This window comes from Melitaea cinxia, chromosome 6 (genome assembly GCF_905220565.1).
Source record: "Melitaea cinxia chromosome 6, ilMelCinx1.1, whole genome shotgun sequence".
Lineage (NCBI taxonomy): Eukaryota > Metazoa > Arthropoda > Insecta > Lepidoptera > Nymphalidae > Melitaea > Melitaea cinxia.
Window position 1 is genome coordinate 6,943,452 of NC_059399.1, and position 72,089 is coordinate 7,015,540.

Below are 72,089 nucleotides of genomic sequence, written 5' to 3' on the forward strand. Positions count from 1 at the left end.
GTTAATCTAAATGAGGAACAAGTAAATAAACTTGAGCGGCTACAAAACTTCTGTATTCGGTTTATATTTGGACTTCGCAAATATGACCACGTTTCTGAATTTAAAAAAAAACGCAAGTGGCTTCCTATACGACTTCGCAGGAATACTCACATATTGACCCTTCTTTATACTATCCTCTTCAATCCTACTGCTCCGCAATATTTAAAAAGTCGATTTGAGTTTCTCTGTGATTCTCACGAACTGCCTCTCCGTTCGAAAGAAAGTCTGATATTGAAGATCCCTCCACATTCTACATCCTTTTATTCTAAATCTTTTACTGTGGAAGCTTGTCGTCTTTGGAACTCATTACCATTAAGAATGCTCAAACATTAGAGACATTTAAAAAACTCACAAAAGAAATGTATTTATCGTCATAATGTATGTCAAGCAATTTTTTTATGTGAGTACTTTATGCTATGATGTTTTGTCTTTCATTTAAAATGTATCAAGTTTTTTATAGATATATATGTATATGTGTGTATCTGTATGTATGTATATGTATGTGGTGTACATGTACGTATGTGAGTATAATATGTTCATGTGTATCTTACATAACATTTTTGCGCCCTATTCCACACTCCTTATTTAGTCCTCTGCCCAAAGGTTGCTTGGAAGAGATCGCTGTATTAGCGATAAGGCCGCCTGTTGCAACTAATGCAAATTCTATTTTTATATATCATTTGCAATACTGTTAAAACCTTGTATTGGTGTGCGAAAATGAAAATAAATAAATAAATAAATATTATTTGTTGTTGATAGTATCGGCATTGTCTCCGTGCGAAACCGGGGCGGGTCGCTAGTTATTCATAAGCCAATACTTGCGTATATATTTTTAAAGAGCTTAAGTTAAAGTGACGATTAAAATGCCTTTGTGGCCCATGTAAATAAAGAAATATTTTGATTTGTTAAATAATGTCTGCAAAGAAATTAAGCGTTTACTTCGCAAGTCCCTTACGCAAGTGTTAAATACACTATTTAATAACGCCTTTTTTCGTATTAAAGAGAATTATGATTGTTTTCTAAGGCTTGTTAAATAAACGCGTTTCAGAAATTGTCTGATAGACCTTTTCACACAATTTGTTTAGATTACGGTTCAGCTTGTAACATCCCACTGCAGGGCATAGGACTCTGTCTCCACGTAGGAGAAGGATTCAATAATAGACGAATTTAAAAATATCTGCAAAATACAAGATTACAGATATATTTGTATGTAAAGTACTGAGGTAATACTAAAATAGGTTTAAAAAATAAAATTAGTCAATTTCTTCCTTTCCATCTCTCAGATAAAACTAATTTAAAGACGCACATTAAAATTTTTGGTTTCGTCCAAACGCTGTCGGCAATTCGTTTTAAGTTAACAAAAAACAAATGTAGTTTTGATGTGTTATGCCTTATGAGTGTCTTCAATTTACAGAGAAATATATACTACAAAGCAAAAAGAAGCGGGTGGGCTCTCTGTCATAAATTACACTTCGAATTTTACTTTCCAAATCAAAAAGTTTTTGCACATTTTATACATACTAAAGAACTTCCCACATAGTCTCAAATCCAAATACATAGTATAATATAAATAGTAACGATATAAAATAAAGTTATATATTATAAATTTACATGTATAAAAAAAACAAATATAATAACAGATATTATAAAAAATCAGATATAGCACGTTTTTGGTGATTTGATGGCGTACCAGTTATCGCAGTGCGGTGACGTCACAATTATCGAGATATATAGGCAGTTGATAGAGGCGCGCGCGCACATTGCAAGTTTATCCGCGAGTGACCCGTGCATTGTCGCTACTAGTTTGAATTGAAGACCTGCTTTCAGCCGACAGGCATAAAATTTCTCCATAAAATATATATATCAGTGTCGCATATTTAATAATAGTGTGGAAAACAAATACGGGTAAGTTTCCGCTGAAACAAGTTTGAAAAAACTGTAGTGTTATTAAAATAATTTAGATTCTAGATATGGGTTGAAAAATAGTTTCGAAATTATTCAGAAAGAATAAAATGCAGAATTATCTAATTTATAATATTTTAAAATCACATAATACTTATTTAGTTCTGATTCACGGTGCGCAATATGGTCATTACCGTGGCAATGACTTAATTACAGAGCTTGTAATAAATTTTAATGTTTGAATACGATATTAAAATGTAGTTAAATAGTCAAGTTACATTTAAAATAATAATTCCTATTTTTTGTTTACCTGTTTTTCAAGTAGAACGAGATATCCTTGTTGTTCAAGCATTTTAATATTTTTTTTTAAACATTGCAAAGAATAATAAAATAATCTTTTAATTAAAATTCTCAGTTAATAGTTTAATTATGTCTAGTGCGATACAGAGCTGATTGCACTTTAATTACTCTAATAAAATAATTAAAATATCTTGAGGAAGATCTTATTCACATAGAAAAAATTTGAAGTGATAAAAAGATGAACAAAAACTGATAACTAAGAATTAGATTTAATTTTTTCGCAATTACCGGGTTTTTGCCATAGGTAATTTCAAATAATTTCAGATCAGTGATTTCAGAAATATTTCAGAAAATGAATTACATAATTTCGCACAGAAACATACAAATATAAACATAATATCCAGAATCGAAACAAAGCCTTAAAAATAGTAAGTACTAGTAATACTTACGACGTCGTATAATGCTTTGTTAACACTTCCTACATAAAGTTATATATTTAGTATCTACATTGTTTGATTGCTCGAGGTACGAAGTTTTCAACTTTTTTCTTTGTTATCATCGGAGGATCAACAGACTTTGCTTGCGAACGAAATGATTGAGATCATATTGAGATGACGATAAAACAAGAGTTTAGCTTATTGTACGTAGTGATATAGAAATGGTGATTTTCTTTTTCAAATCAAATTATAGGGAATCGTGATCTTGATTCATTCCATATGTCATAAAATAAAAGAATCGTTACTCCTAACCTTCTTAAACATACTAGAAAGACTTGAATATTGACCTTTGTACTTAATGTCTTTAGAAAATGTCCAAAGGAAAACGTAACGAATTTGTAACGACCCGTGAGTGAAAGATTTCCAAGGGTCCATCATAGAATGTATAGTATTTTCTGAACTAGAAAGAAGGTCAATGGTGACAAATTACCATTTACCTTCTTTCAATTCCTTTATATTACCAGTTGGACTAATAATATCTCGTTTTTTTATAAAAGGATTTACAGGCTCTTATTTATTAATGATAAAAAATTATGTTATATTCTCTATAATTGTACGTAAATGATAAGATGGTAAATATTTATCCATAGAATATGGTGACCGATAACCTATATTTTGTTAGTAAATCATCATCTATCATTACGGTTATTTATTTTTTATATTCTTTAAAATAAAATAATTTAAAATAAAAAAATGGTCGCAATAAGTATAAAAATATAAATTTCGCGTGTAAGAAACAAAGATGCGGGTTCGCATGAATTTTGAGGCTAACTTTTTGATGAGGTTATTAAAACGTATCACTAAAGAGCGAAACTGGTTTACTCGCAGCTCTCTGGGGTTAAATAATATTTATATCATACTAAAAAAAAAAAAACGAAGTAATTTTCATGGTCTACAGAAACCACACACACACACATCAGCCTATCGCAGTTCACTGCTGGACATAGGCCTCCAGAAGTTCGCGCCAAAAATGGTGTGAACTCGTGTGTTTTGCCCTTAGTCACCACGCTGGGTAGGCTGGTTATTGGTGACCGCAAGGCTGGCTTTGTCGCACCGAAGAAGCTGCTGCCCGTCTTCGGCCTATGTATTTCAAGCCCAGCAGTTTGATGGCGTAAACTTGTGGAGGCCTATGTCCAGCAGTGGACTGTATAGGATGTAATGATGAGTTTGATGGCTATCCCGCCATCGATCTGCTTTTTAAGTTCCGCAGTGGTAGTGGAACTGTGTTATCCCTTAGTCGCCTCTTACGACACCCACGGGATGAGAGGGGGTGGCTATATTCTTTACTGCCGTAACCACTCAGCAGTTTTTATAATTTTCCTCATATTCTATAAAAAAGGCAATTAGTTAAGAATTTCGATTTGGATCATTACAATAATAAATAACAATAATAATAATAACGAGATTACCGGCATGTGGAATGTAGACTCAACAATAATTGTTCCTATTATTGTATCGATCAATGGTTTATTAGCGAAGAGTTTCCACCAACATTTTAAGAAACTGTCGCTTGACTGTTGGATCAGTGTTGCTTGAAACGGCCCGCATTGTGAGGAAGTTCCTCAGCCTGGAACCTTAACTACTGGCGGCCTGGGCCCCAACCTGCCTCCTATTTTTCTTTTTCTTTTTTATAAATATATTTAAAAATGTAACAATAAGTAGATATATATGTTGAATAAAAGTCATAATAATAATAATAATATAAATTATGTTTAAACGACTATGGAACCATTAATCAACGAACCGCAATAAATTTAAATACGTATCTTTCTATTAGATCAATGCATGAACTTCTAGATCATTTGCGGTTTTTAATATATTACATAAATTGCATTCGAATTACTCACGTTTAGATCGTAATAACTATTAATATAGTAAACATTCGTCTCGTATTTTTTTTTTAAAACAAGAATGCAATGAATATACATACCACTGAAATTGATAACGTTGTCATATAGAGACTGCTTACATGTTTTATTTATAAGTAACGATCTTCGCGGTTTTCAAGCATTTGTGTTTAAACCTATTCCTATTTACCATGAAGTTTTATAGGCTAAACATATTTTTAAAGCATTATAACTTTAAAATCGAATTGTAGACATCAATTATATTATGCATGGATTGCTATATTCATTTGTGTATAATCGGTGGGATAGAAGGAGGGAAACATAAGTGATATTATAAAATAATGAATCCCAATGAACATTTTTAATACAAAAATTATCTACTAATGAAAAAGAAAACAGAGAATGGAAGTTCGTGACAAGTCGCGGGTGATCACTTCAAATTATAAATAAGTGATAATGATAAAAAATAGTTTTTTTTTTAAAAAAAGGCGTAAAATGTTTCAGTTTTACACTCAAATAAACAAACATGAATAAATAAACCCTTTGAGCAAATTTATAAAAATATGATTAAATTACTTTTTAACCGATGTCAAAAAAAGGAGGAGGTTACTCGATTCGACCGCATATATATTTTTTATTTTTTTATGTATGTTCGGGGAAAACTCTGTCGTTTATGAACCGATTTTGATAATTCTTTTTTTGTTGGAAAGGAGATATCCCTAGTTTGGTACTATGATAAGGAAACCAGGATCTGATGATGGGATTCCAGAGAAATCGAAAGAAACTCTCAAAAATCCGTATAACTTTTTACTGGGTGTACCGATTTTGATGGTTTTTATTTTAATCGAAAGCCGATGTTTATCACGTGGTCACATTTAAATTTTATCGAGATGTGGTTACAACTTTTGGAGTAATCTTTGATAATGCGTATTTACTTGACTATTTTTTCGTCTACCTACGTTCTATTACTTGTCAATATAATTGAAGTCGGTTTTTCTTCGTTTGCCTGCAAACAGAATTATTAAGTTTATTATCACTAAATCATACATTTAGGTGAGAGTTTTTGTTTTATTAAAAGCCTTCAGTTAGCATGGAATGTACATATTTATATTATTTAATGAATGTTGTTAAAAAAATCAATTTACATCGTTATACTATTTGAAAATACGAAAAATACGCTTGGTAAACACATTCAAGGCTAAAAAATACTAAGCACTATTAATAGGAATATCATTTTTGATTTTATATTTATTATTGTTTTAGCTTTGTATAAAATTACTTGTTTGATATAGAAAATACTACTAATCCTGACAACAAATAATAATTAAACAAAATAATGCATATCAAATTTTGTTCAAGCAACTCTATCAGGACATTAAAGTATCTTATGGTCTATGGGCAAAAATGTTTTCACAATCGATGAAGGTTTCAGTACTCTGATACTTTTACAAAAGTCATTGACCAATTTGTATATCTAATAATAATATATTAGGCACATACGAGTTTATTCGGTGCAAGGTATCAACAACTTCCAAAGATAGCCGATATATATCGACTGTTGTTTTCATTTTTGTCAACGATATCTCCATAATACCAATTTGTTAACTTTAGGGAAACCTATTATTGGCTATATTATTTGTTATATGTTTTATGATAAGAATAGTATATAAGAAGCTGTTGGTTTTCTGGATAAATAAATAAATAAATAAATAGCGAATAATTAAGTTAAAAAAAATTGCCTGTTGAGCATAAGTAAATTGTGATAACTATAATATTGTTGTTGTCAGTGCTTCGAAGTATTCTAATTTTTAGTTTATTATTAAAAAAATACCAAATTTAACTAATTGTGATCCAATGCACCAAATGAACACAGGCTTTCAAGAACGTTTACGAAATAGGCTTGCCATTTTAGTAATGTGGTGCCCACAGAGGTAATAAATTAATCAAGTTGATTTTACTTCGGTTCGTGGTACATTATTTCATTATACTCCCAATAAAATAAATATATATCATATCGAGATTGCATTAATTGGACAATCTATTTATATTTTGATGTTTTTAAAGTTCAAAAATTTGATTATTTCAATGGCGTTTCGTTACTAATTGTTTAGAAAACCTTTTCCTTAAAATCAACGAAATAGATTTGGTTATTACATCTTACATTTTCTTATAATATTTGTTATAAATATTATCTATACAAGTAAATAAAATTGGAGTGTCTGTTTGTAATATTAAAATAACCGTTTTTTAAATAAATGCATATGTATACACGGTACGTATACCGAAATAACATTTTTTAAAATTTTTGTCTGTCTCTCTGTTTGTTCCGGCTAATCTCCGACACGACTGTACCGATTAGGATGGGACTTTCACTGGCAGATAGCTGATGTAATAAGGGTTTACTTAGGCTACTTTTATTTGAGAAATTTATTAATTTGAAATGACTTTTTTGTTAAATTCCACGCGGGCGAAGTCGCGGGCACAGACAGCTAGTATATAAATAAATGGGTACATATATGAATATAATGTTAAAGTCAAATGTAATTTGAATCTGTCAATAGATTGCATGCTTAATTAATAAGACTGTGTGATTTTTTTTTCCGTATTTGTTGTGCAACGTTAAAGCATTCGTTAAATTAAAAAAAATTGAAATAAATATCAACGTCAATATAAAAATTTATTCCACATAAAACCTTAATTGAATTTACTCACTATCCCAGGCATCTTTTATTTACATTTATTGCTATATCTGCACATGTTGACAAATAATTGTCTGTAAAATTTTCAGTAATAAGAGAATATATCGATTTCTTACAAGTACACGAACAAATTTACTTCAATCTATATATTAATGCGTGAAGCAAAAACTTTGTATCCCTTTTTACGAAAATTGGTCGGACGGAGGAGTATGAAATTTCGCAAACTTATAGTTTACATAACGAGTGCAGAATGATAATATATATGTAGTCTTTCGACTGAATTGGAAGCTCGTTTACTATATTTGCAAGGCACGGGCGTAGGTTATACTCGCACTCTTTACAATACTATGTAGGTAGTACTTAAAATGATTATAACAAAATTGTAATGCGATCCGATCCAATCTATCGTGTGGCATAGGGAGTAACTCAGAGCAGTGCCTAGGACTTGCGACCCAGGTGTAGGTTTAAGGAGGCCCCCTTTGCAATGCGCATCAACGTTCACCTTCACTGCTCGAGTTATACGTCCCGCCTAGCCAAATTAATCGTAATAGGTAATAATTAATTCGATTGCACAAATTAATTATTGAATGAGTCTAGGTTAAGCTACTAGCAGGATACAACAAGTGTATCGTGCCAAGCCAGAGCCAAGACTGCCTTAGCGGCGGTTGCACTGTTCGTTTTATACACGTCAGAATAACTCGAGTGATATAATAAGTGAGGGTAGTTGAATATCGAACGATCTAATTCCGTACGACAGTGCTATTGTTGACACGGCCAACCCTGACAATCGCACGACCTCGTGCGTCCATATCGTGCATCCGCCAACTCGGCGTTACTCCTCCCGACCTATACAACTGTAACGAGTGACATTAATAACTGTTCGGCTATTCCTGACCAAAACGCTGAGACTGTAATACACTAGCGGGTCGGGCGTACTGGGCCCCTTCATCCCTTCCTAACATAGCATGGCCCGGGCGTACGTGGCCCCTTCAACCAGCTTACTAACCGTGGGTCGGGCGTGCTAGGCCCCTTCATCCCTTCCTAACATAACGTGCCCCGGGCGTACATGGCCCCTTTAACCAGCTTACTAACCGATAAGAATACAACAGAACGAACGGAAAGAACTAAAATACCGATGTACCCACTAATAAAAGAAAATAAAATGATGATCGATGTACCCACTAATCACCACCAAATATTGCAACTAGCACACTCGCTAAAAACAGATGTGTCGTCAGGAGGTGGGCCTATAACTTCAGCTATTTTCTGAAATAGCTTCCATACCGGAAGCGAAGAGAAATATTTCTTAGTTCAATGTAACTAACTGAATCAGTTAAATTTTGAAAGTGGGGGTGGATCTTATCCCACTTCTGATGTAGTCTTTCGACTGAATTGGAAGCTCGTTTACTATATTTGCAAGGCACGGGCGTAGGTTATACTCGCACTCTTTACAATACTATGTAGGTAGTACTTAAAATGATTATAACAAAATTGTAATGCGATCCGATCCAATCTATCGTGTGGCATAGGGAGTAACTCAGAGCAGTGCCTAGGACTTGCGACCCAGGTGTAGGTTTAAGGAGGCCCCCTTAGCAATGCGCATCAACGCTCACCTTCACTGCTCGAGTTATACGTCCCGCCTAGCCAAATTAATCGTAATAGGTAATAATTAATTCGATTGCACAAATTAATTATTGAATGAGTCTAGGTTAAGCTACTAGCAGGATACAACAAGTGTATCGTGCCAAGCCAGAGCCAAGACTGCCTTAGCGGCGGTTGCACTGTTCGTTTTATACACGTCAGAATAACTCGAGTGATATAATAAGTGAGGGTAGTTGAATATCGAACGATCTAATTCCGTACGACAGTGCTATTGTTGACATATATATTTTTTATTATGAATAAAAATACATTAAATCAATAAAGAAAACATTACACACACTATTATGTATTTGAAACACACACGTATATTACATCTCTGTAATATGAAAACAAACACGATCTTAATTCTAAATATCAACGTATTTTGCTAATATATTAATATTTAATGGAATTGTTTATGAGGTTATTTTTTGTAACAGTAGCAAACAGCTAGTTACAATAGGTACATATTTATGTTCATTATACAGTCAAATATGCACAGAATCACGTAAATATGGAAAAGAAATTGAAGTACTACTGCTACCTCGGCAGTGTACTGTTAGATGATAAATTTTCAAAATATTTTTTTTTAAACTAAAATAATGATTAAGTGATGACGCAATATCAGCAAAACATTTAGATACTTAAAAAGTGGTAGGTAAATTTAATTACTTTTTTAACTTTTAATAGTTTGGCTCGTGAAATAAGAATTTTTTATTTGTATAAAATACATTTGTGATCGTTTCAAAAATAATAACATATTAAATTAAACAATCTTGATATTGTATTGATATAAACATCAGCTGTAAAGACAAGACACCCGTGCTGTGTCATCTCCATTTAAAAAAAATTAATTATAGGAGCAGAAAAGTAAGTATTTCTTTAACTATATTTCATATTATATAAAAAAATAATCAATCAATATTCAATTTCGTAATAAAGCCTAAATATTTTACAAATGTAATAAAAGCTTTGCAAGCTTCTTGAATTTATACCAACATATAGTAATGTAGTAAAACCCTAGTGTGGTACATTGGTCGTATGAGTCTTATCCTTTTTTGACTTCGTCTTTAAAAATGTTCTTATACGAGCTTACTTCCATAAATTAAAGGTCTTCAATTCGTTTATTTTTAAACTAAATATACGTTTCGACTTTTAGGACTCTTTAGGGGGAAGACATTGCCCTCGAATACTTACGTGCTTATTTGAAACAGCTGATTAAATTTAGTTTCGGAATCGGTAGCATTGAACTTCCATTCATTACTTTCTGAATGCGCCTGGAAGCGCACGAATTTTGCGGCGGTGCTCTGTTGCAATCCAGTACACCTTGTAATAACCAAACTTATTACTGCATTTTGCAATACAAGTCACAAAGTCTTGGCACTCTCGAATGAGATTTGTAAGATCAATTTTTCGTTTATGGTGAAAATATTGATGTTAAGTCATCTTGACTTTTAACATCAATATTTTCACTTGTACCTACTTGGCGTGTGCATGTCTAGGAGTAAATTCAAATGCGTATACATACATATAATTACATGTTAGGCGTATTCAATTTTAGTTTTTCTTAATTTGAAATATACAAAACTTCACACGAAAATGGAAAAGTTTTTGATTAAAAATATGCGTTAATAGAAAAGCAATTGCTGTACCACTTAAGACTTAAATCAAAGGTAACGAGAAGGTACTAAGCAAGTTACAAACACGCTAACAAACAGACATAAGCCAAAATGAGTTGAACGATCTATACCTATTAATTGAATTGACGTTATCGCTACACACGAAATAGTGATTTAACAATATTTTCAGTCACAGTCACATCAGCCTTTCGCAGTCCACTACTGAACGTAGGCCTCCAAGTATTTTCTGAACTAGAAAGAAGGTCAATGGTGACAGATTACCATTTACCTTCTTTCAATTCCTTTATATTACCAGTTGGACTAATAATATCTCGTTTTTTATAAAAGGATTTAGTCTCTTTATTATTAATGATAAAAAATTATGTTATATTCTCTATAATTGTAAGTAAATGATAAGATGGTAAATATTTATCCATAAAATATGGTGACCGATAACCTATGTTTTGTTAGTACATCATCATCTATCATTACGGTTATTTTTTTTATATTCTTTAAAATAAAAAAATTTAAAATAAAAAAAAATGGTCGCAATGAGTATAAAAATATAAATTTCGCGTGTAAGAAACAAAGATGCGGGTTCGCATGAATTTTGAGGCTAACATTTTGATGAGGTTATTAAAACGTATCACTAAAGAACGAAACTGGTTTACTCGCAGCTCTCTGGGGTTAAATAATATTTATATCATACTAAAAAAATGAAGTAATTTTCATGGTCTACAGAAACCTCATAGCTATTCATAACTTCTGCAACATTAAAAATTATCATCAATATTTGAATCTTCGTTACGAAGCTGTTAGTTACTTATATTCGGTTTTATACACACACACACACAACACACATCAGCCTATCGCAGTTCACTGCTGGACATAGGCCTCCAGAAGTTTTTCTCCCATAGTCACCACGCTGGGCAGGCGGGTTGGTGACCGCAGGGCTGGCTTTGTCGCAACGAAGACGCAGCTGCCCGTCTTCGGCCTGTGTATTTCAAAGCCAGCAGTTGGATGATTATCCCGCCATCGGTCGGCTTTTTAAGATAAAAGGTAGTAGTGGAACTGTGTTATCCCTTAGCCGCCTCTTACGATACCCACGGGAAGAGAGGGGGTGGCCATATTCTTTAATGCCGTAACCACACAGCATAACAATATTTTATAATAATAAATTAAAAAATAATAATAATAAATTGTTTACCTATTAGACATTCGTAAATATCTCGATATTGTACAGTGCCGGCGGATTCACAGTGGAATTTCATATTTATGATACTTAATGACTCTAACGTTTATGAATAGTCCATTAGATTGAATTATAATTTATTTTAATAATTGTGTTTGTTTGCGAACGAAAAAAAAACTGACTTCCATTGTATGAACCATTAATAGAACGTAGGTATACGAAACAATAGTCAAGTATACGGGTACGCGTAGTAATAAGCGTTCGTTGTCAGAGCTCGATCAAATTTAAACGACACCACCAAACAAGTATTAGCTTTCGATTAAAATGAAAATCATTAAAATCAGTATACACAATAAAATGTTATATAATACAACGTAGGTCGACAAAAACGTAGTTAAGTAAATACGCATTATTAGCAATAACTCAAAAAGTATTTGTTAGATCTCACATCAATTTAAATGGGACTACATGATACCCACCACCTTTCGATTAAAAAAATAATCATCAAAACCCACTCAAAATATTGAGGTAATACATACCATACATAAAAAATACAGTCGAATTTAGAACCTCCTTCTATTTTTGAAGTCGGCTAAAAAGTTAGAACTGCATGAACATACAAAATTGCCGAACTTGCAGACATGTCTCTTGTTCGTCGATGATTTAGTGTTATCTATTTTTAAGACTGCAATAGGCTTAATTGTATATATATATATATATATATATATATATATATATATATATATAAAAGAAAGTCTAGTTTGCGAAGGCTATTAAGTAAGACCTTTCCGCGTGTTTGCGTCATAAGGAAATCTTGAAATTCCTTCATACATTAAATATGAAAACCATATTAAATCACTGCTCGTCTATATAAATTCGATAGTGCCTATACGTAAACATTTAACCATATTAATTGGAATACAAACAGATTGATTTAACTTAGTTATATTACACTTTAGTATAATACTCTATTCTTTCATTTGTTACGTACTTAGTTGTATCTCTCGTTGAAGTCTATTTTACAATAAGAAGTACTTGTAGTAGATGTGAATCTAATATATAAAATTCTCGTGTCGCGGTGTTTGTAGTTAAACTTCTCCGAAACGGCTTGACCAATTCTTATGAAATTTTGTGTGCATATTGGGTAGGTCTGAGAATCGAACAACATCTATTTTTCATCCCCCTAAATGTTAAGGGTAGTCCACCCCAATTTTTTTTTAATTTTTAGATAAATTATTTACATTTTATTTTATTATGATTTGGCGTTGAAAAATACATATAACCCTAAATTTTCACCCTTCTACCACCAACCCCTATTTTTAAACAGAGCTTAGCGGAAAGACAACGTTTGCCGAACCAGCTAGTAGTTCTATAAATTTTGTTTGTTTGAACGAGCTTGTCGTAATTTATATCATCGATATAATATGTTTCCTTTGCTTTAGGTAGCTTATTTACTCATAAAGATAATGGGCTATATAATATAAAGATGTTACTCATAAGACAGCAGTTCCATAAACACCGACTGATAGGTCGCTACATTCTTATTTATTTACTAGCTGTGCCCGCGAATCGTCCACGTGGAATTTAGCAAAAAAGTTATTGTTCAGTCCTCAGAGTTATAAAATAAAGAAATTTCTAAAATAAAAGTAGCCGATGTTACTCCTTGCTACATCAGCTATGTACCAGTGAAAGCCTTGTCAAAATCGGTTCAGCCGTTTCGGAGATTAGCCAGAACAAACAGACAGACAGACACAAAAATTGTAAAAAATATTATTTTGGTATATGTAGTACCGTGTATACACATCCATATGGATTTAGTAAAAAGCGGTTATTTTAATATTACAAACAGACACTCTAATTTTATTTATCTATATATATTTAATTATTTATAAATTTCACAGATACAATACGAAAAAGAATCAAATCACTTACGAAATTTTTATAGTTTCTTGTTAGTTGACTCAATCATGCGTAAGGTCACCAAAATGTTGATATAATAAAAATATTCACAAGAAACTTGTTTTAGTAAAATTCATCCGTCTATGCGTATTACAATAGGCAGATTTTTTTAAAGAGTAAGAGACTTCTAAAACATATTTTCCATATTTTTTTATTCATTTATAAATTAATAAATTAATAATTTTTCGAACCTGAGATTTTTTTCTAATATAATTATATTAATAATGCACTCATTTAATCATATTAATGATAGCACCATTTAATCTAAGAGGGATAAATTATACAAAGAGCTTTTTGCGTGTACTCAGCAGGTTATTTATAAATATATTATTATAAAATACTGTTAATACACGGAGCATATATTAACTACATTTTTATCACGTGAGTATTTCAAATATCTTTTAATATTTAATTAATTTACTATTTTTTCTAGCAATGAAAAACATTCAATATTAGTGTGGTAATATTTATTGCTATAATTATTAACAAATAACTTTTTGCAAATTAACATTAAACTTTTCGAGTATTTGTAAGACAGAATAATTTGATGTATAATGATTTTACACAGACTATTGAGCTAAAATTCCTTTATTTTTTTATTATATGACCGATTCAAAGCTAACAAACAATTGTAGTTGCTCGCAAACGAAAAAAAACCGACTTCAATTACATCGACAAGTAATACAACTTAGACGAAAAAATAGTCAAGTAAATACGCGTTATCAAAGATGAGTCCAAAAGTTGTTGTTAGTTGATAAACATCAGCTTTCGATTACATTAAAAATCATCAAAATCGGTACACCTAGTAAAAAGTTATGCGTAGCGTAGGTCGACAAAAAAATTGTCAAGTAAAAACGCATTATTAGATATAACTCGAAAAGTAGTTGTTAGATCTCAAATAAATTTAAGTGAGACCAAATAATACACACCACCTTTCGATTAAAAAAAAAAAATCGTCGAAATCGGCCCCAGTCAAAAGTTCTGAAGAATAATTACATTTAAAAAAATACAATCGAATTGAGAACCTCCTCTTTTTTTTTTTTTTTTTATATTTACACGATACACACACGGTCGTCTGTTCCTAAAGTAAGCAACTTAATGCCTGTGTTATAGGTAACAGCCGATTGGTATATAGCTACATTTTTTTTTTTCGATAAACATACTTATAAATAATACATATATAAATATATAAATAAATATTTATACCACACCCAGACTCGGGGCGGGAATCGAACCCACAACCCTCGGAGCAGAAAGCAGGGTCACCACAAACTGCGCCAACGGGCTAGTCAAAATTTAACTTAAACAACAAATTTAACTAGACTTTTGGATGTCGGTTAAAAAACAGTAGTATATATGGTCACTATTTATTTTTGCAAGCATTAAACGATACTTTGTATTCTAATGAAATAAAACTTTAAATTACTAAAACACATTACAAAAAATAAAAACAATAAAGATAATAAGAAACAATAATGTGTACACGATTTAAATTATCCGGATAGTATATTAACAATTATTGTAAATAAATTAATTTTGATTACTTTATAATGTAACATTAAAATTACTGCTTACTTTTACATTATTTGATATTGCTAATGATTTTTTTTCCTTTTATCCACGATTGCTTTTCCTTTTATTGAGGCTGTGCGGTTAAATGAGCCGAATGAACGTTCAAAGGTTTTTGTACATTCTGATCATTCTAGACATCCGATGGCGTCGATATCTCTAATTTCTGAAGTAACATATAAAATTCCAAAAAATATTTATAAAACACTTTTTAGCAATAAATGTATGCGTGAAAAGTACATGTCACGAAGGCATGAGGTCTACACGTCAATACATTACATAAAATCATGGATTTTGATTTATTAATCCTAAAACACATGGAAATAATACATATATAAATACACACATCACCCAGACTGAGACGGGAATCGAACCCACGACCCGCGGAACAGAAAGCAGGGCCACTCCAAACTGCGCAAACGGGCTAGTCAAATATAAGTACACATTTTTGTCGTTGTACGGACTCAAGTTATATTTTTTTGTTTTTTTTTTTTCGCCAATATGTCGTTACCCAGTAGGTATTCAGTATTATCGTGATTATGGCTTATTACATTTATAATAATTTAATGATACAATATAAATATGATCCGTGCGAGAAGATATCGAGTAGGAAATTAAATAAAGTCAATATATTAAAAGTCTTTTGTATTCTGCACGATATTGTTAAACTATTTAAGTCACTTGTTTATGTATGTAAATACGCATTCATTATACGTGGGCGGTCAGATACGCATTGGTTTTGTTGCGTTCTACGATTCCTTTACGTTATGATAACAGTTAAGAAATACGTTTTAAAACTAGACATTCTTATTACATTGTTCTATTTTTATAAAACAATTCTTATATTACTACCTATACCTTTGAATAAAAATAAGTTATTTTTTATTAAATGACTAATTTTAAATAGTTATAGTTAAAATCTTTTATTAGGGGTTCGTACCCCAAAAGAAAAAAACGGAACCCTTATAGGATCACTTTGTTGTCCGTCTGTCTGTCAAGACCGTTTTTCTCAGAAACGCGTGGAGGTATCAAGCTGAAATTCATATCAACTACTCAAGTCTACTATCCCTTAGAGCGGTAAAAAAATCAAACTTCTAAGCGAATGCAATTAAAAGATACAGCCTTTTATACTGCAAATTTTCGACACTCGCAAGGGAATCAAAAACTACAGGGTATTTCCCGTGAACTCAGAATCTTGAAATTTGGTACGAAGCAACGTCTTATAGCATAGATAACAAGAAAATTACGAAAAGCATAATTTTTAGTTGCATCATATAATAATAATATTTTTAATAATTTTGTTTATACGGAACCCTCAGTGCGCGAATCCGACTCGCACTTAGCCGCTTAGCTTTTCTATCTTATTTTAATATTATTTTGGTCTTTTTTCTATTTATATTTTTACAGTACATATAAACACACACACACACACACACAAACACACACAGTTACGCTGAAACGTTAACGTACCTATAGATATCTGTGTGAGATAAAATTGCAACACATTTTTAAAAGCAGACATCAACATGATATATAAATACAGTATGCGTTCGAATCACATAGAAACGAGACCGTATTCAGGAGAAGTAAATTGACACACCTGCAATGATTAATCACATCAATTATACGCCATGATAATGATAAAATGCACGCCAGTTTATTTGTACATTAAATGACTTGTTGTAGCTCTAAGGTTTGCTTTCAAAATATTGTTAGTAAATTATTGTAAATCGATTATCCTTTGACGTGATGGAAATAAATTTATTCACGATAGCTATTTTTATTTTAAGCTCTATCAATTCATTTTTTTACAGGGAACATTACGCATACTTCCAAAATAATGTTCTATTTTGCAATGGTATTAGACATACTAATGGTGAAGAATTTATTTAACATAAGAAATTCGTTTATTATTTAAATCATGAATACCAAGATGAAAAAGATACATAACCTAATTATATTCTTTATGGCACTTAAAAGTAATAAAAATACAGTATGTTGCAATTTTTGTGTGCAAAGGGAGACTTCTGTCCATAATACACCTCTTCCTGCGGTAGTGAGATATAATGACATGAAGAAAACTAATAAGTGCGGTAGTACTGTTTGTAGTATTTATTGAATAAATAATATGTAATAAAATATTATATATTATATCATGTAATCTACACTAATATAAAATAGAGGCAAAGTTTCTAACTTTGTTTGTTTGTAGGGGGTAATCTTCGAAAATACTGACCCGATCATGAAAATTCTTTTACTAACAGAAAGCTACACTATTCAGGAGTGATATGGGCTATATTTTATTGTTATTGAATAAAAGATTCAGTGATAAATAATAGTATATATAAATCAAGTCGGAGAAATGCGAGCGAGATGAAAACTTTACTATATATAATATTTGCATCACAAAAATAATAATTAACATCCAATGAAGTAGGCACGGGTCAGCTAGTGTACTATATACCAGATATTATACATAATGATGTTCTAATTAGTTATTTAGGATTGTATAAAGTATCCAAATCGCTTAAGATTATGATTAAAAAGGCATTTAAATATAACGATTGATTTTATCTATTTTAAAATGTTAATACATATAGAAACCAGTCTTTGAAATCATATTTATAAATATACATTTTCCCATGACAGGGTGTAACGATTTGGATTATTGATATGACAAATTGACAGATTGACAAATATAAAACGATCTAAACTATTTTAATATAAATAATATACACATAATATAGCCGTGGGGCATCGGCAGAATAGAATAGTGTCCCTCTCAAGTACCAGGTATTGTAAGAGGCGATTAAGGTACTCGGAGCGGATCCCCGTAAGACACGAGTCAGGTCCTGCAACCTAACCAGCTCTACATGTCATTCCTGTGGGTCCCGCTGGCAAGGTCGAGAGTGTGGTGTAGGCAGTAGGAAAACCTGCACTTCCTAAATTCAAACCCAGGCAAAGCCTTTAACTTCATGGAGAGGGCACTCCGTCATCGCAATCTCAGATCGGTGAAACATCATTGATTTACACTGCTTAAATCATCTGCAATAGATGTAAAGACTATAGATTGACACATACGATACAATAAAATACAAATACTCTTTATTGTACACTATCAGAGAAAAAAAATTACACCGAAAAAGAAAATATAGACTTGTACAAAAGGCGGTCTTATCGCTAAAAGAGCGATATCTTCCAGACAACCTACTCAAAATCAAAGTCAAAAATAGATTTCTTCAAATAGGCTCCAAGAGCACTTTCGACTCGTCATTTTACAAATTAAAAGTTTAAAAATAAATTATTATATTTGTAGAAGTAAAGCTACCACCGATTTGGAATGTAGATTCTGCAGAGAAGAATCGGCAAGAAACTCCGCAGTTACTCTTTTGAAAATAATATATAAACTGTGTTTTAGTACAAAATTAGAAACATGTTAACATGTGAAATACAGCGTCACTAAGTGCACACATCTTTATCAACTATGTAATCCTGCACCGAGTAAAGCTTTATCTATTATTATTTTTTTAATAAAAACTTCAAATTTGTGTTGAAACAATTCCAGAATCGTTTGTGGTATTTTATTATACATGGGAATACCATGACCCAGAAAGGAAACGTTTACTTTGCGCAGTTGGAAACTTGGAGTTACAATTTTGTTATTCCTTCTTGTGTTTACATTGCGATTATTACTATTTATTTCAAAACAATGAATATTTTGGTGAATATACATAATATTGTTATAAATATACTGCGACGCAATTATTAATATGTCTACCTTTTGGAAAACATCCCGTAGGGAGATTCGAGCTCCAAGATCGTAAATGCCGCGAATAGCCCTTTTTTGTAAGATAAATATAGTCTCAATATTTGCAGCACTACCCCGCAGTAACAGACCGTAAGACATAACACTATGGAAATAGCTAAAATATATTAAGCGTGCAGTTGCAACGTCGATCAGTTGTCGTACTTCTCTAACTGCGAATGCCGCGGAGCTGAGTCTACTATTCAAGGATGACAAATACTAACCACCAAAAGACCTACTAACTACCAATTAGACGGCATTAAGGCGTACATCCATAATACCTATATACATATAATCAAACACGTAAATATACATACATATACATATTACACACACACACACACACACACACACACACACACATATATATATATACTCAAATCTATATAAAAAAGATGAAAAGATGCGAAAATTTCCTTTGATTCCAGCATATTTTAAACTTTAAAGTGTATAATCGCTGCAATCTTTTAACACGTAAAACTGTATAAATAATACTAGCTAACCCCGCAAACGTTGTTTTGCCAAATGATTGTTATGAAAAATAGATGTTGGCCGATTCTCGACCTAACCGATATGCACACAAAATTTCATGAGAATCGGTGAAGCCGTTTCGGAGGAGTTTAACTACAAACAGTACCGCGACACGAGAATTTTATATATTCGATTATAACATGTGTTCGAATGACATTATGAACCATAACTGATATATATGAAAACTCAAACTTTTTGTTTCCCTTCTGAGAGTAATCTAAATCGAGTATGTTTTGGTGACATATTTAATGTTTACAAAATATATGCGGGTTGTTCTGAATCTATTCCATTCCGGTCGTCTTCCTTACTATTTCTGCCCGACTTGATCTAGACAAGGTTAATTTACCATTATAACTAGTAGTCATTGCCACAGTTAAGTGTTTCCTGATTATTTTGTAATAATTTATACCGATATGCTTTGCTATCGCCTATCCTTTATTTTGAATATGAATAAACGCAGTATAACTACGATTTTAAGGCTTGAATTAAAAATTCACCCGGTGGTTTGTGTGTCCTATATGATGAACAAAAATCATAATAATATGCCAATTTCGAACGAACGCCGTTTGAATCTTAATTTAAAGCAAACATGCTGCGTTCTACAGCGTTAAAAGCGTTAATCGTTAAACTTGTAGATACACTGAGTTGTGTCATAAATATGTACCTAACACCTATATAGAATTGATTAATGAATTACAGACACAACTACACCGTGCGAGAGTGCAATCAATTTCTGAATATTTACAGTAATTTATATAAACTGAGTCATTTTTAGCGACTTTGAGAATATTTTATTTATGTTAAATTTTTTACTGTTTATTCAGGCAAAGAGGGATTTTTTATATGTTTTGAAAGTTCATCAAATAAGACATCATTCGAGTTGAATATTAACAGACATTAAATTAATTATATTCAATGTATCTATGCATAATTAATGTGGTAGCGATTACATATCAAGCTTTTTTATAACGCGATTTAATGTTAAAAAAAAGACTTTCATTTAATCTTATTACATTATAGGCAAATTTTAATGGGTAACGTATTTATTAAATATTGTTCACAATATAGAAAACAATTTACATGAATACTAGCTGACCCCACAAACGTTGTTTTGCGTTTTATAACGTAGGGGTATGAAATGTAGATGTTGTTCGATTCTCAGACCTACCCGATATGCACACAAAATTTCATGCGAATCGGTCAAGCCGTTTCGGAAGAGTTTAACAACAAACACCGCGACACGAGAATTTTATATATTAGATAGTACGCTTCCTCTGGTACTTACTGTGTACGTTATATAAGTAGGTACGCCGTAGTTAGTTCTTGTTTTTTAATGAACTCACAGTAACTTTTAGATTATACATTAACACATCTGTAATAAAAGTAGTCTAAATGGATTTCCTGTTATAAAAATATAGTACACAAGTACATAAAATGTGAAATAAAAACAAGTAAAACCTAAAGCAATTACATTTTTCCGTACTAAGTATATATAAACAATACATTATGCCAGTTCTTTTGAAATCGTTTGTTGTGACTTGTAATTATATAAACGTCACAGCTAACGCAGTGGAAATTGTTGTTATTTTACTGTTGATTCATAGATTTTTTACAAGATATTGAATGACTTTTATGGTTTAATTAAAAACGTTTAGTTTCTTTTAGTTAAATACTTTACAAATATAGATTATGACTTATATCATTATTAATGAAAGACAATGTTGTTAATATTCATCAAAATCGAGTAAAGACTAAGATTGAGTAATCTTTGAATTAGGCGCTACGAGCTTAACGTATTTTTATGAACTTTGATATTCCTTTGCGCTACGATGAGTATCGTGACGTTTTACAGCCTATCTAGTAGCATATTAACATCAATATATTATATTAAATGTAAAAAAAAAAACAAATATCGTTTTTCTTACATATGAAAGGAAGTTAAGTCTTTATTTCGAATCTTGCCGTCAAGAGTGACCTATGTCCATTGTTAGTAACAATTAAAGTAAGGACATATAACAAATCCAGTAACATCTCTACTTTGGTCCTTTTTGAAGCTACGTAATATCACGGTCAGTATAATAATACGTTAGAGGAACGGAGCAATCGTTCGTGGCCTCCACTTCAGCTAATCTTGTATCATGTGTATGCTAAGACCGCACCGATTTTCTTGTCAATGCGCAATAAAAACTGCGTGGAATAGGGTTGTAATAATTGTATTTTAGAATAATAGTTAATTATTAGTTCTCGTCTATTTTTTATATAATTAATCGCTAGTTGTAAGCGAAAAACTTTAGAATTGCTTATTTAAGTTGCACCAAAAAAAATGTGATTTATTACGGAGATCAGTACAGTAAAAGACGTTAACGCAGATTTCATTCAATCAAATTGCAAATGTACACAACATTGTAACAACACAGAGAAAAAGAATTTGACATATCTCTAATAATTTACATTTTCTTATTTAAAAAACTATAAAGTTATGCTAACCCTAATAGTAGCTTTTAATGTTCTCATGTCTATAAAGTATTATGTTTATGAGTTCTGTTAAAAAACATAACAATTGCACATTTATGTGGATGACTTCTATAATTTTCTTGGGTTTTCCGCTGGGTTTACCTTTTTTTCATTATCATTATAAATATGAAGGTAAAATCCTATATTGGTCATTTTTAACACCTACGTAACAAGGTGTTAAACGTCAAAAATGAGATAAGTCTCATATTTGTTGAGAAGATTTGAATTTTGCAATATTACTTAAAAGTTAATGATTTAAAAAAATGTACATATTCATTATTATGTAAGTAAACCTTAAAATTAGATGTTTTATGTCACTAAATGTCATTCGTACATACCGTAATTATAATTTCCTAAAACTAGTAACGTTCACTTTACGATATTTTTATACGTACATAAAAATGTAAATTGCTATAAAGCCTTCTTATAAACTTTACAAACGACCTACAGAGTTATTTCGCGTTGAAAGCACTGCTATACGTCATCTACAATGACTTATCAACACGTAGTGTCTTTTTTATGCAACAAAGCAATTATAATAACGTCATAAAACAAGTTTACTTAAAATTAACTATTTAAGGCTTGTTTGTCTCTTATGCATTGAAATAAGTGATATATAGACTTATTGCGAATATGAAATAGTGTCGTATAAAGTTTGAATATGTTATAAATGTTACCATATTAGTATTTGTTGCATCACGTGTTAGGTAACGCGGACCGTGACACCAATGTTGAAGTTCAATGGTAAGAGTGTCACGTTATTTAACTAGGCTTTCTTTGCGTTTTTATCCGCGTTGTGGAATGTATGTTTTAAACCGCAGCATCCAAGGATTCTCTACCTCATCGCATCATCACATCAGCCTATCATAATCCAATGTTGGACATAGGTCTCCCGATTTTCGTGCAAAACATCTCCACTGGCAATCTTACGTAATACTTAGTTTAGGGAATATAGCCTGCCGGGAACTGAGGGCCAATTTTTGGGGCAAACCTACTCATGAGCTTTCTACCTGAATTTATTTAATTTATGATTAGGTTAAATTAGAGTAACGCAATAACTAAAAATAAATTATTTACCTTACCTACTAAATTATTAGAATTATTAACTATAACAATAATTACTAGATATCCCTTATTATTATTGATATTCTAATAAAAATGAGCACAGTGTTATTGTTAATATATTCTTCTTTATAATCTATATAATAGATAATATATAATAGGGAGTTTTTTCGATAGTGGGTTAGAGTAGATACCATAAGTTTGAAAGGTCAGAGTGCAATAATAATAACGTTTATTGATCTAACGACCGAATAATTATTTTTGAAACTGACCATGAAGATCTTTATTTAAAAATTGCAATGTTACCAACTTTATTTAATATTTTTACTAATTTTTAATAGCAAGCATATTGTGTTTCAACACAAAACTTTAAACTTATATATACTCATAGCTATAAATAATATACCGTTTGTTTGTCTACACGCATCTACATCTACACGTCAAAAGTCAATTGCTGAGGTAAAGAAATATTGCGCATTGACTTAATATTTGCATGATTATTTATAATATATAATGAATACATATTTTGATACTATTTTTATTTGAATATATATTTGATATTGTGTCGTTTTACTTTGAAAATTGTTGTTATTGCTTTTATTCTAATTTTGTACTGAGGAGTTGTGTGCGTCTACTGTCTGCCGAATGTTACGAGGCCGCCTTCGTCCGAGCAACATATCAGATGAGTGCCTCTAGCATTGTTTACGACTATGGTCAATAAAAGTACTTTAAACTTCAAAAAATTTATGAATAAAATATATATTTTTTTAAATACTAAAAAAAAAAATAGCGCACTGACTCTAGGAACGAACACGTGATTATTACTGTCTGTATTCAAACATGAAGTAATAGGATTTGAAATATTCAGACAAAACATGAATTTAAATGATAACATTTGCATATTTAGTAAAGCGTACCAGCTGATTTTTCGTAGAAAAAAACGTGATAAGTACTTATGCGATAAAGTATGTAATAATGTTAAAAAATATTAGCTATATATATATTAGCTATATATATATCGAGATAATATATTATGTATACATAAAAATAATATTGAAAAGTGTGTCTGTGATTTCAAAATAGCTGTGTTTTTTCAAGTGCATATAATTATTGACATGATACTAAAAGACAAACAAACTATTTAAAGATAAAAGAGGCTATACAGCATCATATAGGCTACTTTTATCCTGGAATTTCCGCGAAATCAGGATTTACGCGGGAAACATCACGTCTACCGTGCGCGAGTACCTACCGGCCAGATATATATGAAATACTTAACCCAACTTTTTTCTATTAAATCGACAATTTTTACAAGCAAAATAATTAAAATAACTAAAGGCTTAAAGTAGTTAGTCGGACTCGCGCACCGAGGACTCCGTACAAAAATTATTAAAACAATTTTTATTATATTATATGATATAACTAATAATTTATGTTTTTCGCAATTTTTCTTTTATCGCTGCTATAAGACGTTGCTTCGTACCAAATTTTAAGATTCTGAGTTCACGAGAAGTATCCTATAGGATTTGACGCCCTTGCGAGTATTGAAAATTTGCTGCATATATATGTAAATATTTTTAAATGCTTGTTTATTATATACGTCTGTACATCTGTCTCCGGAACGGCTAAAATAAGATAAAGGATGTCACATAGCAAAATATACTTTGTATTCCATAATTCAACAACGCTGTAATTTAGTCTAATTACAACGCTAGTTAGAGAATTTTACTCGTAATAAAGATAACGGTTACTATAGTTTGAATTCATGCATGAATCATACACCATTTTTTGTTCCTACGTGTGACACCGACCGAAAAAACCGACTTCAATTACATCGACAAATAATACAACGTAAGTAGACGAAAAAAAATTAACAAACGAACTAGTCGTTACTCCGATTTTCTAGGGTTTCCCTCGATTTATCTGGGATCCTATCATCAGATCCTGATTTCCTTATCATGGTACCACACTTGAGATGGAAGATTTGAAAGAAGTTCCAACAAAAAATGAATTATCATAATCAGTTCATAAACGACAAAGTTATCCCCGAACGTACATAAAAAAAAAAACATATATATACGGTCGAATTGAGTAACCTCCTCCTTTTTTGAAATCGGTTAAAAAACTAAAAAGTGATGATTTCCTTTGGTATTCAAAAATTGTGACACGCCGATAGGATATACGATTCAGTATGCGCTGATTAACATAACTAAATTATATTTTTATGCAGTATTGGATAAAAATGGCAATAGTTGATACATTACAACTACATATAAAACGACTGCTCTGGTATAATACCGTGTCGGCGCGGCGGCGCCTGAACACCGACAGTCGTGGGTTCGATACCTGTTCGGAGTAGATGTTTGTGCTTATACAAATATTTATTTCCGGTCTGGTTGTTAGACCTTGTGGGTCTCCTTACCGTGCCTCGGAAAGGAGGTTAAGCTGTCGGTCCCTGGTGGTATCATGTAGACCTGATATCGATCTTTACTCGTAGTAGAGAATATATCCGTCAACCCGCATTAGAGCAGCGTGGTAGATTAAGCTCTGATCCATCTCGTACATGGGTAAAGAGGCCTACGGCCAGCAGTGTGATATTACAGGCTGAAGCGTATCGTAAAGCGTAAAATCTAAAACACAATGAATAACCCTTTTTCCTGTATTTTTAAAAGGGAGAAAACCGTTCGGTGACTCCATGTACATATGTATATTTTTCTCGCTGGAATAAACGTCCAATACTTTCCTAATAGTCCGCCACATTTGTCGGTGACTCTTTTCACAAATAGTACGTTGCCTGTCTACCGTTCGTATTAGCTTTTTTCTTGGTGTAGGATACTTGATGGTCTTCACGTCATATCTATTGCACTTCAAACCGCTGACCACGACGTCCACGATGACGTACTTTCTTTCAATTCTGAATTCAATTAAAACACCAATGAAGTGTCAAGAATTCTTCACATATGCGACATTGTCTTGCCCGTTGGTAGTGTCAAAACTATTGACTCGTGTTTCGCTAGTTCGTATGTTGGTCTCTAATGCTCTATGCTAATCTCACAATAGGACATTAGCTAACTCCTGTTGTTTGTGGACCTTGGGAAAACTGTTAAGTTTAGGTGATAGGACGTTCTTCGGTGTTAGCAGTGTTTTTTTTTCATTTTATCAGAACAGCTGCAGTTTTTCTTGTATTCTAATACAGAGTCCTGGTGTGGCGTGTAACTCGGGCTGTTGAGTTGTAGTTAACATTTTTGTTGCGGGTATCATTAAGTAAACTACCTACATATTTTTGATTCATAGTCGGAAACATTCATGACTACCGTCGTATTTCTTTTGTCCACCTTTAAAACTTATATAAGTCAACATTAATTCGTAGAATCAGTGATCGGGACTTTAGAAGAAAGTAATCGCGGTAAGTCCCGTAGAATACAAGTGAAATCGCTAATGTTGTTCTAAGTTAAAGGAAAAAAAGGGATTAGTTTGTAATGTATATGTGATATATATTTTAGTATTGTCAGTTTTATGTACGCGTTCCGTTGCCACCTGTAGTTAAGCTTACATTCAGAATTTTATTAATAAGAATTAAGAATGTGATTTCTTGCATGTACCCATAAATGTAAATTTGTCGGTGATCTAATAATAAAAATAAATGCGCTGTAGGTTGTAGGTGTTTTCTTATCACAGTATATGAAATTCATCTAAAATATGAAAAATACAAACGCAATGAAACGCAATTAAATAATATTTAATGAATTAAAGAAATAATAAATTAATTGTTAATTATTTAATTGTTATTATTCTGCCTAGTATGCTTTATTTTAATTTATGGTCATTTAATTTAATTCGACCTGATTTTATTTGACATATTTTTTGATTAAATTTGTTTTTGTTTATTTGTTCATTTTTGGTTTTAGTGATTAATTCAAATCTGGCTTTGAAATACACAGGCCGAAGACGGGCAGCAGCGTCTTCGGTGCGACAAAGCCAGTACTGAGGTCACCAACCCGCCTGCCCAGCGTGGTGACTATGGGCAAAACACATGAGTTCACGTTATTTTTGGCGTTAACTTGTGGAGGCCTATGTCCAGCAGTGGACTGTATAGGCTGTAATGATGATGATGAACTTTGTCAAATACTAGCTTCATTCTGGACTATCTTGATATTTTTTTTTTCTTAATAAGTTTTTTTTCATCATCTTTCAATTTTATGCTTTATATAATTATCCCGGACATACATACAGACAAACAGACAAACAGACAAAAATTGTAAAAACTATATTTTTGGATTCGGTATCGATTGTAGATCACACCCCAAGTATTCTTTAACAAAAATATTCAATGTACAGTTTTGACTTTCCTACCATTTTATTATATGCATAGATTATATTATTCTGTGTTTTTGCTACTGTATGATCAAGTTTTATTCTATTATTACATTAACAGGTTAACTTTGCATTTCGTGTTTGCTTTAGTATGGCTGTACATTTAGAAATGTCTTTAATAAAATTAAGATTGTAATGTTTCATAAATTTAACGACTGTTAGCAAACCTTAATAAAAAAATAAATTAAACTAATTTTTAACTATGGGTAACTGATTTTCTTCATAAATTATTTTTTATCGGTTTTTTAATTACTTTAAGTATAAAAATTTATGGATTTTTTTTTTTAAGTTTTAATGATGAACGTATTCATCAAGTTAGGTTGCTTTTTGTTGTTTCAACGAAATCATAAAATGTAATTTATTCTAATTTTGTTTAATGTGTTAATTATATGTGTATCATTTAAAATTGAATAAAGACTGATCTCATCTAGCACAAGCAAGTTGATAATATAAAAGTACCTATTATATATCCCGACTCAACATGTAATTATTTATATTTGTTATTTTTGTTTATACGTTAACGTAATGAAAGTATTAATATATTAGTAAGGAATACCAATACATTCAACTTCGCTAGCTAATTAAAAAGCAAGTAAAAATTAACATACGATGAGACATTAAATACATATGTGAATAATACATTCGCCGGTTGATTTGCTACCGTAGAGGGGGGCGGTCCACCCTGACATTCGGTAAACTTGACTTGACTCTTGTGAAATTGACCAAATTGCTGCATATTACAATCGAACGGCGTATTATAGTCACGTATGTATATATATTTTAAATAGTAATTTTCGATTAAAATCTTTAGGTGTTACTAATAGATCCTATTTTTTACATTAATCGGTATTTTTTATTGCTTGTTTGATTCTTACTTTTATTTATTATATTTGTTACAGTGTTTAAAAATGGAGTATATAAATAGGATAGTGGACGGGTATCATGACCTGATGGATAATCAGAGCGACCAGAGAGTAAAGGACTGGCCTATGATGTCTTCACCTTTTCCAACGCTCGCTATCTGCCTTACCTATGTCTTCATAGTTAAAGTAAGTTGATATTAAATATATATATATGTGTATATATATATGATATACAAGAAAATTATATTAATAAGATAATCATCGTATTAAATTTGATACTATTAGCGTTTAAGTTTCGTTGAATATTTTTAAATATATAAATCATATTATTGTATATTTTTAAAGTGTTGCTAAATACTTTAATTTTTTATACAGGTTTTAGGTCCAAAGCTAATGGAAAACAGAAAACCGTTCGAATTGAAAACAGTGCTCATATGGTACAATTTGTTCCAAGTCATATTTAGCATCTGGTTGTTTTCTGAGGTAACTAAATATTTTCTATATTATTCATTGTAATTAAAGGGTAACATTTTATTTACACTTAAATAAATACGTGTTATTAAATTGTTATTTTTAAACGGAGAGTTTGTACTGAACACGTAAAAACTTTGTTTTGAACGTGCTTTTACTACAACCAATTAAAATTCATTTTTATTTGCAATTTTACTAAAAAACGTAGGAATTTTTTATTTATCTTTTAATTATAGATTTGCTGTCTGTGTCTTTTGTTATTAATTAATGCATTTTTCGTAGAGTGTTGCTGGTGGTTGGTTCACATCGTACAGCTTCAGATGCCAACCAGTTGATTACTCTAACAATCCAAGCGCTTTACGGGTATGTATTTTATATTTATATAGATATATCTCTCTCTCAACTCGACTAGCCCGTTGGCGCAGTTTGTACTGACCCTGCTTTCTGCTCTGGGGGTTGTGGGTTCGATTCCCACCCCGAGTTTGGGTGTAATATATATATGAATTATTTATATGTATGTTTATCTAAAAAAAATATGTAGCTATACCAGTCAGCTGTTACCTATAATACAAGCACAGGGACAAATGACCGTGTGTGCACGTTGTAAATATTTATTATTATTATTATATATTTAGGCCAGGTATTTATATATATATTTAGGGTCGATAATACTTGAATCAAAAAAAAAAACACTAGAAAAGGATGAAACCTATTAGAAAAGTAAGAAAATATACCAAAAATAGGAGGAAAAATAATTTATGGGCGATTTGAGGTCGGAAAGGAGATGGGAGATTTTAAGGTTGAAAACGGTTTATCACGATTTCTGGCAAAACTTCGAGTTCTATCGAAAAAAGTTAAATGACAAAGCTGTAGGTAATAAAGATATATACCACCATTACATTTATACTCATTTCACGTAACTTTTACCTACGGTACCCACAGTTTTTTAATTTTCTTTTCTCCCACAAAAGAAAATTTAACTTTTTGTGTCCCAAATATACTACATTTTTTTTGTTTAAAATTTGATTTAATATAAAAAAAAAAAACATCATAATTTTCATATTATAAAAATCGAATATTCTCACATCAAAACATCTGGTTTTTAAATAAAATAGGTGCGCGTTTTATTTGTTGGACTCTAATTTCTAAAGATATAAAAATTTACAATACTATTGAAAATATTCGCATAAAATGAATTATTGATTTAATCACTATGTAACATTTTGATCTATTTATTAAAATTTATATTTTTACTTGGCTCGAAAAATGTTTCCATGTTTCATTCATAAACTTAAAAATTGCCTTTTACTTTTTACCATTTTCAAAGGCTTCAGGCACTGGCCTAATTCAAAAGACTTTAGTACCAAATCAATGCTTTTATTAAATAAGTATTGTGTTAGTGGTTATAAAAAATAAAAAAAATAAAAAAAACATTTAATGAACACTACAATTACGGTACAAATCGGTATAATACAAATCGGTAGGTATAAAATAACAAGACTGTCCTTTTTAATTTAACCAATAACATTTATTAAATTGTTATTTACAAATCGTCATAAGGTTGCTTGCCTTCGAGATTTTTTGCACTACCATTTTTATTATATTGATTTTGCCTCATTGTCTATTTTTAAACAAAACACAAACAAAAATTTGCTTGCGATTTATATATTTTTTTTTTGTATCGATTCTGTTTGGGTATTTATTTATGAGGCAGAAAAAAGATCAAGGTCCTATTTCTAATATGATTACCATAGATATATGGTTAAATTTTAACATCACACGAAAATACACTCAAAGGCAACAGATTATAGATTCGATCATTGTAGGACACAATATACATATTCGTAAGTAACTAAAATTGATTAGGTATATTCGAACTAAAACTTAAATTTGCACTTTTTACTATTACGGTGCGCATTGATAAATAAAAGAAGGTGTACATGTCGTGTCATATAATATTTTTATATAAATTGATAAATTTTAAAATCGAAAATATTGGGTTTACAATAATTGATAGCTTTCTTATGTTATTTTTTATTGTCTTATTCTTAACAATATCTAATTGCACTTTTGAACAAAAAATGGAAAATATGAGTTAATTTACTCAGAATAATATTGTATTCCACTTATTACAGAGCGAATTTTTTTTTTGGATCATCTTTGCCAGCCACGTAACGATTACTTTATCTCCTGTTCAATGATTAGCTCAACAATTTTTTTTAACTCTTAGACTAATAATATAATTTTTAACGAGTAGGCAGTTAACACTTATACCTACAATCACTCACTCACACACTATCACTTCAGCCTATCGCAGTCCACTGCTGGACATAGGCCTCCCCAAGTTCGCGCCACACATCCCGGTCTTCCGCAATCCTCATCCAGCCTACACCGGCAATCTTACGTAGATCGTCGGTCCAACGGGCCGGAGGACGTCCCACACTGCGTTTGCCAAGACGCGGTCTCCACTCTAGGACCCGTCTACTCCAACGGCCATCGGTCCTGCGACACAGATGACCAGCCCACTGCCACTTCAACTTGCTAATTCTGTGGGCTATGTCGGTTACTTTCGTTCTCTCGCGGATAGTCTCATTTCTAATCCTGTCTTTGAGAGAGACCCCAAGCATAGCCCGTTCCATTGCACGTTGAGCGACTTTAAACTTGTGGACCAGTCCCTTGGTCAGTGTCCACGTCTCGGCTCCGTATGTTAACACAGGCAGGACGCATTGCTCGAAAACTTTTGTCTTCAAGCATTGCGGAATCTTCGAAGTGAAGACTCGACGGAGTCTGCCAAATGCCGCCCAGCCCAACCGAATCCTCCTATCGGCCTCCTTCTCGAAGTTGTTGCGGCCTAGTTGGATAGTATGGCCTAGGTAAATATAATCCTGAACAACTTCGAGAAGGGTACCATCGACCGATACCGGTATCGGTATGACTTGGTTGTTAAACATAACTTTCGTCTTATCTATGTAGGTTATTACCTACAAACAATGTATTATTTATATAAAATATATTTCATGTCATTGTACAAAATCAAATGTGTACAATATCTGAAATGACTTGTATAGTGTGTATATCGTGTTGTTCAGAAATTATTATTGACGGTAGTCTGGTTTTAATAACTATGTGTATCATAACTGAATTGAAGTTTTGTCATTAATTGAAATAGCACTGTTTACCATTTTCACTTTTTCTAAGTATTTCAGACGAATAAATGTTTACATAATCACTTCAGCCTATCGAAGTCCACTGCTGGGCATAGGCCTCCCTAAGTTTGCGCCAAAAATGGCGCGAACTCATAAGTTTTGCCCAGTCACCAGACTGGGCAGGCGGCTTGGTGACCGCAGGGCTGGCTTTATCGCACCGAAGACGTTGCTGCCTGTCTTCGGCCTGTGTATTTCAAAGCCAGCAGTTGGATGGTTATCCCGCCATCAGTCGGCTTTTTAAGTTCCAAGGTGGTAGTGGAACTTTGTTATCCCTTATTCGCCTCTTACGACACCCACGGGAAGAGAGGGGGTTGGCTATACTTATTCTTTACTGCAGTAACCACAGAGCAAGTTACGCAGCATATAAAGCAATAGCAGTTTACATAAGTAAAATATTCTAAAATTACTTCTACTAAAGAGTATGCCTAATAAACTCGTAGTTCCTTAAATCTTCTTGACAAAAACATTATTTTATGCACAGGCAAAAAAATATATGCTGGTGTGCCTGCTATATATTATATTTATAGGCACCTCATCATTTATCTTATCTTTTTATGTATTATATAAAATTATTAGTACCTACAGTAATTACAATCCATAACAAAAAGTGTAGACTATACAACACACATATCTTTTGTATTTAGTTAAATGAAACGCATATCTTTTTTGTTATTATATGAGCCTTAATTGTTAAGTAAAATATAAATATAATTATACTTCTTATTACTGTACATTCTTTTCTTTGAATTAATAATTTATACATATTTAAAATATTATAGGTAATTAAAGAAAGGTAATAAACATAAAATAATATCAAATTATTATTATTTTTAATTTCTTTACAGATAGCGCAAGGTTGCTGGTGGTACTACTTCTCTAAATTCACAGAATTTTTCGACACGGTATGTAAATCAATAAATTTTCATCACTCATCACTTCAGCCTATCGCAGGCCACTGCTAGACGTAGGCCTCCACAAGTTCGCGCCAAAAATGGCGTGAACTCGTATGACTGTTGCCCATAGTCACCATGCTGGGCAGGCAGGTTGGTGACCGCAGGGTTGGCTTTTTCGCACCGAAGATACTGCTGCCCGTCTTCGGCCAGTGTATTTCAAAGCCAGAAGTTGGATGGTTATCCCGCCATCGGGTGGCTCTTTAAGTTCCAAGGTGGTAGTGGAACTGTGTTATCTCTTAGTCGCCTCTTACGACACCCACGGGAAGAGACGGGGTGGCTATATTATTTAATGCCATAACCACACAGCATCAATAAATTTTAATTATTATTAATTTACATATAATTAAACAAGAAAAAAAAAATGACATCGTACTATCTATAATGACATACTACTTCTCAGGATTTTGTTACGTCACATGCGTTTTAGTCAGTGTATCTAATAGTTCAGCGAGGTAGTGAACAGAGGTTTTTTTTAATTTTTACTTTTGCTAATTATTACTTATTCACATTAATAATTACATTTTACTAGTGCTTGTGAATAGATCAAAGATTATAATTTTATCATATATACAAGTGCTGTTAATTACTTTGTACGTGTTGTTATGTTTACTTAAACAATGGTAGCAGTAACATTTTAAATATTTTTTGTGCCATGAATTAAGTTTAGTAAATTTATTTTTAAAAATGTATCGGTATTAAAATTTAAAAATTAAAGAATGAATTTAAACACGACAGCGTAATCTTTAGGTTAGTGACTGTAAATTCAGTACAATACTCGTTTTTGATTTTTAAAATGGCGAAAAATCTTTACCGAAATTTCGTTGTTTCTTTTTTACACATGGCTGCTCAAGCTCAACGCAAGGATGTGCGAGTTTTTATAATAGTTTGTTGGAAAAATCGTCATATAGCTCAGTATCAAAACACCAGACTTAATAGTTTCTTAATTTATTTTGCAAACACTTTTTTATAAATGAACAATCGCCATTCCATTGACCCCACTAAGACGTGAATACTTTATTGGGGACTGGGGTCCACGACAAAAACCTGTTTAGCCTAAACAAATATTTTTCATATATTACGGCGATCGCTTTAGAAACAGTCAGTTCCTGTGAAAATATTCTATTGTACAGTCACAGAATAAAACTGCTAGCCATGATCGTGTATGTTTCTTCTGTAAATGAGAACGGTTGAAAATTAATTTGTAAACATAAGTATGTTTTAAATTTGTTCAAAATCGTGCTTAAAGTGAATGCTTTAAAGGTAAAATTTTAAATCTACGACAATCTAATGACACAGTCGATTCGTGTAAAGCTTATTCTGTAGTTATAGTAATACTAGCTGACCCCGCAAACGTTGTTTTGCCATATAAGTTTAATAACCCCCTTACCCCCCCCCGCTTATGGTTTAGGGGTCTGAAAAATAGATGTTGGCTATTCTCAGCCCTAACCGATATTCACAGAGAATTTCATAATAATCGGTCCAGCCACGTCGGAGAAGTATGGTAACTAACATTGTGACACGAGAATTTTATGTATAAGCACTTCAGCCTGAAATATCCCACTACTAGGCATAGGCCTCTTTCCCCATGTAGGAGAAGGGTCAGAGCTTAATCCACAACGCTGCTCCTATGCGGGTTGGCGGATATATTCCTTACTATGAGTAACGATCGCTATCGGGTGTACACGATAACAACCGGGACCGACGGCTTAACGTGCTCTCCGAGACACGGTGGGGAGACCCACAAGGACTGCACAAATACTCAGACCACGGCAAACACCTGTATGGCCAATACAAATGTTTGTCATCTGCGGGGATCCAACCCGCAACCGCCAGCGCAACAGGTACAATCCATGGCTGTGACCTCTGCGCCAACGCGGCGTCTTTTTATAAGATTTAGATATAATTATGTACATCATTTTTAAAATATGAATACATTTCTATTACATAAAACTGTCAATATTTAAAACAGAAATATTTAAATGGAATACAAAATTCTTAAATTGATTTTCAAATAATTTTTAGCAGACTTTAAAAAAAGGAGGAGGTTACTCAATTCGACCGTATATATATATATATATATATTTTTTATGTATGTTTGGGGATAACTCCGTCGTTTATGAACCGATTTTGATAATTCTTTTTTTTTGGAAAGGAGATATCCCTAGTTTGGTACCATGATAAGGAAACCAGGATCTGATGACAGGGTCCCAGAGAAATCGAGAGAAACTCTCGAAAATCTGCATAAATTTTTACTATGTGTACCGATTTTGATGATTTTTAATTTAATCGATAGCCGATGTTTATCATGTGGCCACATTTAAATTTCATCGAGATCTGATTACAACTTTTGGAGTAATCTTTGATAATGCGTATTTACTTGACTATTTTTTCGTCTACCTATGTTGTATTACTTGTCGATATAATTGAAGTCGGTTTTTCTTCGTTTGCCTGCAAACACAATTATCTTATAATATGTTTTAGTTGCCTTTTATATTATATGTCTTTCTTAACGATGATTATTTTAAGAGCACATTTGCACTAAATGTTTCGACTAATGAGTAGATTTATGTACTTTTTTTCGAGTAAACATTTCACTCTTGACATTATTAGTTGTCAAACATTCAAAGGTTATTTTCTTACTAAATATTACAATGGGTATTTTCTTTTTCAGATCTTCTTCGTTATGCGTAAGAAGTTTGACCATGTTTCGAAGTTGCATGTTATTCACCACGGCATTATGCCTATGTCGGTCTGGTTCGGAGTCAAGTTCACGCCAGGTAAGTTTAAGTAAACTATAATAGAGAAACCGGTAAAACGAGTCTCGTGGCTTGTTTAATAGTAAAGTATACCTACAGCTTTGTTGTCCCTGTCGTCATCGACTTTGTAAATAATAAAAGAACAATTAGCTTATTTCGATTATAGAATACTTTGTAATGCGGAGTTAAATAGCGTGTTATAAACACATTATTCAGGTGTGGTAGTTGCAAGTGTCATGAAGTAAGTTTTTAGCCGTCTTTAATCCAAAATGTATAAGTTAGAATATATTATTGACATTTACTATGTAGTTGTTACAACGTAGATAAATAGTCCCGGAACAGGTTTTCTTGATTTTAACGCCTTTATCATTTTACATACGTATTTGCACGCGATGAAACTGAGTCTTTATTGTCTTTTTAAAGAAAAATAACGTCGTAAATATGCTCGTCACGATATATACATGTTCCGCTAAGGTTATACTTACATATTATGATTTAATATAAATAACATTACTGTACATAATCCTTTGTTTAGAGACCTTTAAAAAAAACATAGAAGCTATTTTTTTTCCGTTACAATTCAGTTACATTCATCACTAAATTTTAATTCAGTAAGATAATAAATAGCTTATTCTACAACAATATTTACATGATTTTGTTCCTTTTAAGAGTATATACCTACTAATAAATAAATATATATTTAAATTTATTTATAATTTGTATTTCGAACGGAATAAATATCTCAAAATAGATGAAACAAATTGATTTAAATCGGAAGTACCTTACCATGTAAATAATAAAGTGTACACGTAAAACAAATGGAGTAAAAACTCAAGGCAGTCTACGTCTTAAGATATTGAACCTTTGATCCTTAATAGTCGCAAGAAGAAACCTTCCGTAACTAGTTACTTGTTTGTCTTATAATTAATCTAACTAGTTTTAATATACCTCATATTATTATTTCTATTTGTTGCAATTGTTAAATAAGTTATATATTTTTTTTATTATATAATTTAATCAAATGTTTTTACCAATTAAACGTTTCAAATGACAGTATTTGCGTTTACTTTTAAGTTATCGTAACGTATTACGACGTTGTAAAATCATAGACTCAGGTAATTATAGATACAGGTGGTTATGATCAAGGTGATTAATCCCTCTACAAGCTATTGTTTGCTCAAAGCTTAGAGTAAACGAAATCGTGTTAGTTATTCGCACTAAAATAAATAAAATAGCTAAATAAAAGATATCCTTTCATACGATTCTAGAATGACTATATTAGCAGTATTTTTGCTAGACTAAAATTAAATAACAATATTTTTATGAATAGTTTGTACATGGAAAACAATAGCCTAATCGATTACATGTGTTATAAATTTTTTAATTGAAATACAATAATAAAGAAGGCTAAATTTTAATCTAACTGTTGGTGGAATGTAAAAATAAAATGAAGTTAAAATTAGATAATTAACACTTGGTATGTAAAAACAAATGTGTTGTGCTGTGTGGCTGCGGCACTAAAGAATTTAGCCACCCCCTCTCTTCCCGTGGGTGTCGTAAGAGGCGACTAAGGGATAACAAGGTTCCACAACCATCTTGGAACTTAAGAAGCCGACCGATGGCGGGATAACCATCCAACTGCTGGCTTTGAAATACACAGGCCGAAGTCCGAAGACGGGCAGCAGTGTCTTTGGTGCGACAAAGCCAGTACTGCGGTCACCAACCCGCCTGCCCAGCGTGGTGACTATGGGCAAAACACATGAGTTTACGTTATTTTTGACGTAAACTTGTGGAGGCCTGTGTCCAGCAGTGGACTGTATAGGCTGTAATGATGATGTAAAAAATACAAGTATTAAAGCTCCTGCGAACTATGATGAGTTTTATAACTAACTATATTTATATAAAGTTTTTAAAAACAAAAAATATATCTAAAGTAGAAATAAATATTTTTATAACAAACTATATTTGTATAAAGTCGCTAAAAACAAAAAATTTATCTAAAGTAGAAATAAATAATTTAGTAAATACAATGAAAAGATAAAAATTAATATTTGAAATGGTATAATAATATGTAATATAGAAGCCATCCTAAATGAAAACCTTAAAACCCTGCACGCCTCACATTTCAACCACAAAACAAAAAAAAACGTTTACATTTTATCGGCTCAGGTAACATATTAATCTTAAACGCATTCCAATAAATCTGATTTCGACTGCAAAATATTTTTATAGCTTACATTAATTAAAAGTTACGTTATTTTATTTAGGCCTTGTCTTACTAGCTGCGGATAAAGCTATTTGACGGATGACGGTATCCGACAGTTAAGTTTTTTGATTCATTATTATTTTTTGTCAGCAAGTTCTACTAATATTTATAAGATATTTCTATTCGCATAATAATAAAATAATATATGCAATATTCATCTTAAAGTTTCAGTTTATTATTGATGAGAAACAGATCCTTCTGGCTTATTCGACCGTCCCGCTTTTAAAATCTATTTCTATCGTCATTCAACAAATAGCGTTTATCCACTACCGGTGGAACAAGCTTTTAGACTAATAATGATGTGAGCAACAGTATTATTCCATTAGTCGGTTGTTGTACAGTTTTTTAAATGTGGAAAATACCACAACATAGCTTTAAAGTTTAAGATTACATATATCACAGGCGGCATGTATTTAATCTATAAAGCGGAATGGTAATTTAATTCGGTACGTGTACGTGTGTATTGGTTGCGTACATACACAAACGTACGACGTATATAATTAAATAATCTACGCGGGCGTTCACCGTACGCAATTATGTTATATTCTTACAAATTCACATCTTATTATGTATTGTGCTTGATATTTTAAAGTAAACGCAAATACTGTGATTTGAAACGTTTAATTCGTAAAAACATTTGATTATAAAAAATATACTGTTATAAAATTATTATGTATAATAATATAAAATATTGTATATTATTTTTATGATAACAATTATATTCTTATAGCAAACGGTTTCGTTTCTACTTTATAGTAGGTATACGCAAATATTCTATACAAAGTAAATAAAATTGGAGTCTCTGTTTATAATATCAAAATATCCGCTTTTTACTAAATGCATATGGATGTATACACGGTACATATACCAAAATAACATTTTTTACAATTTTTGCCTGTCTGTCTGTCTGTCTATTTTTTTCCGGCTAATCTCTGAAACGGTTGGACCAATTTTGATGCGAATTTAACTGGAAAATAGCTAATGTAATAAGGAGCAACTTAGACTACTTTTATTTTAGAAATTTATTTTGTAACTCTGTGAACTAAACAATAATTTTTTTGTTAAATTTCACGCGGACGAAGTCGCTGGTACAGCTAGTTATACAACAAAATCCTGCAAACGATTATACAATTTCAAACGATTACGATGATATACGAAAAAAAATTTGACGCTTGACTGACGCTTAAAAATTTTGATAATATAGATTATATTAGATACAAGACATTTTATTTTACAATATTGTGGTTATGTTATTTTCAGAAACTTTGTGTTTATCAATTAGTCCTAATAGTTCAAGATGTAAACATGACATGAGTATTAAATTTAAGAGGTAATTGGCCGTGAGCATATATTAAAATCTGACATATACAAGTATAAAATATAAGGACGGAGAGACAAAAATAGATAATGTTTAGGTATTAATTATTTTTAAAATAACATATAAAACATATTTCACATACCTACGGAAGTTCTATCTAAATATCATTCACACCGGTATTGCAAGTTATTATGTTAAATAAAACTTCTTACCTCAGCACATTCGCAATTTTTATGTAAAAGAATGATTTAGTGAATAAGATTAAACCAAGGCGACCTTCGATACGAATCGATAGTAAATTTTTATATAAGTTGTCAAAAGATAAAGCTTGTAATTAAAATGTTTTTGAACAAACCACAAAGTTACCAATGTACAGTAATTTTTTCCAGCACACTGGATTAGTGATTAGATATTTAACTCATTAATTGCGATGTGTAGGTTTATTTTTTGTTATATTTTTTTTGTAATTATACTTTGAAATCATCTTAACACGTTATTTTCCGCTTATATTTTACGAAACCTACAAAAATAACTAAAGAAATTTCATGTTTTCCTTCCATTATGTGATATAAGATTGTATGCAAAAAGTTTATTACTTCTTTTATAAAATTATTAAGACAAAGCAAGAGCAGAGGCTATATTTTCAAATAAATCGCTTAAATATATTTAATAAGTATATTTTTTTAACCGACTTAAAAAAAAAGGAGGATGTTACTCAATTCGACCGTATATGTTTTTTTATTTATGTTCGGGGATAACTCCGTCGTTTATGAACTGATTTTGATAATTCTTATTTTGTTGGAAAGAAGCATAACTTGCATAACTTTTTACTGAGTGTACCGATTTTAATAATTTTTAGTTTAACTGAAAGCAGATGTTTATCATATGGTCACATTTAAATTTCATTGAGATCTGATTACAACCTTTGGAGTAATCTTTGATAGATAATACGTATTTACTTGACTATTTTTTCGTCTACCTACGTTGTATAACTTGTCGATATAATTGAAGTCGGTTTTTTTTTTGTTTGCCTGCAAACACAATTATTTTATTCAGAGTCAATGAATGTCAAAAATATGATTTTATTAAAGTTTCATTGTTATTATGTACATACTATTAAAGTTTTTAAATTGTCTACAAATGAGATTATTAATGTGTAACGTTTTATACAGGTGGTCATTCAACATTCTTCGGCATGCTAAACACCTTCGTTCACATTGTGATGTACTCGTACTATCTACTGGCCGCCTTCGGTCCGAAGGTGCAGAAATACTTGTGGTGGAAGAAATACCTCACCGCCCTACAAATGGTAATTTTATTGAATAATTTTATTGAGCACAGATAGCGGCATAATGGAACATAAAGTACTTAATTATAAAAGTACAAAAAAAATTATAAAGTCATAATAACTAGAAAAGCCTTGATAGAGGGAAAACTGAAACACGTCAACACAACACGGACTAGGTTATAATTAATACAATCGAAGGAATTTATAAGGTCGCTCACAATTAAATGATCATCCACAATGCCGTGATTGTCGAAGTAACAGAGACATCTAAGGTCAATACCACAAACAAGGCGTAAACATTTAATACAACGTAAACAACGTAATAGCGAAAAGGAAGTAGTGTTTAGTTGATTCATTCTCGTCCACGCAGAACATTCGAGTAATTCAACTTTACATGGGACAAACTAGTTATGTACATACATTTTCAATGTTTTCTAGCTTATGTATTATACTTTTGTATAATTTTCGTTATTAATTTGCTTAACGGATTTGTATTGATTAAAACTAATTAAAATTAAAATTTAGGTTCAATTTGTGTTGGTGTTCATCCACGCTTTCCAACTTCTGTTTATCGACTGCGACTATCCTCGTGCTTTTGTTTGGTGGATTGGAATGCACGCCGTTCTCTTCTACTATCTCTTTTCGGACTTCTACAAACAGGCCTACATCAAGAAAGCGAAGGTAAAATAACATAACTACATTGTTTTTGATTTTAATTTTAAAGTATTAAAACATTTTATATATATAGTTATACGATTGATAATACACTTATTTGTGGAAATAATGTTCACGAATATAATTTTAATATTTACGTACAATATGGTCACGTATAAACTAATTATTCCTCATTACACGTACGCGGTAGCACACATAATGACCTTAGATCATTATTTTTGATACGTAATTTTTTGTGATATAATCCATAGTTTTTTGTACATTATAAATAATAAAGAAAATAATATTGAAACTAAAAATTATCCATTCATCTTTTTATGATGCCTAATTTATGTTGAGTAATTGTATTTTTTGCGAGATTTCAAATACGTAATACACCTGAACTTTCCAGCATTTTTTATACGAGTACAACTTTATATTTTTTACCCGTATAAATAGTTACTTATTTCTAGCCAACAGTATAAAATAAATGAACGTTGAAAATATTAGATAAATGCAATATTAGTGTAATTAAATCGCAAATACGATTTAGATAAGTTATTGAAGCATTACTATAGATTATTATTTTAATATCCAGTTATTAAACAAGTTGGTCAAGGTGTAGAGAAAAAATCTATTTCTATTTTCCTTATATTTAATGTATTTATTTTTTTATCAGAGTTTAAAGGCGAATGAAAAAGTTGAAGTAGAATCATCCAAGATTGACTATGAATCGAAAGAAAGAAAACTGCCTCTTCTGAACGGCTTCAGCAATGGGTCGACATTGGGCGACGTACGGCAGAGGATGGCGAGCGCAGTCGCCTCTCAGTGAACCTTGACGTTTAGGCCGTGGCACCTTCTAGTGCCATAATTAACCGGGACCGTTGAGACCACTTCCGAAACTGGTATTTAAAACATCGGCACCAGTTTCTAAAAGTAATATGGTCTTATTCTTTCCCTCATCTTGCCTTGGATATAAGTGTCATGGTGTTAAGTGAAACTTTATAGAGAATGATGTACGTGTCGTGAGACGGACAATGTACAAAGTGAATCTCAAGTTAAGCTCAATTAGTTACATATGTGGTATAGCTAAGTAGAATAATAAAATGGTGCTGTCACAGGGACCTAGCTGGAACATAGTGCTCAAATTGAAATTTAAAAACCATTTACAAGATGAAACATCATTATAGAAAAAAATATTTATTTTTATATGGTTGATCTTATAAATGCCATTTTATATTTTCATAATGTGTTTTTTTTTATATTTTTACAATTTTAAAATACTTAATGTGTTTATACCGCAAACTCCATAGCTAGATTATGTTGTGTTACATGTTATTGTTATATTAACAAAGTAATAAAAGTTGTATATTTTTTTGCGTTACCTATATAAAAAAAGCATTTGAATAATAACATTTTTATATATATTTTTATTATAATCGAATCAAAAAAAGCAAATTAAAATATTTGCATTTTTTTAGTATAAAGAAATAAATAAAATTAACTTATCAGTATCAGGAAATATGTTTAAGGTTATTTGGAAGGCTAACTTATATCATCTGTGATTATAATCAAATAAATATGTATATCGTACAACAAAAATCTAAAATCAATGAACGTTATATTTTTATTTTTAATAAATGATCAAGTGATATAGTTTGAATTATTTAAGAAAAAGTTTGATCGTGTATAGCACCTACGTATTTTAAAAATATAAATTGTACCTCTAATTGTAGTTATAATCTGTAGTGACTTCATTATTATGATTAAAAATTATAAAAATCAAAGCAGTAGACAAGACCTGCAATGAAACGTATTTAGTAGATAAAAATAATGTTGTTTAGTCCCAATGTAGTGTCTATCTTATGTGTCACCGACTAAGTTAAAGTAAATTCAGTCAAATTAAATTAAAAAAATCAGTAGGTACTCTTTTCAGAAGAACTTTTTCTTCTTAATATCCTAAGCCTCTAAGATATTTGTGGATAATATAAATATATATTATATAGATACTTCAATACAAATCACGCTAGATTTGAATTGAAGTATTTGAATTTAGTCTTATGAATATAAAATAACTAAAAAAACCAAAATATATACTCCTATTTTACTGTGATTGCGATATTAAGTTAGAGTATTGCAAAATAATAATGTAACAGTATTGAAAACCAGAAGAGAAATAAAAAATTGACATAAAAATGTTTTGTTCCTTGTATGATTGTCAAGTTGTTTGGTCTGTTCAAAAAGTCGTTTATGTGGATAACATGCAGTAAAGCTTATCGCGTAATTTAAAGACCAGAAATGAATCAAGCCACAAAACATTTTGGAAACAGACTTATGGCGTAAATAGCAATTTGTACATTCCAGACACCAAAAATTTTTATAAAAGTTTTTTTTTATATATCGTCACTACAATTTTTAAAGGTGTTAGCGGTATGAAAAGTATCTATTAGTCAGTGCATTAAGGCATCGGTTAGCTATTTGAGAATTGATAATATTGTAATGAATTTTGTGATACTTATTTAAATAAAGTTTGCCCGTCATATTTTTATCGTTTCATTAACCTTGCCTAGATGTTGCAGGTAGAAAGTTGCGGCACGATTTACCTTGGATAATAAACATTAAAAAAAAGTTTAAATTTATTCACTCTTAATTTAATGCAAGAACACATTTTTCATTGTTTTCATTTTCTAATAATTAATAAATGACTAAGAATAAAAAATTGTTCAAGTCTAATAATTATATTTTTTAGCAATTAACACCTTGAGAGAATCCGATAACATTAAGTTACATCGTTAAAATAATTTATGCGATATGTTTATGATACCTACAATTTTACAGATTAACTAGCTGTGCCCCGCGGTTTCACAAGCTTTAATTTAAGGAAAAATTAGCCCATAGTCTTCCTCGTCAAATTGGCTATCCAACACAACAATATATTTTTTAATTTCAACCAGTAGTTTCTGAAATTAGTGTGTTTAAAATATAATTTTTTGTAATATTTGTGATGAATAGCTTATTTATTTGGATAAGGATTAATATCATGTTTATAAAAAAACCATCGCAAATAATGCTTTATTTTAGAACAAAGGTTAGCATAAAAAAGGTCATAGTGATTAGATAGAACTTTTAAAGGGAAAAAATTCTGTTATACATGATTTTTGCGAAACATAACTATTTACAACATTTATATTTATTAACATTCCATCACAAAATACAAATTTTAACGTTCAAAAATCAAAGCCTTAGAAGTCTGGAGGTATAATTTCAATACATCGTAGGTATATATACCAAAGGTCATACGGTGTAATTTCCTATTATAAAAAAGGCATAAATTATACGTATGTAAACGCGTTCTTAACATCTAAAACAGCTGTTAGCCTGTAATATCCCACTGCTGGGCATAGGCCACTTTCCCCATGTAGGAGAAGGATCAGAGCTTAATCCACCACGCTGCTCCAATATGGGTTGGTGGATATATTCCCTACTATGAGTAACAATCGCTATCGGGTGTACACGATACCAACCGGAACCGACGACTTAACGTGCTCTCCGACACACGGTGGGGAGACCCACAAGAACCAACAACCGGACCGGAAATAAATATTGGTACGAGTATAAACACAAATATCCACTCCGGTCTCCGAGCGGGAATCGAACCCACGACCGGTGGTGTTTTAGGTGCCGCCGACACAGCACACGCACCATTACACCACAGCGGTCGTCAATTATATCAGCTATTTAATATTTAATACAAATACTTAAATTTAAATATGGTATAATTGAAAAGCTGACAAACAACTTTAAGTTATAATTGGATAGCTTGTTTATAATATTGACTGACGTCACAATAAAACTGACCGATTACGCAAATAGACTAATTGACATCGAAGGTGGATGGAATTTTTTTCAAGAATTATAATGGTACATCAATAATAAGAAATTACTATAATTAGATCATTCTTACAGTTTTGTCCTCTAAGAATAAATTCTTACTAACGTTATTTCAATGATATAAGAGTCGGAAGGTTTCTTAAGTTTTTGCCTTAATTCGAACAATTTTTAGATTACAAGTAAATACTGACTAATCTGTGACAAGATTTGCTTGAAATTTTTTCATAAAAATTGTAGCATCGCTGTAATTGTATATAACTGTCAGTGATCCCAATATAATGTCCGAAATGTCAAATAAAATGCTATCCTTTTTATTTTTACTAGATTAGGTATTTAGATAGAAATTTATGAAGTGGTATGAGTTTACATAGCAGAAATAAACAACCTTAGGTATAAAATGTAGGGACACTGTGAATAAAAAATATATTATTATTACAGCCTATACAGTCCACTGCTGGACATAGGCCTCCACAAGTTTACGCCAAAAATAACGTGAACTCATGTGTTTTGCCCATAGTCACCACGCTGGGCAGGCGGGTTGGTGACCGCAGCGCTGGCTTTGTCGCACCGAAGACGCTGCTGCCCGTCTTCGACCTGTGTATTTCAAAGCCATCAGTTGGATGGTTATCCCGCCACCGGTCGGCCACTGCTGGACATAGGCCTCCACAAGTTCGCGCCAAAAATGGCGTGAACTCATGTGTTTCTCACATCTCATGACTTTTTAAGTTCCAAGGTGGTAGTGGAACTGTGTTATCCCTTAGTCGCCTCTTACGACACCCACGGGAAGAGAGGGGGTGGCTATATTCTTTAGTACCGTAGCCACACAGTACCAATGTAAAAATATATAATACCTATTATATTATTAAAAATATTATTTAAATATTATTGAACCAACCTTCTATACCTACAATACCTTATAACCTAATATCAATATTTAGTAGCTTATTATTTTTTTATTCGGTATTAGATATATCTAGTTATTATAAGTTGCAAAGTATCCAAATAAAATAAAATAATCAAATAAAGTAAGTTTGTAAATGTGAGTAAATATTTCTTAAATAAACACTAAGAATAATACACAAGTCTTTCACTTTAGATTGTCTTATTTAAAATGATCAACGTGATGTTTATTCCTTACATATATTTTAATTATACTAAATTTGAATTTTGTAGGCATAAAAAAGGTGAAATAATAAAAATAAATCAAATGTTAATAAATTTAATCTAAATATGAATGTCGATATTTAATTCTTTTAATGCCATCTAATGTTCAATAGTTGTTAACATTATTTTTATTTTATTTTTGATAGATGGCACTATTATCAGGCGCTTAAAACATGTTTGTTTTTTAAGTTTATTTGTTGGTTGTTAAATAAACCGCTATAAGACGTCAATAGAATGCATGCGCAATACATGTATTTTTGGACAATTATCAAGCTTCATAAAAATTATCAGTAAACAAAAAAATATACATAAAAAGAATTGTTCTTGAATAAAGAACAAACAAGAATAAATGCTTAAAGCATACTAATAACAAAAAACATGAGCCAATGAAAATTAGAAAAATATAAGAAAAATTACGAGGGGCTAAGTTTGGTAAGCCTTATTAGCAATATGAAGTCAAAAGAAAGTCTACCGAGTTTCTTTTACCGCCACCTAGTGTTGAGTAGTTGTCAACAAAATCTTTATTGTTATTTGATAGATGGCACTATTGGCAAATATAAATCGCAAAAATTATTAATGCAGAGTTAATAAAAAAAGTTCATTGTGTTTTCTTATTTTCGCGCCAATACATTGTAAAATATTAAAATCGCTTTGATTGCATTACAAAAAGTATGGAGCCAAATATACAATTTTTAAAACTCTCCATACGCTTGGTATTAGTCAAAGGTTTCTCTACCGGGCTATTGATAGATACAATGAAGCCTCCTCTGTTTTAAATTAAATTTTTACTACTGAGGAATATTTTAACATCAAAATTACCGTATTTATGCTCAAAGTTCTAAGAAAGCTTCCCAATTAGTCTACAGAGTACAGCGTAGGCATTATTCGACTCAGAGATGGTTTGGTGAGGTGTTAGCTATGAAGGAGTGACTGAGCCATATTTTTGTAAAAAAGATATCAAAACATCGGCACAAATGTATCAAAATAACATTTTGAGAAGGTAGTTAAGCCCCTTAACAACACCATGTTCAATATCCAAGAATGGTCTTTTCAGCAAGACTCGGCGCCAGGTCATAAAGCTCGATCCGCTCAATCTTGGTTAGAAACCAACGTTCCGGACTTCAACAGAACTGAAGACTGGCCGTCATCAAGTCCCGATCTTAATTCGCTGGATTATGATTTATGGTCAGATTTAGAGAGCATGGCTGTTCTTAATGCCATGATAATTTGGAGTCCCTAAAACAATCCACAATTGGAAGTGAAGAATTTTAGCGACCCTGTTTTTTCAATACCATTTTTAAATTATTTTATTTTTTAACTCTTTCGTTGTTTGGATCGTTCGTAGAATAACAAAGAAATGGAGAAAAACGAAGGTATAAAATTCTCGTGTCACAATGTTAGTTACAATACTCCTCCGAAACGGCTGAACCGATTTTTATGAAATTATGTGTGCATATCAGGTAGGTCCGAGAATCGGCCAACATCTATTTCATATCCCTAAGTTATAAGGTGGTTAATAATATAAATGGCAATAATATATGGCACAACAACGTTCGCGGGGTCAGCATATAATAGCTAGTATATATGTATATATGCTGTGTGGTTACAGCATTAAGAATATAGCCACCCCCTCGCTTCCCGTGGGTGTCGTAAGAGGCGACTAAGGATATCACAATTCCACTACCACCTTGGAACTTAAGAAGCCGACCGATGGCGGGATAACCATCCAACTGCCGGCTTTGAAATACACAGGTCGAAGACGGGCAGCAGCGTCTTCGATGCGAAAAAGCCAGCTCTGCGGTCACCAACCCGCCTGCCCAGCGTGGTGACTATGGGCAAAACACATGAGTTCACGTTATTTTTGGCGTAAACTTGTGGAGGCCTATGTCCAGCAGTGGACTGTATAGGCTGTAATGATGACCCTATCTCCAAAGTTGGACCAAATAACAGATACTTACAAAATTTTATAAAAATTGGTTTAGTAGCTTCGGAGTTTATCACTTACATATCATAGAATATACACATACGGTCGTCTGTTCCTATGGTAAGCAACTTAATGCTTGTGTTACAGGTAACAGCCGACTGTTATAACTATATATATACATTTTTTTTGATAAACATACATAGGAATAATACATATATAAATAAAAATATTATATTACACCCAGAGTCAGGCGGGCCTTACATACATCGTGACACGAAATTTTTATATATGTAACTATAGATAATTTTTAATTTTTTAATTTGGCGTAGAGGTTCGGAAATAATATGCTCACATACATTTCGATGATTTACTTTTATTCATATAAGTAAATATATTTTGAAGTCAATCATACTCTTTTTGTAGTAGTAGTTTTTAAGGCGTAAAGCATTTCAAAACAAATGCCCTCTAAAATTTTCTAATTAAATTAGTACTAATAAAATTAGTTAATTTCTTTTAGCTTTATGAAAGGCGCAAATGCTTGAGGAGAATGTATCTATTATTAACATTTAACTAAGCTCATCAGCCGTCTTATATCTTTTACATAACACTACCTAATACTACTAGTGAATTTATATTACCTAAGATACTTTAACGATCAACTACACCTTAGTGTTATTAACTATAATAAATAATAAATAAAAATAATATAACAAAGAGTACTTTTTCAGATATATTTGGAATTTGTTATGGAATTCTTTTCTCATAAATAATAGTCTTGACCTTCCATGAATTTGATAAAGAGATTTGATTGATAGTTATAGAAAGGTCTATTATAGGTAATATCTTTCTTCAGGTGCACTATTTGAAAACTTGACGGTTTCGATTTTGCAATCATTTTCATTAAGAAGTACATTTGTAAATGAGTAAAAGTGTCGATCAAGAGAAAGAGGTGAGAAGAGCTTGTGCTGTTGTTAGTTTTTATCTGTAACTGTAAATTATAGGTCTGAAATAAATATTGCACAAAGAATCATGTAAATAACAAAGGCCATAATTTTACAAAAACTTTATTTACAATAAAATATCTTACAATTTACTTTTTAATTTATTTATTATATTTAAAAAAAATGAGATAATAAGAGTAAGATAAGAGTACTGGCAGTTTCATACACCTACGTCTCGTAGAACTTAGAAGCAAAAGCAAAACATAAACTAATGATATTTATGAAGTATGGAATTTATATGAAACTTATGGAAATTAATTTCTGTATTTTTCTTTATAGTACTTAAAAAAAAAATGCTTACCACTGCATGAAAAAATATGTAAAAAATAGGTACAATATATTTATTAAGAAAATATATGTACTATTTTACAAAAGTAAATGTTTTGGAATATAATTTCGGGCACTTGTAGTGTCTAGATACCACACAAAGGTAGCTAAATAATTAGATCCAAAATAAATATTTGTTTATCCCTAAGGATAGTTTAGCTACATTCCTGTATTACTAATTGCAAATCTTACATTAGTTATAATCTAAAAATTACATACATCCACAACAATATCACAAAATAATTTAAGATAAAACATTACAATCGAAAAGCCTCTTTAGATATAGACGGACTTAACCAGTAAACGTATTATCCGATTGTTAAAGATTAAAAATTTAATTAAAAAAAAATATCATTCGGCAAAATTGGCTTTAAATTACACGTTAATCGTATATCATTGACAAAAATAAGGAAAGATATAAAAAATCTAAAGAGGCAGCTAAAGTAATGGCAGTGGAAGACATTTAACGTATACTTTATACCCTACTCTTAGTTCTTCCAAACTCTTCTATGTGATCATATTCTGAAAATCCTGGGTCGGAATCGTAGTAGGCATAATCGTAACTATTATCTTCCTTTTTATTACTAGGATTTGCGAAGTGCGGTGGTCGTGTTGATCGAGATGTGCTGAACGAAGGAGGCTGTGTCGGTGGCGCTGTTTCCTTTGAATAGTAATTTTCAGTAGGTTTGGGAACTGATAAGGTTGTCGCTCTTACGGGGGGTGCAAAAGTGTTTGATGGTACAGAAGGTGCTTCGTAGGGTCGAGAAGTTGTTGTATATGTTTGGTAGTAATCAAAGGTTCGTTGAGTTGGCGGTTCGGTTTGTAATCTTACGGTACTCGTGTAAAATTCTGTAACTGGTGGTAAAGAAGACGAGACCGGCGTTGGCGCGGGTCTAAATGGTCTAGGTGCAGCCGTTTTGCTAAACGAGTTTTGCGACTGTATTTTGTTTTGTTTTTGATCTTCTGGTAATCTATTACCACTTGCCGCTATATTTAAGGAATGTGCACCTGAAAGCAGTTCAGAATCACGTTCATATAATTCTGGTCTATATTGGCCGTCATCCTCACCTTGAGGTGGTCGATATTGACCATCATCTTCTATACTTTCCGCGTAATGTGAAGATTGTGTATTAAAGCCAATATTTGTATTATATGCAACTGTGTTTAAATTTGCTGGTAGATCAACACGGGTAGTGGTATAATAAGTGGTAGTAGAAGGCGTCGTTGTGGGATTATGAAAATAGGTTTGTTTTGGCCCAGGAAATGGTCCAAAATTATTTTTCTCCGTTTCATAGGATATACTATTAATGTTTCTGTATGTTGGCGTACTGGTACCCCGAATAATATTATAATCAACTGTAGACGTTGACGTGACTCTGTTATTACCGTTAAAATTCCTAGTTCGAGCATAATCAGGTTCTTTGGGAACATCTGTTTGCACGTTAAAGCTATTTCTAACTTTGAAAGGTCGATTATCATTGTTTTTATTTAACTCTTGGGTAGATTGATCGTTGTAGTTGAATAATTCAACAAGATTGTCTTTCTTGTTAGATGTTTGCGTTACCTGTGAAAAGGGTGTCGGAGATGGGTTATTTGGGTAGTACCTGTTATTATGTTGTTTTGGAACAACTTTACTAACTTCAACGTATTCGTCTTTATATTGCGCGGGAATCTTAACTGTTATGGGATTTGGTCTATTTTGGGAAGGACTATTATGGTTGTAATTAATTTGTGGTTGCTCTGAGAATGTTTTTGGTGGGAAAGTGTTTTGCACTGGCGTAGTTGGAGGTGGTGTAGGTGTATAAACAGGACGTTTCCTAATAAGTTTCCTTTTTGTAACATCATATTGTGCTGGAGTTGGCGGTTGGGACGGTGGTGGTGGGGCCGTTGTATGCAAAGTTGTTGTTGTACGCGATGTGGTAGCTCTTCTAAATGATTGGCGACTGGGTGCTTTTGATATCGGTGACTGTGTTTGGGAGACCGGCTCATCACGTCCGCGATCCCGTTGTCCGGTAAAGAAGTCTGACGAATGTGCTGCCCTCAGATCTGAATTTTGCGACAGGCGCCGGTCGCCTGTTTCTGCCTTTTGAAGTCCAAATTCAGGCTCTTCTTCATGATTACCAGAAGATAACTTCTTCGTATCATATCCTATACATTGAAAATTTTATTATATATTTAACATTTAAAATTATTAATTTAAAAATGATAGAACTTCAAATATTGTTTATAATTTTTTAAAATTGCATAAGCACAACCACGTAAGCATTCAACAAAAGCTTTATGTTATTTAGCTCAAATTTGTGATTCATTTCTTCTACTGTTTTGTAAGCCGTATAAGCCTTCATTCGCATACCTACTTACGTGTATGCGAATACAAAGTATTCAGATTTTTACTAGCTCTTGTTTTCTAATCAAAACTATTATAATAAAACTTTACCTGAGAGTATCTAAAAGAACTTAATACCTTTTGGTACAGTCCTAGCCAAAATTTAAAAATTCCATTAGAAAACCTTGCTGCCAACTTTACTAAAAAGTTGGTAAGAAGCTCCGAGACTATGTAAGTATTGTTAGTTGCAAAGCTTGCTCACCAGAGCCGATCTTGTAGAGATCGAACTGACCATCGTAGATATCTGCAGGACACGCGAGAGGGTCGTCGTCACCCCAGTCGGTGCACGTCTGGGCCTCTTGGTGGAACAATGTACCGGGGGGACAGAAAAACCTGAAGTCTCTAACACCACCTCCAGCGACTCTTACACAGACATGAAATGCCTTGCATCCGGATTTTGCATCGGCGTAGTAAGCTCCTAGAATCCGCCCCCTACAGTTGAATCTTTGAGCTCCGCCTGAAATATATTGGTAAGCAATTATTTGACAATTCAATTTCATCTATATGTTATAGGAACGAAGTTCCTTACGGCAGGTTTAACATTTGGCTGGGCGACCGAACTAAAAAAAATGTGATACTAAAACCGTAAGAAAAACATATAACGGAAGTGACGTAATATCAGTCACACGACTGTATAATATGACGTTTGTAAAACTAAAATATTACTATTAATCTTTTTTTAATTATTCTAAAATACTAAATTTCCTAAGTACTTATGTACTTAATAAAAACCAATCAACAAAATAAAAAAATCAAGAACTAGAAAATATAGTATATAAAATACAACATTTTTTTTTCAAATTGTGTTTGTTGCTTCTATACTATCCGAAGGAACTTCGTTCTTACCTGGTGTTCCATGACACCACATAATTTTTTATTTTTTCTTCTAGCACTATTGAGAGGCTTTAAACCAAGTGAATAAATGAATTTATTATTTTAGAAAAATATTGAGTATATCTTGTTTATTGAAGTATAAACCTCATTAATCAAAAATTCATTGAAATACTACTTAAAAAATGGTAATTTTATTGTATTATATATATTTACTACATTATGTATATATATTATGTTAGTCATTAAAATACACTTGAATAAAATTGGAAAAATAAATTCAACAATTAGGTAATATAAACAGTTTCCTTTTTAGAAATTAAAAAAAGATATTTGAAGTAAGTTAAATTCTATGGAGAATTATGACGAGCTAAAAGAGCTTAATACTTTTTATAAACTATTCAAGTACCTATGTAGGTATTTGAATAGTTTATAAATAAAATATATTTGCAAATACTAGGAATATTCGTTTACAAAAGACGCGTAATATTTGACCTTTACTTTATCTATACAAACAAATAAAATTGAAGTGTCTATTTGTAATATAATAACCGCTTATTACTAAGTGTAGGTATATGGATGTATACACGGTACATATAATATAACTTTTTTTACAATTTTTGTCTGTCTGTCTGTCTGTCTGTTTTGGCTAATCTCTGAAACGGCTGGACCGATTTCGACGGGACTTTCACCGACAGATAGCTGATCTAGAACGAAGTAACTGAGGCTACTTTTATTTTAGAAATGTATATATTTTATTAGTCTGCGTACTTAACAATCACTTTTTTGTTAAATTCCACACGAACAAAGTCGCGGGCACAGCTAGACATTAAAAAAGTAGATATAAAACACAAAATTGTACACGAACGTTATTATCAAACAAAATATTTTGGTGAAATAGAATGTAAGGTAAAAACAAAACTCATAGGTCAAATGGCCTGTTACCATCATCTTGCATTGAGGTCGATTACGTGATCAAAATGTAGGTACATGATGTTTACTCAACTATTTTATAAACATACACAAATAGCAGAATAATTTAACAATCTCATTAACTGTATAAATTTATTTTAATCTTCGAATATTTTAATTTTATGGTAGATTACAATGCAACATAAAGTAATGTGATTTTATTGACATTGACTACATTTTTATAATTGTTAAAAAAAAAAAGAAGTTGATAGTTAATCATCCTTTTACTAATGTTTTGACCAATCATTTCATTTTAGTGTTTATTTTTAAATTCTTATTTCAGTTACATGCTGTTCAATGGGTATAAATATATTTTTTAATAATCGTTTGTTATATTGTAAGTTAAATTAGTTTCAGTGTATTTAATTTTGTTTGACTTTCAGTACGTAAATATTTGTAATTGAAATCAAATTATTAATAGAAAGTTAATGATATTCATTACCTCAGTCAATAAAACGAAATACATAAATTTATTAATATTCAAATAAATACTATAAATATGAACGAAATTGAATAATTGCTTATAAATGCAAATAACTATCGACACGCGTCTAAACACAATTAATTGTAATGTATAACAGAAATTACTTTTATTACTTTATTTAGAAAACCAATTTGATTACACTCTCTTTTAATTGGAAAACTTAATAAAAATTTAAATAAACATACAAAGCCGAAAATTGCTCTAGTTCAGTTGTGAGGAAGTTATGTCAAGATGATGGTCACATATTCTATTCCCGCTCGGAGTATTGTATTTTATTTGCATTTTGACAAAAAATTATTTCGGATTACATGCATCTATCAACCCGGTAATTATAGTAAGTACCTGATCACTACGGTTAATCTTAGCAGGGTGTTATCCCGAACCGGCAGGAGAGCAACGTTACAGATTAAATTTTAATTATTTTTTTAAATCTGAGAATGACTTTACTCAGCACAAAAACAGTTTACTAGCTGTTTCAGTTTATTTTAGTTCAAATATTCCTAAAATTCAATTGTTAAGGAAATAAAAGTACAAAAACTTACTAAAATACTTAACTTTAACTGTATTTTAAGACACTCAAGGAAAGGTATATATAGTATAGTTATAGACTATTTTGCGGTTTCGGTGGATGGAGAACAGAAGCAATCGTTGCTAAATTGTTATCACAATACTGTGTTCACACGGTTCACGGCTTGTGTCGCCTTACTGTTTCTTGTGCTGACACTTTGTCAATGAAATTACTTAAATAACAGCTACATAGTTGTTTGTGTAAGAACGAACTTAAGAATACTAGATCATTGCTATATCTAATTGGATACGTGCCTTACATTCAATAACATTTCGTGATATGAGTAAAAATAAAATAAACGATTAACTTAAGAAAATATTATTATATTTTAAAGCATCATTTATGGCTATCGACATAAAAATGTTTGCACGTTAATCGTGGTCAAATCAATTTACTTGCATCACGTAGATGGGCCGGTGAATGTGGCATGGCGAGTCGGAGGTTAAGCGAGGTTCCCATGCGTGCAGAGTGGGGTACGGCGTTGCGTAATGCTAAGGTGAGATCCTCGTTGAAAGGTCGCCGCCTCTATGATGCAAATTCTCTATGGTATATTATAATTAAATTTTTATTCTACCATTACATTTTTAGATATTTGTATATTTATTTTTGAACTAGTTTGTTACTGTATACAGTAATGTGACATCTTGGGACTTGGATTCTAACTTCTGATCTTTCCCGTATTATGGAGAAGAGCTTCATGCAAAAAGCTTACGAGTATATTTTTGACTTATTTCTTATTATTCTAAATTTAATATATACTCATAATAAATGAATAATTGTGGAACAATAGACATATGTACATAAGAGATATTTAGGGAAAATAGGGATCTTTAGGAGAGCAATAGAATCCAAAATTTTATTTTTAAATTTGTATCCACCTGTGTGTTTGTTCCAGAAGTACGTAAAGTTCGCAATAGTGATCCTAGGTGTCTAACTAAAAAACTAGAATGTTGCTGCATCGTCTAGAAGTATTACTTATATTACACCTAGAAATAAATAACAAATCTACGAAGTCGCAGGCAAAAATAGTTTTATTTGATTTTATTTACAACCGTTAAACTTACTGAAGCGTTAAATTAAATTAATAATTTAATTACGATGTACTAGTATAAACTAGTAACATTTCTTTGCATGTTATAACACTGGAACAAGTAATGAGCATTTCCGCTCGTAAAAATAAGTTATACGGAACTAGTAATTACGTTTTACATGCTTATGTTTTTTTTTTTTATTGTTAAGGAATACATATTTTTTAGAATTATTTGTCTTATAATAGCTTAGACCCTATACTTGATTGCCCAGCCTGCAGCATATAAGTAAAATAAATATAACCCACTTACTACTTCCTTTTTGGGTTAACCACGCTTTTGTACGCATAGAAGTAGATTACACATTATAATTTATCTTAACAAATTTAACCTAAATAGATGTAAATATAAAAACAAAATGAAACGGATACTTATTGTTTATAAAACAAAGGCCATGAATAAAGTTTTTTTTTCCTAATTTCAATTCATGAAAAAAGTGATAGATCTCCCATACATTTAGGATCAGTGATAATGACATAGTTAAGTAGTTGATGTATGTCAACAGATTATAGTAATTAACACCAGTAAAAATACATTATGGTAATTTATTCATTCATTTCAAATTACGAGTGCGAGGTCATGATTTCGAAAATAATGTCAGTGCAATGACATAATACATTGTTATGACGAACCGGCAGTTGACCTGCCGGCCTAGCATGCATACAACGAGATATCTCTTGACGAGAGAGAAAGATAATGTCTACATCGAGTATTTTCTCGATTACCCTAACATGCGCACTACGAGAGACAAAATTCTCTTCCGAAGACTTCGCCTTGTCGAGTAGAGAAACATTATCAACCATAATCACAACTGAATATCATTCTTATTTCTTATGTCGTAAAGTTGAATTTACAAGGTTATTGACCAATTTCAAACGAGTGACACATGTTTTATTTAAAAATGTTCTCGGCCTTTTGGCTAAGATAAAAAGTGTATATCTAATTTAAAAAACTAATATGGAAAATAAAACGGCGTAAGTAAATGAATTTAATTATATATGTAAAACAATATGCTCGTGTTGTGCTTTATATCTTGTCGCACATTAGATAATTGTAATTCTATTTTTTTTGATTATTGATTTTACTTTTATTCTATTTAATTTTATTTTTAGTTATTGATTTTTTTAATATAATTTTGTTTTGTTTTTTATTCTGAATGTTGTCTTGTCTTGTTGTACTAACCCAATATGGACTTATACTTTGGTCTAAAATAAAGTATTATTATTATTATTATTATTTAGAATAAGAAGCAACAGGGCGCAAATACGTTTTTTGTGTCATTATATGGCACACTTCACTCGACTTTTCGCATTTCCCGCTCTTCGTATACCGAAATTATATAATTATAATAGGGAAACGCCATGGTATACAAAAAATAGGCACCCGGTTTTATTTATTTATTATTTATCGTCTTTCTCGTCGATAATATTGAAGACGAGAAGTTTCTCTTCCTAAAACGACAAAATTCGACAAAATTACGATGTCATGTTAGCTTCCGTAGAGATAAATATCACAGATCACTAAAATTTAATGATTATCTCTTCTTGACGTAACGAGAAGAGTATCGCGTGCACGCATGTTAGCTACTGTAGACATAGAGAGATAATACGAGAAAAGGGGTCGACAAAATTTTGTCGTGGCGTGCATGCTAGGCCTGCTGAGGTTGTCTACGAGAACAATTCATACACAAGCCTGTCAATACAATTGATAGTTACTGCGCACTCATATTTCACGGACGTTGCAATAAACTCAATGGCACTTTCTTTTTCCAATCACGTAACTAGGTTTCTCACGGTTTGATGACCACACAACTAATTCGTTATTGTTTCGACATATTACGTAGAAAACTATTGGTTTTACTTTTACATATTTGTTTAAAGATACGTTTAGAGAATATATTGTACAATCGTTTTACAGAATGGCTTACTACCAAAATTGACGTTAAAATGTGAAATCATTTTAGTTGACGAGATTCTCTTTGTAAAGATATTAATAGCCCGACATCTAAATTTAATTTTTTTGGAAACTAAACAACGGTACTTCTGAAGCCCTGAGATTAACCAATTAAGTACTTAATGGTAAAACTATGAGCCTAAAATCTACTATACTGAAAATCTTTGCAAGATTAATCTGAGAGCTCTCAAGTGATTGCGATGTCATTTGTATGAAATCGTTACAAGCTTTCGAAAATTTTAAAAGTTTTAATTTCATCATTTATCTAAGATTTTAAATAAGTATTTCTTTACGATTTACGAAATAAAATACATAGTATTATACTTTTAAAGAATGGGCTACTCTTACGAAAATACACAACTACAAGCACATATACATTTATATATATATACTTATATTGTTTTAGCGTAGTGTGCTGCACATTGTTTTGACTGCGCATCGGAAACCTTGGAACGCATTCGTTCTCTGGCCGTCACGGCACCCTGGCTCTCAGAAAAGGAGTCGTGAGAAAACTGTTTATGTAAACTGGGAATCGATTATCGCGACGTGCGTTAGCTTGCGCCTAGCGGCCAGAAAACTGTTTATGTAAACTGGGAATCGATTATCGCGACGTGCGTTAGCTTGCGCCTAGCGGCCTACGGTCGAAAATGGAAAGTGCATTACTGTTGCGCAACTTAGGCTTGCAACGCTGAACCTCTCACAGCCGTATGCAGATGCACTATACCTACGGCGACATTAACAATCATTACATTAATTCTTAAACTTTAAGTATATGAGAATAAAGACTTATTTTCTATATCAAAGAATGAAATGAACGTTCTTTGGCTAGTATCTCGTGTTTGCTGAGACTCAAATTTGATGAGCATCACTTAATGACATCTTCACGACGTAATCTTGCCAAAGAGTAAAGTAATACGGGAGAAATCTGAATCTCACGACGTATTCATGAAGCAATTTACGTTTAGATAATTCTGTTACAAGATAGGTACATTAAATACTCAATTTACTACTCCATAAAGACTTCCGTCTAAGTAATCAAATTTTACATACAACATGTTACAAAGTTTTTATGTTTTTTTTAATGTTTATTTCGGTATAAGTCGAATGTTAAATTTTATGGGGTTGTTATGATTTAATTACCCAACTGGAAAGGTATATGCGTTCCAGTTATTTTAATACTTTCATATTTATTCTTCTCTTAGGTATGGAGGATATGTGCTCGTACAGTTTTTGGATATAACGTATTTTTCTCTTGATTTTTTCGTATTTTCAATTAAAAGACTCAAGTATACAATATAAATTTTTATGTTAGTAAAAATGTATTTACAACGAACATAATGAATGGCAACATTCATTTCCTCTTTTTAAATTAATTTTCCCACGCGCCCGGACATCCTGCACTAATGATAATCAGATGCGCACGAGCGCAACCACACTAACACTATTACCTACATATTTCCTCACCATCATACCGGAACACTAAAATAAATAAAACACTCAAGTGTTTTATGCACTACCAGCCAAATAGCACGTCGGTCACATTCACATAATATTTTCACTTTTCTTGTTATAAACTTACCGAGAATTGGGAGCAAAGCGAGCACGATCCACACGGGAGACATGTTGCCGCGAGGAACGTCGCGAAGGGACTGACAGTTGGGGATGCGCACGCGCCGCCCGCCCGTGTTGGCGGGGGCCGGAAAGCTCAACTGCCCGCCCCGGCTCGGAGATCACCGTGAAAGGTTACGCTCTTATAATACGAATAAGTATTGATAGTGTTAATATTAGAAGAGTACGTGTAGCTATTTCTTGTAAGTTATTATACATTTAACCTTCCCTTAATGATTACTGAGCGCTTAGTAGTCTTTCATTTTATTTATGCTGCTGTACTGTTTCATTTTTAAAATTAGAACAAAATGTATTAGTATTATTTCTTTAAATAATATAGAATCAAATTTTTCTATACTCATTTTTTTAATTTGGTTTTTTAAAAAAAACTGTGGATGTTTAAATTTTTTCCGTACTCATTATTACAGAAAAAAATTTGAACATAAACAAGTTGTACAATACAACTATTTACTGCTTTATGGAAAATCAGTGCCTTAATTTTTAGTCTCAAATACTTTAAAATCATTATTAAGAAGATGTGACAGTAGGGTATTATAAGTATTTTACTGTCTAAAGAATAATATATAAAAGGAAGAACGTAGAATCACAAAGTGCACCTTTATACAACCTTATACAAACATATTATATTTATCATATAGAAGCTATCTAATCGTGCGAGTGCGATCTCGTTAAGAAGACAAAATGCGCACACGACTCACGTAACTTGTTGTGTAAATAGAACATTGACAAACCTTAATTTGAAACCAACAGAATTATTGTAGTATTTTCTTAGACTTCTGCTTTTGCAAAATATGTATACGTGACCTAAATAATAATTTTGTTTGGTCGCAAACAAAAAACTCTACTTCAACATACACTGACAAATACTAAAATGTATCTACATTGTAGTACCTACTTGTTGACTAGATAACTATCTAGTTAAATACACATTATAAGCTATAACTCAAAAAGTACTCGTGAGATCTAAATCAAATCAATCAAGCACCAACTTTTAATTTAAAAAAAAAGCGGAATCATCAAAAGCGGTACACTCAGTAAAAAGTTACGAGGTACACATAAAAACAATAACAGACGAATTGAAATCATCCTCCTTTTTTGATGTCGGTTAAAAGAGTTGGAGGTTTTGTTACTCCAGATTTATTTATTTTTCTTGCTTTTAAATATATTAATAAGCGATTAATACTAGTTATTTAACAATTATTACGCATTTATATTTCGAAACTTCTTATTAAGTTCAACCAATGGAGGATATTTTAATGAATTATTCAAAATGTCATCGATCTAGGAATTAATGAGAAAAACATGATTTTTTCAGTTTCAAAAATTATATCTGTTTTTATTTTACGAATTTTGGCAATTTGCAAACTTAACCTAACATTACTACGTATACGTTTACAAGAAATACGTTAATAGTTACTAAGTTTTTCTAAAACAATTATACATATATTATGTATAAAGTTAAAGCTTCTCTCTTTACACTCCAAACGTGACAAAATAAACACTGTCATAAAGATCGTGAAAGGCTATTGTCTTTTCAAACGGTGAAAAATGATAAATTTACTTTAAAAGTAAAATCTAGTATAATTCGTTCTTATTTGAATTTCTCCAATTTATAGTCATCAAAAATATTTAACATAATAAAAATATTATAACAATAAGTAGTCATCGTCTTATAAACTTTACGATATAACTATGTCATGAATCACAACGTAGGATTAAAAGGTATCTGTACCCACACAACGTATCGCCTACTTCAAACACGTGTTGAATTCGTATAAATTCATTAAACAATTTTAATCGTTACTTTAGTAGAATTATACAAGTAAATTTTAGGAATATAAGCAATAAATGGCACATTAAATTTACCTGAAATAGAAGTACGTAATACGTACGTTAAATAGTTACATTAAAATAGTATAAAACTTTAGTACTGTCTTTATATAAACTCATTACATCATTATACAAAACTTTAACACTATAAACTTTCATCATCATCATCATTTCAGCCTATTACAGTCCACTGCTGGACATAGGTCTACACAACAAGTTCGCGCCAAAAATGGAGTGAACTCATGTGTTTTGCCCATAGTTACCATGCTGGGCAAGCGGGTTGATGACCGCAGGGCTAGCTTTGTCGCGCTGAAGACTATGAATTATGTAAAAATTATTATATGAGATACTTGTTCATCGTACCCGTGACTTTCAAAGTTCAGGAATTGTTTGTTTAAAATTTTAATTCTGACAATTTGTGAGATATAATTTAGCTTACGTGACAAATTATGAAGTATTTATATAATTTTCAAAATTAACTAAAAAAGACACACGCATTTTTATTCAAGATCTATGGAAAAAACTAGCGTAGCTTGAAGGTACATTAAATACATTTTTAATTAGTTAATACATATATATGGGTACATGTTATATTCTTTATGATACGTAAAAAATATAAAGGTATTATATTATATAAATAATTTATATAAATCATATATTTACTTTCACATAAATGTGGACAAAATTGTCATCAGTTAAGATGTTATGCTTAGGCATGTGCAGCTATTAATTTTAGTTGCATGTAAACGACTAGGGTTACTTTTGCTTCATTCGCGTGCGTTTATGTTACTGGTAACATGTAAATACATTAGTATTTGCTATCTTCTAATTTCACAACTTTTCCGCATTCACACTTTATCAATCCTAGCACCAGTGTATTTCGTAAATTTACATTTATATTTCTTTTTGTATCTCAATTTATTATTTTTTTTTAAAAACAACATCAAGATCAAACCGGTAAAAAAAGGGTTCAAGACCTTTCTTTTCATTAAAAACTTTTTACTAAGAATTATTTTTTGTATGAAAGATTTGCTACGATTCGTCAGAATAGGGCAAAATATAATTAAAAAAAAAAACAAAACATTTTTTTTTTTAACATATATACAAGCTTGTAAGCATATGAGACGCACGAATTAATAAACTTCCCTCTTTTATATTATGTAATAATTTATTTTATTTTACCAATATTGTAAATGCAATCACTAATAGTTTATTTTAAATATATAAAACCTATTTGTAATACATAAATATTATACACGTATATACATATATACATATGTACCTTGTTATCTAGATTTCACTAAAATATGTTAATTGATTTTTAAGTTATAACCATTCACTAAATTGACTTAATCCGCTGTTAGCTGAACACTTTTATCTAACAATGAGGTTAAACACATCTTATGTTCACTAATTGACTACATATTTCTTAATTCATTATAGGAACAACACGGCTTCTTAAACAACGATATAGTGAAGTTTAACCAAAAAGTTATTGTTCAGTTCGTTATAAAATAAATAAATTCTTAAAATAAAAGTAGCCTAAGTTACTTCTTATTTAATCAGTTATATGCCAGTGGAAGTTCCGCCAAAATCGGCCCAGCCGTTTCAGAGATTAGTCAGAACAAACAGACAGACAGACAAACAGACAAAAAATTGTGAAAAATGTTATTTTGGTGTATGTACCGTGTAGATATCCATCTGCACTTAGAAAAAGTGGTTATAAGACACTCCAATTTTATTTATTTGTATAGATGTAAAGCGTGATATCTACTATATGCGTATATTTTTATCCGAATACACTCGTGATCATAGCGCGTGAGATATTTCTGAAATATTGAAAACTCAAAATGAATAACAACAACAAACATGAGCATATATATTTTAATAAACTTAGGCTGCATTCCGAAATAATATGAAATCGATTATAGCTATCTCGTCGATATCGCCCGTTCCGAATTAAAATTAGTGTCAAATCACTGTTCAAATCGGAATGCACTTTTTAGCGCTTTGAGCATTGTTTGTTTTTTTTGTCAGTTTGACGTTTGTTGAGGTTAGTTTTTCGAAATTAAATTAATCCACAAATTCCACAATATACTACTAAACGTAGTTATTACTCTTTGCAATAATTAATGTTTTTAAGCGCACTTTGTATATATACAGTTATCAGGACAGTCTAGCAGGGAGTCCATTTCTACACAGGGGAGCAGTCGTAAGTAATAGGAAATAGTTAATTACTAGAAGTTAATAAATAAAATTTAATTAATAATAATAATTAATTAATAACATAAAAATAAATCAAAATAATTAATATTTAAAGTAAAAACATAAATAAATAATACATTGGAAAAAATAAACAGAAATAAATATCATAATAATTATGTTGAGTAACATATTTATAATATCAATTCACTTTTTTTTTGTTTAACAATTTTTTCAAGAATATACATTCGTGTTTTTTAAAAGAACCGGACCGAACCGGCTCATCAGGATGAGATGAGATTTCCTGATCTGGACCCGATCAGAAAATCTCATCTCATCCTGAACAGGTCCAGACCAATTGTCTGCGTTACATGCCTTATCTAGTCCTGATCAGGCATGCCTGATCCGGTCCTTCTAGGGAAGACGAAAAAATTTCTACTCGGGACACTGAGAGATGACTACGCACGCACAGGAAATGGAGGAAGAAGAAGAAACTCAATTACTTTTGTTATTAGAGGATTCCGACAGCGATTTTTGCCCACTAGAGGAGGAATTTTACTAATACACTTTTACATTGTTATTTAAAAGTGTATTAATTGTATTCTGTTTTGTGTACCAGTGAATAAATAAATAAATAAATATTCGGACGGCCAATATAGTCAAATATCCCGATATCAGTTAATTTTTACCTCTTTGCGCTTGTTCAACATCTTGTTCATTTAAACACAGTTGAATTATTCTCCATGTACCCTCATCGTGAACTGAAATAATATGCGTTGTTCTTGTTTCCATTTTTTGTTGTTGTTCAATTAGTTATTAGTCAGTAGACAACCGACAAGAAATGTCAAAAGTGACAGAAGACTCACAACGATTACGCCCGAGGCAAAATCATTGTAAGCGCAATATGGCGGATGTAATGACGTCAGCAGTGACGTCACGTGAGCATTCGATGGCACGCTCACGATAAAATGGAACGGTTCTGTGATCGCTGTAATCGATTTCATCGCATTTCGGAACGCAGGGTTAACTTCAACATTATATTTTTAAACAGTAGGTGGTATAGTAAATATTACACATTTACTATATATCAACTTAAGAATAAAACTTGAGTAGTCTTATCAAAAGTCAGTCAAGCCATCGTTGTGTTACGAGATCGTTAGAGTTGGAGAGAGGCTATAACAGCAGATGTTAACCGAACATTCGTACTAGCTTATATCATTATAATGGCCTCTCCTATATTTTGACTTCTTGTTTACGATACGAAATGTGTAATACATTACCTAGGTATACATAAAAACTTCTGTGTGAGTGTTGCATTCTTGCTCCTTGAGGCAATCGCAGAAACTTCAATCTCTTCTTATCCCTACTTACCAGTTAATAATGATGACCTCTGTCATTGGATATTAGAACGAATACCAATTATCAATCATGTGTGAAATAGTCTCAGTATCAGAAGATATCAGTAACAAAAGATTCACTTGAATATCATTTATTGAGCACAATGTCGTTGCGGTTTCAAATAGCCTAGACAGAATGAGAAATAATAATAATTACATCTGTCATACAAAACAAGGACTTTAAGTATGACATATCCTATATGGATGTGTGCTATTATATTACAGATTAACGAGTTATAATAAGTACATATATAATTCTGTTATTACTTGTTATAAAAGAAATAGAATTCTAAGTATTACTTTAGTCAAAATGATAGTTATGAGGGAAAAAAGTATGATATTATCATTGATTTGCTCATATAATTTCATCACCAATAAGCTTGCGGCTACGAATTAGTAATAATTCTGAATGTCGTTTATAAAAACTAATGAGTTACATAAAAATAACTACAATATAATATACATTCATTTCAATATGAATATACATTCATTTCAATGAATTATATGCTATTTCTATTATTATATTAAAGAGTGAATAAAAAACAAATACGTACAACGGACTGCGATAGGCTAAAGCGACGTGAACCGAAATACAACGTGATGCGTAAGTCTTACAGGTGTAAATATAATCATTTATAACATTTAACACCTGTTCATTGTTTCCTTTTGTATATACAGTAGAAGTTTGTAAGACATATGAAAAGGTTTGAGAGGATCTGCCTAAACTGAGTCGGTTTATCATTTTCACTATTTTCCAATAAAAAATATGTACTAAGACATACACGATGTATACGTGTACTAGTTTAAACATTACATAATATTGTTAATAATGAAATATAAATATTACATAATAAAAATATACTTACAAATATTAAAAAAAATACAAAAAAAAAACTTATACATATATCGTGTCGTTGAAATCTTTTGTATGAGGTTTTATAACAGAAATCCTAATATCATTCATTGTTAAATAATAACTTTAATTAAAAAAATAACTAAATTGTTAACAATATAATTGTACTACTAATTAGTGTATGGAGGTTTTTCCGTCTTCGTAATATTTTAATTAATATTCAAAACGAATTGCTCTTCCTATTCAATTAAAGTGAATACTTTTAATGCTTCTGTTTTAGTAGATGTTAATTAGATGATTATTTTGAAACAACTTTTTTCTTCTTTGACTTAGTTACGCTATAAATGTACATAGTATTTTAAACAAATTAGTGTTTTCTTAGTAGTAATATAATTAGCCTATGACCATATAAAAGGGTTTTATTTAGGCTAATCCCTTTTAAAATCTTCGAAGAAAATTTTTACCTTTCTAATCAGCAAGGCGAGATACGGTTTACTATATAAGGGTTGTTGAAGAAGTGATCTTTAATAAAAATAATATTTAAAACGTATTTAATTGTTCATAAAATAAAATTGAAACCTGTCTACAATAAAAAAGTGTGCTTTAGACCACACGACTGAAGTAAATCTTACGAAACATAACTCTCGCTTTCTCTCATTCTATCTTCACTAACGTATGTCTCCCTCTCAACTTCCGTTCGTCTCACCCGATCACACTTTTCGTAACGCTCTCGTCACGCATTCACCAGCTTACTTCCCAAGTCAAGCGCGTGTAAAGAAGTTTTACTTCAAAAAGTAAATTTAAAATTATGTACTTAGCTATTATCTACTGAATAAACATAACTATCACTACTACATAAGTCTTGTATATTTACATCATACTCGTACCCATTCCACTGTATAGAATTTATGTGCATAATCAATTACTATAGGTTTTAGTGCTTTATATTACGCGTTCTACGAGTATATACCTATCTGCAAACTAAATATTTTGTAAATATGAGTCGTTAATGGTCATAGATATAGTAAAAAAAAGTAGATAATGCGCGGCCTTTGTTGTTAGTGAAGCCACAAAACTCGGCTCCTTCAAGTAAATACACGCGCTCACGCACACATATGCGTCAAACTACGCTCATTTTCGTTAGTATGTCACGAGGCTTCATACAGTAACTTTGCTTATAAAATGCCGTCTTGTGTGATTAAATGGTGCAAAAACAAATCCAAAGTAAACAAAAAATCTGAAGGAATATCGTTTCACACGTAAGTACATATAAAACTTTAAATTTATTGTTATTCCAAAATAATATTGAGGTTATTCGGAACTTATAATTTCAATGTCACGAAATGATGTACCGTGGGAGTGTTGCCAGTAGTTCTTTTTTTCAATACCCCAAAATGTGGGTAAGTAAATTGTACGCAATCAGAAAAATAATTATGTAAAAAGTAGACATAGTTATTGTTTTTTTTCTCGTGTTATTTTATGTTACATAAATTGAAAATAAAAAAATCAAAATATATTTATGAATTATTAACTCGTTTGTTTTATGTTTTAACTTTTTACAATTTTTGAGTAAACTAGGTACCCATATTTTACTATCAAATTTCATGGTTTTAGGTTTCCAACGAATATTTTAATAAGAGGTGAATGGGTAGCGGCTGTAAGACTGAGAAAATGACCACGATTATGTTGGACATGCGCATAAAGTGAATTTAATACGATTAGTGATTGAAAAATATTTGAACATAAAACTACATCATATTAGTAAAATGCAAACAATGACGATGACTCTGAGTTCTAAACGACAAAAATTTAAAAAACTTATACAACATAAAGGATTCTAGGTTTAAGAAAAATAGTTAAAAAAGAACCGACTGCAAACTGAAAAGAGATAAACAGAGGGGATAGGAAGTGTCCATTCATACGATTATCTTACGAATATATTTTTTTATTATTCTACCGATTTTTTGTTTTATTTTTAGTAAATTTATTTAAAACTATAAACAGGTTTTTATTTTCACATACCAATTTTACCTATATTAAATTAATTGTTTAATAAAAATTTTAGGGACTTTTTTTAAAAGGTGTCAACACTTCACTCACTCACACATCTTTAAAAAAGTGGCTTCAGTTTTCTGTTCTAGGTGCGTTATCTACCTTTTTTTACTTGATCTATGTTAATGGTATAGTAATTAAAAATTATTTAATATTTTGTAGTATTTTGTATTAATAGATGTACTCTAATACCGTTAAAAATAATTATATAAAATACGACAATTGCAAACTTAATCCTACAAGATAAGTAGTAGTTTTAGCAACAAAACTTACATTTTGTTAATAATTACATGCAACTGTTGAACATTTTGTTATAAGTCTACAAATATTTAAGTTTTTAAACGATGACTCCGTGACTCATTGTGTAATCGTAACCTTGGTAAAGATATTTATTTTTTTAACTATCCAAATCTCCCCCGACCTTTCTGTGACGTCCTCCGTTTAAAATGTACCTTACAAGGTCATTGTGTCTAATAAGTACCGAGATTTTGGAAATACTTATAAATTAACTTTGGAAAGTTTGTTTACAAACATAATTATCAAATATACCATTTCCATTAGAAAAGAAAATATTATAAAAAAAAACAAAAAAAAACAAGATACTTCTGGCGAGTTACTACTAAAAAAATGTTTTTAAAAGCTTGTCTATGGTCCATAATTGCAATGCAAGCTTTTTAAGCATTGCGTATCAGAAAGTCTGACCTTTAAGAGGCAATGGCGTTTAGCTACTGCTAAGTTCGTGGTTTTCGATTCATCATTATTGGCCTTAGTCCGTCTATTGCAGACGATTTAGACAGTCTCAGACAGACACTGTGTCGCCTAGGACTCTACAGGAAAACGCAGAGTTGCCTAAGCTCTGCGTCACTGTCAACCTCACTGGCTAGGCTAGGCCCACAGGAACGACGAGTTCGATACGTGTGGAGCCAGTTCGGCTGCAGAACTCTTTCGCATTTTAGAGCTATGCCACGAATGCTTGACGGATACCTCATTCTGGGTTTCAAATGAAGCTTTCCTTCTCCATGACTATGATGATTTTGACCCAGGTTTATCCCTCGGTCGCCTTTTACGACCCCCGTGGGAAGAAAGGGGGTGGTGCTATTCTATTCGCCCGGCACCACACGGCATATTTTCGTATGATATAAGGGAAATTTATATAAATTGAAGTCGTTGTCCTTATAGTCTTAGGAAACGTATATAAGTTAAAACATTTTTATTTTTTCGCTAGAAAAATAAAAAAAATACTAATAATGAGTAATTTTTTCAGTCTTAGCCCTTGGTCTTAATTATGTACTATACTTTCTTTAGTCACAGTCTGGAAAAAACAAATATAGAATCACTGCAGCAAAAGGTTAAAAGATAAATATCTTTATTTATCCTTATTTTATTTTATTTTTTGTTTAATAATCAAAATGTAATTAATACTTATAAAGTAGAAACTTAGGCTACTTTTAATTTAGAATTTTTTTTATTTTATAACTCTGCGAACTGAATTTTTAGACGAAGTCGCGGGCACCGGTAGTTATATAATAAATATTGAGCACTTCTGTAATTGGTTACTAGAAAAAGAGTACACGAACTGCGCGATATTTGTTTAGATGGAGTTTATTAAGGACCGGCCCTTTTTATCTCCTGATTTGATATAATATACTAGATCGTTCAATAAGTCCCGAGACTAACCTGGAAATGGCGCATATATTAAAAACTCTTTTGATTATTAAAAAGTACTGGCTATCAATACAAGAATATGTGTCAAATTTTTAAAAATGGAACAATAAAATTATTGATTTTGAAACATTTAAGTGACGCTACGGTTGTAATTTCGATACAATGGAAAAAAACGAGTTTCGCGTGTTGATAAAACATTGTTTTTTAATGGGAAAAAATACCGTTGAAGCACAGCAATGGCTTATAAAATGTTATGCAGGATCAGCTCCCTCTAAAGCAACCATTTGTCGGTGGTATGCCGACTTCAAACGCGGTCGCATGGACACCAATGATGGGGAACGCTCAGGTCGTCCAAATGAAGCAGTGACTCAACAAAATATTAACCAAGTCCTCAAAATCGTATTGGAAGATCGGAAGGTAAAAGTGCGAGAGATAGCCGAGATAGTGAAGATTTCAGCTGGTAGTGTTTTCACTATTTTACATAAAAATTTGGCCATGAAAAAGCTTTTTTCTAAGTGGGTGCCGCGTTTGCTTACAACTAATCAAAAGGAACAACGTATCAATGATTCAGAGCGATGATTGGCGCTGATGAATCATAATAAAAAGGATTTTTTACGTCGGTATGTAACAATGGATGAAACCTGGATATACCATTTCACTCCGGAATCCAATCGGCAGGCAGCGGAGTGGAGAGCGGCTAATGAAAGCCGCCCGAAGCGTCCAAAGACTCAGAAATCGGCCGGTAAGGTTATGGCGTCTATATTTTGGAATGCGCATGGAATACTTTTCATCGACTACCTTGAAAAGGGGCAAAATATAAATAGTGACTATTACATGTGCTTATTGGAGCGATTGAAGTACGAAATTGCGGATAAACGGCCTCACATGAACAAAAAGAAAGTGGTGTTTCACCAGGACAACGCGCCTTGTCACAAGTCCGTGAGAACGATGGCTAAAATTAACGAATTGGGCTTCGAATTGCTTCCTCATCCCCCTTATTCGCCAGACTTGGCCCCCAGCGATTACTGGCTGTTTGCAGACCTCAAAAAAATGCTTCAGGGTAAGAAATTTGACTCAAATAGTGAAGTTATCGCAGCAACGGAGGCTTATTTTGAAGCCAAAGACAAATCGTTCTACACACATGGGATAGAAAAGTTAGAAAAGCGTTGGAGGGACTGTATCGAGGAGACTATGTTGATGAATAAAAATTAATTTTATAAAAAAGACCTTTTTTTAGTACTTTGTCTCGGGACTTATTGAACCACGTGTTATAGCTATGAAATAACAAAATTGAATCAAAGTAATTGTTTCCCATTATTATATTACAAATATTGCAAATCGTAATATTTATTTTAAATATACGCTTTACGCTTCAGCCTGTAATATCCCACTACTGGGCATAGGCCTCTGTCCCCATGTAGGAGAAGGATCAGAGCTTAATCCACCACGCTGCTATACGGGTTGGCGGATATATTCCCTACTATGAGTAACGATCGCTATCAGGTGTACATGATAACAACCGGGACCGACGGTTGACGTGCTCTCCGAGGTACGGTGGGGAGACCCACAAGGACTGCACAAACACCCAGACCACGGCAAACACCTGTACGGCCGATACAAAAGTTTGTCATGTGCGGGGATCGAACTCGCAACCACCAGCGCAACAGGTATAATCCATAGCTGTGACCGTTGCGCCAACGCGGCGTCTATTTTAAATATATATTACTACAATGTTTATTTAAGGCTAACGAAGAAACACCAAAAATTTGTCAATTTCGTTAGTTCTTGGAGTACTCATTGGTGGTGGTGAATTGCAAAGCGACGACGAAGGTGGGTTTTTGTTATTTTGTTTGGCAATTCTAATGTCAAAGGTTATTCGTTAGTAAAGCCTTTAATTTAACGATTTCGAAACGATGGAGAGATCAGTACACATACAATTGATATTTTGAAATAGTTTTAGTCACATTATATAACATAAAAAATTTAAATATACCTAATATTAAATTATGTAATAAATTGAAGACATTAATTACTTTATACGGTTTTTAAGCAAGGTGATACCATCGCTAGTGTTGTTATCTCGGGTCATCAAACAGTATATGTATATGTATGTATATATGTCTTGACCGCTATTTCATTGCTCATTATAATTTCGTTACATAACTGGTGTACTAACAATAAGTATTACAGAGTATATTAGAGATTAGCTGTGCCCGCGACTCTGTCCGCGTTGAATTTAACAAAAAAGTTATTGCTCAGCTCGCAGTGTTATAAAATAAATAAATTTCTAAAATAAAAGTAGCCTAAGTTACCCCTACTATATCAGTTATCTGCCAGTGAAAGTCCCGTCAAAATCAGTCCAGCCGATCAGATCAGAGATTAGCCGGAACAAATAAACAGACAGACAGGCAAAAATTGTAAAAGGTGTTATTTTGGTATATGTACTGTGTATACATCCATATGCATTTAGTAAAAAGCGGTTATTTTGATATTACAAACAGACACTCCAATTTTATTTATTTGTATAGAAACGTTACCGATTGCGTG

General features: G+C 31.7%; 2 protein-coding genes and 2 long non-coding RNA genes across 4 annotated transcripts in view; 2 read left to right on the forward strand and 2 right to left on the reverse strand.

Moving 5' to 3' along the window:
* Positions 1-1,802: 1,802 nt before the first annotated feature.
* On the forward strand, positions 1,803-43,867 carry LOC123654283 (elongation of very long chain fatty acids protein). Its single transcript, XM_045590195.1, has 9 exons — positions 1,803-1,944; positions 28,450-28,599; positions 28,789-28,896; positions 29,167-29,247; positions 32,936-32,992; positions 35,715-35,820; positions 40,556-40,692; positions 41,197-41,352; positions 42,005-43,867. Exons 2-9 carry the CDS (start codon positions 28,459-28,461, stop codon positions 42,155-42,157), a joined length of 939 nt encoding a protein of 312 aa, XP_045446151.1. The 5' UTR covers positions 1,803-1,944; positions 28,450-28,458; the 3' UTR covers positions 42,158-43,867.
* Positions 40,448-41,006, reverse strand: LOC123654284. The gene is made up of 2 exons (XR_006743220.1): positions 40,890-41,006; positions 40,448-40,683 (listed from the first exon to the last, which is right to left on the reverse strand). It is a non-coding gene; the product is annotated as an uncharacterized LOC123654284 (long non-coding RNA).
* A 5,531-nt stretch (positions 43,868-49,398) lies between the features above and the next one.
* LOC123654603 (mucin-6-like) lies at positions 49,399-59,551 on the reverse strand. Its single transcript, XM_045590500.1, has 3 exons — positions 59,494-59,551; positions 52,221-52,475; positions 49,399-51,780 (listed from the first exon to the last, which is right to left on the reverse strand). Exons 1-3 carry the CDS (start codon positions 59,534-59,536, stop codon positions 50,108-50,110), a joined length of 1,971 nt encoding a protein of 656 aa, XP_045446456.1. The 5' UTR covers positions 59,537-59,551; the 3' UTR covers positions 49,399-50,107.
* A 128-nt stretch (positions 59,552-59,679) lies between these two features.
* The window catches only part of LOC123654605, a 19,010-nt gene continuing 6,600 nt past the window's right edge, over positions 59,680-72,089 (forward strand). The window contains exon 1 of the long non-coding RNA XR_006743255.1: positions 59,680-59,725. This is a non-coding gene — a long non-coding RNA (uncharacterized LOC123654605). The remainder of the gene's footprint in view (positions 59,726-72,089) is intronic.

What these genes read in the sequence shown, in the direction of transcription:
- LOC123654283 (XM_045590195.1), top strand. Translation starts at nt 28,459, where the DNA reads ATGGAGTATATAAATAGGATAGTGGACGGGTATCATGACCTGATGGAT. An exon ending in CCTATGTCTTCATAGTTAAA is followed by an intron (nt 28,600 to 28,788) that starts GTAAGTTGATAT and finishes TTTTTTATACAG; the next exon opens with GTTTTAGGTCCAAAGCTAAT. An exon ending in ACCTCACCGCCCTACAAATG is followed by an intron (nt 40,693 to 41,196) that starts GTAATTTTATTG and finishes ATTAAAATTTAG; the next exon opens with GTTCAATTTGTGTTGGTGTT.
- LOC123654603 (XM_045590500.1), bottom strand. Translation starts at nt 59,536, where the DNA reads ATGTCTCCCGTGTGGATCGTGCTCGCTTTGCTCCCAATTCTCG. An exon ending in CGCTTTGCTCCCAATTCTCG is followed by an intron (nt 52,476 to 59,493) that starts GTAAGTTTATAA and finishes AATATATTTCAG; the next exon opens with GCGGAGCTCAAAGATTCAAC. An exon ending in TCTCTACAAGATCGGCTCTG is followed by an intron (nt 51,781 to 52,220) that starts GTGAGCAAGCTT and finishes TTCAATGTATAG; the next exon opens with GATATGATACGAAGAAGTTA.